This window comes from Pseudophryne corroboree, chromosome 1 (genome assembly GCF_028390025.1).
Source record: "Pseudophryne corroboree isolate aPseCor3 chromosome 1, aPseCor3.hap2, whole genome shotgun sequence".
In the NCBI taxonomy this organism is placed as follows: domain Eukaryota; kingdom Metazoa; phylum Chordata; class Amphibia; order Anura; family Myobatrachidae; genus Pseudophryne; species Pseudophryne corroboree.
This window is the reverse complement of record NC_086444.1, coordinates 447313876-447385964: the sequence shown is the minus strand read 5'-3', so window position 1 is coordinate 447385964 and position 72089 is coordinate 447313876. Positions and strand designations below refer to the sequence as shown.

The 72089-nt window shown below is 44.6% G+C and overlaps 4 pseudogenes; 2 read left to right on the top strand and 2 right to left on the bottom strand.

Moving 5' to 3' along the window:
• Positions 1-39667: 39667 nt before the first annotated feature.
• LOC134935629 (5S ribosomal RNA) lies at positions 39668-39785 on the bottom strand (annotated as a pseudogene).
• A 147-nt stretch (positions 39786-39932) lies between these two features.
• Positions 39933-40050, bottom strand: LOC134946045 (5S ribosomal RNA; annotated as a pseudogene).
• A 4433-nt stretch (positions 40051-44483) lies between these two features.
• On the top strand, positions 44484-44601 carry LOC134946034 (5S ribosomal RNA; annotated as a pseudogene).
• A 147-nt stretch (positions 44602-44748) lies between these two features.
• Positions 44749-44866, top strand: LOC134935623 (5S ribosomal RNA; annotated as a pseudogene).
• Positions 44867-72089: the final 27223 nt, after the last annotated feature.

Sequence of the window (72089 nt, the reverse complement as noted above, 5' to 3'; positions counted from 1 at the left end):
ACATCAGCAATACCTGAGGTTTGCTATTGGCAACCTCCATTACCAGTTTTGAGCGTTACCTTTTGGTTTAACAACGGCTCCGCGAGTCTTCACCAAAGTTATGGCGGTGATGACGGTGGTACTCCGCCGTCAAGGGGGAGGGATACTGCCGTTTCTGGATGACTTGTTAATCCTGGCAATTTTCCCAGAACTTCTCCTACGTCATCTTGATATGACGGTCCGGTTTCTACAAGCCCACGGGTGGCTCATCAACTGGAAGAAATCCTCCCTGATCCCTGCTCAGAGCATGGTGCATCTGGGAGCGCTATTGGACACTCACAACCAGAGGTTGTTCTTGTGTCAGGAGAAAGTCCTGAAGCTTCAGGACAGGATTTGTTGCTTCCTTTCTCGTCCGCAAGTGTCGATACATTCGGCGATGCAGGTGCTGGGCCTCATGGTATCAGCATTCGACATGGTGGAGTATGCTCAATTCCATTCTCGTCCCCTCCAGAGGCTGATTCTAGCCAAGTGGGACGGCCTGCCTCACCGGATCAGGTCTCAAATTATCTAATTGTCTCCGGAGGTCCGTCTGTCGCTGCTCTGGTGGTTCCAGGACCAACAATTGTGCAGGGGCCGTCCCTTCTGGATATCCAACTGGGTCCTGTTAACGACAGATGCCAGTCTAAGAGGTTGTGGTGCGGTGCTGAAGCAACGCTCCCTTCAGGGTCGGTGGACCAAGGAGGAGTCCCTCCTATCGATCAACATTCTGGAATTGCGGGCGGTCCTCAATGCATTGAACCTAGCCCAGCATTTAATTCAGAACCGTCCTGTTCAAGTGCAGTCGGACAATGCCACCACAGTGGCTTACATAAATCATCAAGGCGGCACTCAAAGCCATCTGGCAATGAATGAAGTCTCATGGATTCTACATTGGGCGGAACGCCATCTACCGGCCATATCGGCAATCTTCATTCCGGGAGTCCTGAATTTGGAAGCTGACTTTCTCAGTCGTCAGGACGTACATGCCAACGAGTGGGGCCTCCATCCAGAAGTGTTTCAACTTCTAGTGGAAAAGTGGGGCCTTCCAGACGTAGATCTGATGGTGTCTTGACACAATCATAAGGTTCCGGTCTTCGGAGCAAGGACAAGAGATCCTCAAGCAGCATTCGTGGATGCGCTGGCGGTGCTGTGGAGGTTTCGGCTGCCGTACGTGTTCCCTCCGGTGTTACTCCTGCCCAGGGTAATTCGGAAGTTCAAGCAAGAAAAAGGAATTCTGCGTCTCATAGCTCCAGCGTGGCCCAGACGGCACTGGTTCTCAGACCTGCAAGGCCTATCGTCAGAGCGTCCAATTCTACTTCCACAACGCCCAGACCTCCTCGTTCAGGGCCCCTGTGTCTACCAGGACCTAGCCCGGCTGTCTTTAACGGCGTGGCTCTTGCAGCTTCCGTCTTAAGGGCTAAAGGGTTTTCTGAGGCGGTCATTCAAACTATGTTGAGGGCCCGGAAACCGGCTTCTGCTCGGATTTATTATAGGGTCTGGCATTCTTACTTTGTTTGGTGCGCATCTAACGATTATGACGCTTCCAAGTTTAGTATAGCCAAGTTGTTGGCTTTTCTTCAGCAGGGCCTGGACTTAGGCCTGCGTCTGGCCTCCCTCAAGGTTCATATTTCTGCCTTGTCTGTGTGGTTTCAGAGAAAAATTGCGAGCTTACCTGATGTGCATACCTTTACTCAGGGTGTGTTGCGTATCCAACCTCCGTATGTCCCGCCTGTGGCTCCTTGGGACTTGTCGTGGTTTTGGAGGCGTTACAAGAGTCTCCGTTTGAACCTCTTGGTTCAGCTGATCTTAAGTGGCTTTCCCTTAAGGTGGTGTTTCTGCTGGCTATTGCTTCAGCTAGAAAAGTGTCGGATTTGGGTGCCTTGTCCTGTAGTCCCCCATATCTGATATTTCACCGTGACCGGGCGGTTCTTAGGACTTGTCCCGGAAATTTACCTAAGGTGGTTTCCTCGTTCCACCTTAACCAGGAGATTGTAGTTCCGGAACTTGTTTCTCCTGATCTGTCTCCCAAACTGCGGTCTTTGGATGTGGTACGGGCTCTCCATATCTATGTGAAGAGAACTGCTTCCATTAGGAAATCTGATTCTCTTTTTGTACTGTTTGGATTTCACAAACGGGGCTGGCCTGCTCACAAGCAAACTCTGGCCAGATGGATTAGAATGGTGATTGCACATGCTTATGTGAGGGCTGGTCTGTCGGCTCCTGCTCACATTACGGCCCATTCTACTCGGTCTGTTGGACCTTTTTGGGTGGCCCGCCGTGGTGTGACCCTTGAACAATTGTGCAAGGCGGCTACGTGGTCCTCAGTGAACACGTTCATAAGGTTCTATGCCTTCGATACTGCCGCTTCCCAGGATGCTTCCTTTGTACGTCGGGTTCTTGTGCCCGCTACAGTGCGTCCCCTCCCATAAGGAACTGCTTTAGGACATCCCCAATGTCTATCCTTGTGGAGCCCAGTGTACCCCGCAGCAGAAAACGAGATTTATGGTAACAACTTACCTTTGATAAATCTCTTTCTGCGAGGTATACTGGGCTCCACAAGGCGCCCACCCTGACACACTTAGCTTATTTGGGTTGGTATGGCATTAGCCGCTGACACTTCTCCTGTCGTGATAGTGTGGTGTATGTGGCTACTAACCGTTGTCGTCTCTTTTCCTGCTACTGCATTGGGCTGGTTAACTAAAAACTGAGCTCCTGTGCAGGGATGCGGGGTTATAGAGAAGGCGGCGCTGTGCATTCTGGGAACAGTCAAAGCTTTGAGCTTGTTGGTGCCTCGGATCAAGATCCTACTCTACACCCCAATGTCTATCCTTGTGGAGCCCAGTGTACCTCGCAGAAAGAGATTTAACAAAGGTAAGTTCTTACCATAAATCTCGTTTTAGTTATAGAGAAGGAAACATTTAACATATAGGTAGGAATAATTTGCTATTATATCCTAAAGAGATATATATATATATATATATATATACCAACAAATAGAAAACCACAGTACTCGCCACCCCAGAAAGGGGTGCAGTATCCGCACTCGCCACTAATAGGGTGGGGTGCATGTAGCCCATGGCCACCTACTCAACAATATAGACACAAAAAGTACAGCACTCACCAAAATGAGCTCACTTATCCTCACAACATCAATGGATAAATGAATAAATGATGGGGGTTTAGTTAGTGAATTGGCCAATGCACGGAAGCCTGCATACCGCTCCAAGGTACCCCACCTTCATGCAGGTACTACACTATCACCAAATCATATAAATTAAAACCTGCCAACTTTATCACATAATATAACTGCAAATATGCCCACTTGGTGTAAGGTGTACCTACCATGAACTGCATGGCTTTTAAAAGGTACACTAATCACCTGACACTGGCTGATGATTTACTAAAGGGCAGCTGACACAGGTTTAGGATAATTGGGGTGTATTGGGCTGGTTAACTAAAAACTGAGCTCCTGTGCAGGGATGCGGGGTTATAGAGGAGGCGGCGCTGTGCATTCTGGGAACAGTCAAAGCTTTGAGCCTGTTGGTGCCTCGGATCAAGATCCTACTCTACACCCCAATGTCTATCCTTGTGGAGCCCAGTGTACCTCGCAGAAAGAGATTTAACAAAGGTAAGTTCTTACCATAAATCTCGTTTTAGTTATAGAGAAGGAAACATTTAACATATAGGTAGGAATAATTTGCTATTATATCCTAAAGATTATATATATATATATATATATATATATATACACACACTGCTCAAAAAAATAAAGGGAACACTTAAGCAACACAATGTAACTCCAAGTCAATCACACTTCTGTGAAATCAAACTGTCCACTTAGGAAGCAACACTGATTGACAGTCAATTTCACATGCTGTTGTGCAAATGGAATAGACAACAGGTGGAAATTATAGGCAATTAGCAAGACACCCCCAATAAAGGAGTTGTTCTGCAGGTGGTGACCACAGACCACTTCTCAGCTCCTATGCTTTCTGGCTGATGTTTTGGTCACTTTTGAAAGCTTGCAGTGCTTTCACTCTAGTGGTAGCATGAGACGGAGTCTACAAGCCACACAAGTGGCTCAGGTAGTGCAGCTCATCCAGGATGGCACATCAATGCGAGCTGTGGCAAGAAGGTTTGCTGTGTCTGTCAGCGTAGTATCCAGAGCATGGAGGCGCTACCAGGAGACAGGCCAGTACATCAGGAGACGTGGAGGAGGCCGTAGGAGGGCATCAACCCAGCAGCAGTACCGCTACCTCCGCCTTTGTGCAAGGAGGAACAGGGTGAGCACTGCCAGAGCCCTGCAAAATGACCTCCAGCAAGCCACAAATGTGCATGTGTCTACTCAAACGATCAGAAACAAATTCCATAAGGGTAGTATGAGGGCCCGACGTCCACAGGTGGGGGTTGTGCTTACAGACCAACACCGTGCAGGATGTTTGGCATTTGCCAGAGAACACCAAGATTGGCAAATTCGCCACTGGCGCCCTGTGCTCTTCACAGATGAAAGCAGGTTCTCACTGAGCACGTGACAGACGTGACAGAGTCTGGAGACGCCAAGGAGAACGTTCTGCTGCCTGCAACATCCTCCAGCATGACCGGTTTGGCAGTGGGTCAGTAATGGTGTGGGGTGGCATTTCTTTGGGGGGCCGCACAGCCCTCCATGTGCTCGCCAGAGGTAGCCTGACTGCCATTAGGTACCGAGATGAGATCCTCAGACCCCTTGTGAGACCATATGCTGGTGCGATTGGCCCTGGGTTCCTCCTAATGCAAGACAATGCTAGACCTCATGTGGCTGGAGTGTGTCAGCAGTTCCTGCAAGACGAAGGCATTGATGCTATGGACTGGCCCGCCCGTTCCCCAGACCTGAATCCAATTGTCCAGGAGTTGGCGGATGCTTTAGTCCAGGTCTGGGAGGAGATCACTCAGGAGACCATCCGCCACCTCATCAGGAGCATGCCCAGGCATTGTATGGAGCTCATACAGGCATGTGGAGGCCACACACACTACTGAGCCTCATTTTGACTTGTTTTAAGGACATTACATCAAACTTGGATCAGCCTGTAGTGTGTTTTTACACTTTAATTTTGAGTGTGACTCCAAATCAAGACCTCCATGGGTTAATAAATTTGATTTCCATTGATAATTTTTGTGTGATTTTGTTGTCAGCACATTCAACTATGTAAAGAATAAAGTATTTAATAAGAATATTTCATTCATTCAGATCTAGGATGTGTTATATTAGTGTTCCCTTTCATTTTTTGAGCATTATATATATATATATATATATATATGTGTGTGTGTGTGTGTGTGTGTGTGTGTGTGTGTGTGTGTGTGTGTGTATACAAAAGCAATTCGGGTAGCACTTTAAATAAAGCAGTATACTTCCCCGGCGCTCACCGTAGGTCTCCCTGGCCAATAAAGGCGGTGCCATTGTGGTACAGAACTTGGAAGAATATAAGAAAGAGATTGAGCGTCAGCTTTCTGATCTGAATGTGTATAGACCATTGTCTGATGACCCCACGTCGCAGTTTAGGCACATTTTGCAGGATAGGCTGGATATAGCAGTCAGTGGGGGAGATATTACTGAGGAATTATGTGATTTGTTGCTTCCTAAGAAACCAGTGGTTCCATTGTTGTATACACTACCAAAAATACACAAACGGTTACAGAATCCTCCTGGTCGCCCGATCATTGCCGCCAAGAGGTCTCTTTTTCAACCCACGTCTGTGTACTTAGATGCCCTCCTGCAACCATGTGTTACTAGTCATCCAAGATATATCCTTGATACCACAAATTTTTTAAAACGGTGGGTGGATCTGCGGGATATCCCGAGGGGTAGCTTGTTGTGCAGTCTGGATATATCCAGTCTGTACACAGTGATCCCCAATATGGAAGGGATTGAAGCATTCTGTCGTTTACTTACCGATAACGTGCTCTATAAGGGCCCTGATTTGGAGTTATTTTTGGATTTATTGAGGATGATACTGACTATGAATTTTTTCATGTATGATGGGAGATATTTCCTACAGGTATCGGGGTGTGAGATGGGGTTGAATGTGGCCCCATCGTACGCTAATACCTTCATGTTTTATGCTGAAGAGTATATCTTCTTTTCGAATCGTTATGTGTCTGGCCTGATTGCCTTTTATGCCAGATACATAGACAATTCATTTATTATCTGGACAGGCTCTAAAGAGCAGTTTGTAGAATTCATTGAGACACACAATGTGTCGAGTAGTCCAATTAAATTTATATATAACATCGATGCTGTGTCAACTTTTTGGATGTGTCGGTTCAGCTGAGAGATGGGGTTATTAGTACTGATCTATTCAGTGACAGAAATACTTTATTACATTCTAGTAGTTTTCATCCTAAATCTTTGAAGTATGGGTTGTCTTTTTCCCAATCTATCCATGCCAAACGCATTTGCAGTTCTATTGAGGATGCTGCTGTGCGGATTGACGGGATGATTAGTACATTTTTACATCGAAAAAATGAACTGACACGATCATTGGAAGCCAAAGAACGTGCCCTAAAAATACCTAGAGAGCAATTACTTGCGACTAAACAGAAGGGGTTAAAATCTAATAAGTTTCCATGAGTTACACATTATAATGTAGCCAGTGGGGACATTAGATGTGCAGTAAAACAATTGTGGCCCATTATTAGAAGTGATAGCTCTTTACAGTCAAAAGAGGTTGATATTATGCCCAGTTACCAACGTGGACGTAATATCCGTGATTGGGTGGTTAATACTGATGTGACAGGCATGGAGAGTAGTGAGGTTGTACATTTCCTCTCCCGTAGAAAAGGTCGTTACAAATGTTTAAATTGCCTTACTTGTAGATACCTTACAGCGAGTGACAGTTTCAGTCATCCACTATCTGGGAAACGCATTGCTATACGGCATAGATTAACGTGTACTACTAGATTCATTGTATATTTAATTACCTGTCCATGTGGTAAAGGCTATGTAGGGAAAACAGAGAGGACTCTTAGAAAACGTATGTGCCGCGACTGCGTCTGGACGAAGCGACCAACCTGTGGCGAGGCACTAGGCACAAGCTGGGCACAGCTTGGCAACTTTACGATACATCCTTTTTGACCAGATACTAATGTCGCCTAGGGGAGGGGACTGCTCCCTTAAGTTGCTAAGATGTGAAGTGACATGGATACATCGATTGGGTACTTTGGCCCCTAGGGGGTTAAATGAATATAGTGGGTTACATTGTTTTCTGTAAATATGATCCTTGGCAAATGTAGGTTCTAGTATATAGCAGGGATTGAGTTGTCAGTCCAGTTTAGTCTAAGATCTAATGAAGATGACAATAAGGTTGTACTATATGTGTGTATTATTGAATTTGGTGATCCGCGAACAGTTTTGCAGTAGGGTTAATATATAATAATAAATGTTATGATTCATTCTCATTAATATTTAATATTTATATACATTGATAATATGTTTCTTATATATATTGTGATGTTTTATAGTGTTTTTCTATATGACTTTAAACAAAAGCATGTTCAGTTCTAAGAGCTGGAGCTCAGCTGCTGTGGTTTTTAATTAATCACTCTGAGGTCCGGGTTTGTAGGTGTGACGTCAGTAATTGGCTGGACAGACCTGTTATCTGTGTCCATGGAGATCACGTGGGTGTGTGAGGGGATATAAGGAGAAATGTTTGTTCGATTGTTGTATCCTGATGGCGATGAATTAAACATTGAATCGTTGATAAGAAACTGCTTTCTTGACTCTTCATTACCTGTGTGGGGCCGAAATCTACATTTTATAAATATATATATACATATATCCAGAAAGTCCACACTCACTGCTTCAATTTGCAACTTGGGCGGTGCTCCATAAAAGATTTACAAGAAATCCAGTAACATATCCAAAAAAGATACAGGCACTCACCACTTCCTTGATGATGATAACTTTATTGGTGTGTCTCACATAGAGACAATTAACAACATGTCAGCAAAAGGTGTCAAACCTTTTGCTGACATGCTGTTAATTGTCTCTATGTGAGACACACCAATAAAGTTTTCATCATCAAGGAAGTGGTGAGTGCCTGTATCTTTTTTGGAGATATATATATATATATAACAAACAGAGAAGAATAAGCGGCACTCAGCGTCTTAGTCAAAAATAGAAAAGTGTATTTAAAATACCATCTTAAACCAATGTTTCGGGACACGCAGGTCCCTTTGTCAAGGTGTACAAAGGGACCTGCGTGTCCCGAAACGTTGGTTTAAGATGGTGTTTTAAATACACTTTTCTATTTTTGACTAAGACGCTGAGTGCCGTTTATTCTTCTCTGTTTGTTTATCCATTGTTGCTGAGAAGGCACCGGCGCACTTTTTAACATTGAAAACGGAGTGCCGATCCACTTCCATCCTTTGTATATATATATATATATATATATATATATATATAGAAAAGAATGCTGAAAGTACGGCGCCACATGCGATGGTAAAAAAGACACAAAATATTAATCGGACTTTTAGTTGTCAGATACACTCCTTATTAGAGGGCGTCTGCCAGTCCCCAGGGTTTTTTAGCAGTGGTAAGTTGCTAAAGGCTTTTAGGATGTGTAGATATATGCTAGGGATTCGGCGACTAATGGTGTATCTTGTAGAATATACTTAGAAGACAACCTGGCTATTTTTCATAAAATATATATACATAAACTAGAGTGATACTTTTGTGCGGATTAAGAGGTAATTGACATGTTTATTTAACATACATTTTAACAGTAGCAATAATAAATATATAAGGTAACAAATTGTTGTGTCCCTGTATATAGACAGTTTTCACAAAAAAAGGGGGAATTTTGCTAAAAAGGTTATATCATAAAAAATAGTAAAGTGCATGCGGATAATAAGAAAATATGGTTTGATAAAAGGTAAAACATACAGGCAGTATATATGTAATCCTATATCATAAAATTAGTAAAAATAGTAAGAGCAATTTAAAAGAATAGAGGCTTATCTCATTATGGAGGACCAAGGCAAGGCTACCCAACACGTTTCGTCAATCTGACTTCATCAAGAAGTAAGTGTTCACTAGGGAACGCTGTCTTATATACCTGTCTTCATTACAGGTATCAATTGTGACCTCACTTCCTGTGTGGGAGTGCACTGATTCAAGGATGGATATAAATGTCTCAAAATAATATGAGCAAATGGTATGGCTCATACAGATAGTGATAAGATGGCAACAGTCATAAATATCTTAAAAAACAAGTCTTTAGGAGTCTCTAAAAGAGAGATGAATCCGGACTGATCATTACGAGCACTTCCGCCACACTTCCTGTGTACGCGGACGTGCTCTGCGCATGTGCGGCTGCCCCACTTCCGGTGACGTATCACGGCGCTATTCCGCCACACTTCCGTCCGCGGACCTCCGTGAGGATTCCCCGCTTCCGTCCTTGTACTCTGCAAGTTGTGCCGCATCTTGGGGATACTGTCATCATCGTGCGGTCACGTGGTACGGTCACATGTCATTGGACGGAAGAGGGGAATCCTCACGGAGGTCCGCGGACGGAAGTGTGGCGGAATAGCGCCATTTGCTCATACTATTTTGAGACATTTATATCCATCCTTGAATCAGTGCACTCCCACACAGGAAGTGAGGTCACAATTGATACCTGTAATGAAGACAGGTATATAAGACAGCGTTCCCTAGTGGACACTTACTCCTTGATGAAGTCAGATTGACGAAACGCGTTGGGTAGCCTTGCCTTGGCCCTCCATAATGAGATAAGCCTCTATTCTTTTAAATTGCTCTTACTATTTTTACTAATTTTATGATATAGGATTACATTTATACTGCCTGTATGTTTCACCTTTTATCAAACCATATTTTCTTATTATCCGCATGCACTTTACTATTTTTTATGATATAACCTTTTTAGCAAAATTCCCTTTTTTTGTGTGAAAACTGTCTATATACAGGGACACAACAATTTGTTACCTTATATATTTTTTATTGCTACTGTTAAAATGTATGTTAAATAAACATGTCAATTACCTCTTAATCCGCACAAAAGTATCACTCTAGTTTATGTATATATATTTTATGAAAAATAGCCAGGTTGTCTTCTAAGTATATTCTACAAGATACACCATTGGTCGCCGAATCCCTAGCATATATCTACACATCTTAAAAGCCTTTAGCAACTTACCACTGCTAAAAAAACCCTGGGGACTGGCAGACGCCCTCTAATAGGGAGTGTATCTGACAACTAAAAGTCCGATTATTATTTTGTGTCTTTTTTACCATCGCATGTGGCGCCGTACTTTCAGCATTCTTTTCTAAACATTGGTTCAATTAGTTTGGCTGCCTGGTGCTGGTACTAAGAACTACTAAGTATGTTCAGAACTAATGAACGCACCAATAAAAGAAATTATTGGTGTCAGAAAATATTTAATGAAGACAAACCCGCTGATATCATTCCCCCATCCAAAGATCTGGATGATCTATTTTGGGATATAGAGAGACTATTTGTGAAGGAAATTAAGACCTGGTGGGACATAAAAGGTCTGGAACACTATGTTTCTATCAATAGAGTGCCCAGAGGATTGAGACTGATTAAAAAACCCACCATAGGGACCACAGACCCAGATTTCATGGAAAAATGGGACGCCACTCTGCATACCTGCTCAATAAACTTGATGAAACTATTCATAAGTGAGAGAAGAAAGAATGTGTCCACGATAGAGAAAGACATCAAGAACAAAGAAACAGAGTTGGAACCTTTTAAAACCAAAGAGGATTACAAGATTAACGAAACTGTCCTTAACAAGAAATTGGAGCGCGTAGAGGAGGAGGTTATACGAGGCAAGGAAAATAAATTTCTCCGTGACAAAAATGACTATGAACAAGGCAAAACAAAGAATTGGAATAGACTGAATAAGATGACAAAACAGAATCATGAAACCTACCACTGGAAAACCGTTCCACAGAGAGGCAAAGCAAACAGGAAAGATGAATCACCACTAACACAGAAAATCAAGACTTACAACAGATTCTCCGCACTTCACAGACTAAGATCAACAGACGAGGATGCTTTTTTATCCCCACGTCTAGGAGCACGTCCAAAGGAAATACTAAGGGGCTCAATACAAGAGAACACGCATCACGCATCACGCATCACCACTAAAAAGACGTCACACAGAAGAAGAGGAACAAGGGGCGGCAGGAGGAAAAGAGAACCTGAACAAGAAAAGAAACATACAATGACAGATGTGAAAGAGAATGGGATTTTTAATCTATCATCACACACTTTAACCACCCATGAGACCTCACTACTGAGTAAAGGTCTCTCATTTGCACCTACAGAAAAAATGAACAAATTTGAAACCTTCATAGATCTCAACAAATTTGTCCGCAAAATTACCTTAAAGAGACATTTCGCAAGAAATGAGAACACTATCATCACTAACTACGAAGAGAGATCAAAATCAGGACTAAAACCAAAATCCAAGTATTACCCACTAGAGTCTAAAAGCAGCAATATAAGTATATTTTATGACCTAGTCAAGCAAGACCTTTGTGACAATGACTCCGTACCAGTGACCACCAAGAACCTCACGAACAGAGAGAAGGAGGCACTGAAGAAATTACAGAAGAACGAAAGTATAGTTATCAAACCGGCTGACAAAGGGGGGGGGGGGGGGACTTGTTATTTTGGACCGTGAAAAGTACGTCAGAAAAGCAACACGCCTCTTGAGTGACCAGACATCCTATATACCACTACAGGACGATCCCAAATATCTCTATATAGAAGAACTTAGAGCACTCCTACTTAACGGTCTTCGAAACAGCATCATCACCAAGGAGGAATTCCAATTTTTAATGTCATCAAGTCCCATTACCCCCATTTTTTACTTTTTACCCAAGATCCACAAGAGTTTGGATAATCCGCCGGGAAGACCTATTATTGCAGGGATAGATTCCCTGACATCAAAATTATCGGAGTATGTTGACGTCTTCCTTAATCCATATGTAAAGGAACTTAAATCCTATATTAAAGATACCACTACAGTACTCAATATAATGAAAACCACAGAATGGAAGGACACGTATCTATGGGTCACAATAGACGTCCAATCTCTGTATACCTGCATTGCACACTCCCAAGGCATAAGTTCTTGCAGAGAATTTCTTGACAAATACCTCACCCTGACTACCACCCATAAAGATTTTATTTGTGATATTATGAACTTTATCCTGAGTCGTAATTATTTTAAATTTCTGGACAAATTTTATCTTCAGTGCTGTGGTACTGCTATGGGTACAATTTTCGCACCAAGCTTTGCGAATCTTTTTATGGGCAAATGGGAGGAGGAACACGTCTATTGCACCAGCTTTTTTAAGAACAATGTGATCCTTTTTAAATGGTATATAGATGATATCCTAATCATATGGAATGGCAGCTTGGATTTATTTCTAGAATTTTTTAATCTTTTAAAAGTCAACAATATGAACCTCTCTTTCACGTACAACATCAACAAAGTGTCCATAGAATACCTCGACCTTATACTCATTGGCGACGGATCTCAAGTTTTTACAAAGAATTTTATCAAGGGAGTAGATAAAAACAGCTATCTCCACTACAAAAGCGGACACCTTAAGAGATGGAAGGACAATATACCGTTCTCACAATTCCATTGAATTAAGAGGAATTGCAGCAGAGCAGAGGACTACAAGGAACAGATGGGCATCTACCGGAAGAGATTCGAGGAGAAACAATATCCCACACCTATACTAGAGAAAGCTATAGAAAGAGCCGACAAATTGGATAGGGATAAACTTCTGACATACAAAAATAAAGACACCAACAAAGGGTCCAATGCCTTCATAACTACATTCAATCACCATGAAAAGACTATCAGGCATTCACTCAGGAAACACTGGGGAATACTAAAGATGGACCCCATCCTTAAAGAAATCCTTCCAGATCAACCACAAGTCATATTCCGGAAATCAAGAAATCTGAAAGACCTCCTTGCCTTCAGCATGCTGCGAGAAATATCCTCAGAGGACAGTACAAATACATTCCTGAAATGCTTGGGGTCCTACAAATGCGGATGCTGCAATGTATGCAAATTTCTTAATCCCAACAGAAAGACTTTTTTCAGTTCAGGAGAACATAAGGAATTCAAAATTAAACAATTTATGAACTGTAACTCCACATCTGTCATCTACATTCTGGAATGTAGTCTAGAGATGAGCGCCTGAAATTTTTCGGGTTTTGTGTTTTGGTTTTGGGTTCGGTTCCGCGGCCGTGTTTTGGGTTCGAACGCGTTTTGGCAAAACCTCACCGAATTTTTTTTGTCGGATTCGGGTGTGTTTTGGATTCGGGTGTTTTTTTCCAAAAACACTAAAAAACAGCTTAAATCATAGAATTTGGGGGTCATTTTGATCCCAAAGTATTATTAACCTCAAAAACCATAATTTACACTCATTTTCAGTCTATTCTGAATACCTCACACCTCACAATATTATTTTTAGTCCTAAAATTTGCACCGAGGTCGCTGTGTGAGTAAGATAAGCGACCCTAGTGGCCGACACAAACACCGGGCCCATCTAGGAGTGGCACTGCAGTGTCACGCAGGATGTCCCTTCCAAAAAACCCTCCCCAAACAGCACATGACGCAAAGAAAAAAAGAGGCGCAATGAGGTAGCTGTGTGAGTAAGATTAGCGACCCTAGTGGCCGACACAAACACCGGGCCCATCTAGGAGTGGCACTGCAGTGTCACGCAGGATGGCCCTTCCAAAAAACCCTCCCCAAACAGCACATGACGCAAAGAAAAAAAGAGGCGCAATGAGGTAGCTGTGTGAGTAAGATTAGCGACCCTAGTGGCCGACACAAACACCGGGCCCATCTAGGAGTGGCACTGCAGTGTCACGCAGGATGGCCCTTCCAAAAAACCCTCCCCAAACAGCACATGACGCAAAGAAAAAAAGAGGCGCAATGAGGTAGCTGACTGTGTGAGTAAGATTAGCGACCCTAGTGGCCGACACAAACACCGGGCCCATCTAGGAGTGGCACTGCAGTGTCACGCAGGATGTCCCTTCCAAAAAACCCTCCCCAAACAGCACATGACGCAAAGAAAAAAAGAGGCGCAATAAGGTAGCTGACTGTGTGAGTAAGATTAGCGACCCTAGTGGCCGACACAAACACCGGGCCCATCTAGGAGTGGCACTGCAGTGTCACGCAGGATGTCCCTTCCAAAAAACCCTCCCCAAACAGCACATGACGCAAAGAAAAAAAGAGGCGCAATGAGGTAGCTGACTGTGTGAGTAAGATTAGCTACCCTAGTGGCCGACACAAACACCGGGCCCATCTAGGAGTGGCACTGCAGTGTCACGCAGGATGTCCCTTCCAAAAAACCCTCCCCAAACAGCACATGACGCAAAGAAAAAAAGAGGCGCAATGAGGTAGCTGACTGTGTGAGTAAGATTAGCGACCCTAGTGGCCGACACAAACACCGGGCCCATCTAGGAGTGGCACTGCAGTGTCACGCAGGATGTCCCTTCCAAAAAACCCTCCCCAATCAGCACATGATGCAAAGAAAAAGAAAAGAAAAAAGAGGTGCAAGATGGAATTGTCCTTGGGCCCTCCCACCCACCCTTATGTTGTATAAACAAAACAGGACATGCACACTTTAACCAACCCATCATTTCAGTGACAGGGTCTGCCACACAACTGTGACTGATATGACGGGTTGGTTTGGACCCCCCCCAAAAAAGAAGCAATTAATCTCTCCTTGCACAAACTGGCTCTACAGAGGCAAGATGTCCACCTCATCTTCACCCTCCGATATATCACCGTGTACATCCCCCTCCTCACAGATCATCAATTCGTCCCCACTGGAATCCACCATCTCAGCTCCCTGTGTACTTTGTGGAGGCAATTGCTGCTGGTCAATGTCTCCGCGGAGGAATTGATTATAATTCATTTTAATGAACATCATCTTCTCCACATTTTCTGGATGTAACCTCGTACGCCGATTGCTGACAAGGTGAGCGGCGGCACTAAACACTCTTTCGGAGTACACACTTGTGGGAGGGCAACTTAGGTAGAATAAAGCCAGTTTGTGCAAGGGCCTCCAAATTGCCTCTTTTTCCTGCCAGTATAAGTACGGACTGTGTGACGTGCCTACTTGGATGCGGTCACTCATATAATCCTCCACCATTCTATCAATGTTGAGAGAATCATATGCAGTGACAGTAGACGACATGTCCGTAATCGTTGTCAGGTCCTTCAGTCCGGACCAGATGTCAGCATCAGCAGTCGCTCCAGACTGCCCTGCATCACCGCCAGCGGGTGGGCTCGGAATTCTGAGCCTTTTCCTCGCACCCCCAGTTGCGGGAGAATGTGAAGGAGGAGATGTTGACAGGTCGCGTTCCGCTTGACTTGACAATTTTGTCACCAGCAGGTCTTTCAACCCCAGCAGACCTGTGTCTGCCGGAAAGAGAGATCCAAGGTAGGCTTTAAATCTAGGATCGAGCACGGTGGCCAAAATGTAGTGCTCTGATTTCAACAGATTGACCACCCGTGAATCCTTGTTAAGCGAATTAAGGGCTGCATCCACAAGTCCCACATGCCTAGCGGAATCGCTCCCTTTTAGCTCCTTCTTCAATGCCTCCAGCTTCTTCTGCAAAAGCCTGATGAGGGGAATGACCTGACTCAGGCTGGCAGTGTCTGAACTGACTTCACGTGTGGCAAGTTCAAAGGGCATCAGAACCTTGCACAACGTTGAAATCATTCTCCACTGCACTTGAGACAGGTGCATTCCACCTACTATATCGTGCTCAATTGTATAGGCTTGAATGGCCTTTTGCTGCTCCTCCAACCTCTGAAGCATATAGAGGGTTGAATTCCACCTCGTTACCACTTCTTGCTTCAGATGATGGCAGGGCAGGTTCAGTAGATTTTGGTGGTGCTCCAGTCTTCTGTACGTGGTGCCTGTACGCCGAAAGTGTCCCGCAATTTTTCTGGCCACCGACAGCATCTCTTGCACGCCCCTGTCGTTTTTTAAAAAATTCTGCACCACCAAATTCAAGGTATGTGCAAAACATGGGACGTGCTGGAATTTGCCCATATTTAATGCACACACAATATTGCTGGCGTTGTCCGATGCCACAAATCCACAGGAGAGTCCAATTGGGGTAAGCCATTCCGCGATGATCTTCCTCAGTTGCCGTAAGAGGTTTTCAGCTGTGTGCGTATTCTGGAAAGCGGTGATACAAAGCGTAGCCTGCCTAGGAAAGAGTTGGCGTTTGCGAGATGCTGCTACTGGTGCCGCCGCTGCTGTTCTTGCGGCGGGAGTCCATACATCTACCCAGTGGGCTGTCACAGTCATATAGTCCTGACCCTGCCCTGCTCCACTTGTCCACATGTCCGTGGTTAAGTGGACATTGGGTACAACTGCATTTTTTAGGACACTGGTGAGTCTTTTTCTGACGTCCGTGTACATTCTCGGTATCGCCTGCCTAGAGAAGTGGAACCTAGATGGTATTTGGTAACGGGGGCACACTGCCTCAATAAATTGTCTAGTTCCCTGTGAACTAACGGCGGATACCGGACGCACGTCTAACACCAACATAGTTGTCAAGGACTCAGTTATCCGCTTTGCAGTAGGATGACTGCTGTGATATTTCATCTTCCTCGCAAAGGACTGTTGAACAGTCAATTGCTTACTGGAAGTAGTACAAGTGGGCTTACGACTTCCCCTCTGGGATGACCATCGACTCCCAGCGGCAACAACAGCAGCGCCAGCAGCAGTAGGCGTTACACGCAAGGATGCATCGGAGGAATCCCAGGCAGGAGAGGACTCGTCAGAATTGCCAGTGACATGGCCTGCAGGACTATTGGCATTCCTGGGGAAGGAGGAAATTGACACTGAGGGAGTTGGTGGGGTGGTTTGCGTGAGCTTGGTTACAAGAGGAAGGGATTTACTGGTCAGTGGACTGCTTCCGCTGTCACCCAAAGTTTTTGAACTTGTCACTGACTTATTATGAATGCGCTGCAGGTGACGTATAAGGGAGGATGTTCCGAGGTGGTTAACGTCCTTACCCCTACTTATTACAGCTTGACAAAGGGAACACACGGCTTGACACCTGTTGTCCGCATTTCTGGTGAAATACCTCCACACCGAAGAGCTGATTTTTTTGGTATTTTCACCTGGCATGTCAACGGCCATATTCCTCCCACGGACAACAGGTGTCTCCCCGGGTGCCTGACTTAAACAAACCACCTCACCATCAGAATCCTCCTGGTCAATTTCCTCCCCAGCAACACCCATATCCTCCTCATCCTGGTGTACTTCAACACTGACATCTTCAATCTGACTATCAGGAACTGGACTGCGGGTGCTCCTTCCAGCACTTGCAGGGGGCGTGCAAATGGTGGAAGGCGCATGCTCTTCACGTCCAGTGTTGGGAAGGTCAGGCATCGCAACCGACACAATTGGACTCTCCTTGTGGATTTGGGATTTCAAAGAACGCACAGTTCTTTGCGGTGCTTTTGCCAGCTTGAGTCTTTTCAGTTTTCTAGCGAGAGGCTGAGTGCTTCCATCCTCATGTGAAGCTGAACCACTAGCCATGAACATAGGCCAGGGCCTCAGCCGTTCCTTGCCACTCCGTGTGGTAAATGGCATATTGGCAAGTTTACGCTTCTCCTCCGACAATTTTATTTTAGGTTTTGGAGTCCTTTTTTTACTGATATTTGGCGTTTTGGTTTTGACATGCTCTGTACTATGCCATTGGGCATCGGCCTTGGCAGACGACGTTGCTGGCATTTCATCGTCTCGGCCATGACTAGTGGCAGCAGCTTCAGCACGAGGTGGAAGTGGATCTTGATCTTTCCCTAATTTTGGAACCTCAACATTTTTGTTCTCCATATTTTAATAGGCACAACTAAAAGGCACCTCAGGTAAACAATGGAGATGGATGGATTGGATACTAGTATACAATTATGGACGGGCTGCCGAGTGCCGACACAGAGGTAGCCACAGCCGTGAACTACCGCACTGTACTGTATCTGCTGCTAATATATAGACTGGTTGATAAAGAGATAGTATACTCGTAACTAGTATGTATGTATAAAGAAAGAAAAAAAAACCACGGTTAGGTGGTATATACAATTATGGACGGGCTGCCGAGTGCCGACACAGAGGTAGCCACAGCCGTGAACTACCGCACTGTACTGTGTCTGCTGCTAATATATAGACTGGTTGATAAAGAGATAGTATACTCGTAACTAGTATGTATGTATAAAGAAAGAAAAAAAACCACGGTTAGGTGGTATATACAATTATGGACGGGCTGCCGAGTGCCGACACAGAGGTAGCCACAGCCGTGAACTACCGCACTGTACTGTGTCTGCTGCTAATATATAGACTGGTTGATAAAGAGATAGTATACTCGTAACTAGTATGTATGTATAAAGAAAGAAAAAAAAACCACGGTTAGGTCACTGGTATATACAATTATGGACGGGCTGCCGAGTGCCGACACAGAGGTAGCCACAGCCGTGAACTACCGCACTGTACTGTGTCTGCTGCTAATATAGACTGGTTGATAAAGAGATAGTATACTACTAATATTATATACTGGTGGTCAGGTCACTGGTCACTAGTCACACTGGCAGTGGCACTCCTGCAGCAAAAGTGTGCACTGTTTAATTTTAATATAATATTATGTACTCCTGGCTCCTGCTATAACCTATAACTGGCACTGCAGTAGTGCTCCCCAGTCTCCCCCACAATTATAAGCTGTGTGAGCTGAGCAGTCAGACAGATATATAATATATATATAGATGATGCAGCACACTGGCCTGAGCCTGAGCAGTGCACACAGATATGGTATGTGACTGAGTCACTGTGTGCTGTGTATCGCTTTTTTCAGGCAGAGAACGGATTATAAATAAAAGTGGTGGTCACTGGTCACTATCAGCAAAACTCTGCACTGTACACTACTGAGTACTCCTAATGCTCCCCAAAATTAGTAAATCAAGTGTCTCTCTAATCTATTCTAATTCTAAACGGAGAGGACGCCAGCCACGTCCTCTCCCTATCAATCTCAATGCACGTGTGAAAATGGCGGCGACGCGCGGCTCCTTATATAGAATCCGAGTCTCGCGATAGAATCCGAGCCTCGCGAGAATCCGACAGCGTCATGATGACGTTCGGGCGCGCTCGGGTTAACCGAGCAAGGCGGGAAGATCCGAGTCGCTCGGACCCGTGAAAAAAAACATGAAGTTCTGGCGGGTTCGGATTCAGAGAAACCGAACCCGCTCATCTCTAGAATGTACATGCAAAAAGAAGTACGTAGGAAAAACAAAGAGACTTTTAAAATTGAGGATTCAGGAACACGTCAGGAGCATCAAAAATAAGGCGGACACAATTTGCTATATAGACATTTCATATCTGAACACCAATCAAACCCAGAAGACATGACCTTCAAAGCCATTGAAAACGTGCAACTGGACAAAAGAGGTGGAGATCTGGCAAAGAAGCTATCCCAGAGAGAAATGCATTGGATTTTCCATTTGAACACCATGCACCCGACAGGGTTCAACGAAGGTTACGAGATAGCACCTTTTCTATAAAGACATTCCGTCACAGTGCTCACACCTGAATTCACAACCCTTTAACCTTGAATCTTTTTTCACTATTTGTATATTATATATCTATTCTCACGATGTATCCCCTCACTATGTTAATCACTTACTACAGAATAAAATACTATACTGCCGTAATGTGCCTGATTGCTTATTAGAGCCTGAGCTGCTAGATACAGTCATACCACACTGGCTCCACGCCCGAAACCGTCCGATCTTGGAAGCTAAGCAGTGTTGGGCTCAACCAGTACCAAGGAGGAGACCCCTTGGGAATATTGAGTACTGTAGAAATACATCTCTCGCGACGTACAGGCTGGGCCACAAAAGGCGTCTTCCACACCAATGACAGCACCAAATACACCGTAAAAACAAGATTTATTATTAATGGCCACCTCACATAATCACCATCACTCCTCTATCTAACTGTTTATTAATCTTATAATTTTATACGTACTTGTGATTCACTCACAATAACTATTACGGTATAATGTAACCACTATTAAATGTACACTTCACCATCCTCATAATTGTTCACTCTACAGGTAATTGGGGTCCCCCGCCAAGGGACTAATAATACCGCAGGAATATTCCACTGCTTATATTTACCTCACACACTCTTTAAATTTGTTAAAAAAATAAAATAAAATAAAAAACCCTCTCTGATACGCACTAATTAAAGTCCTCAGTGTATCTTATATGTGCACATATCATGCATTCTGGAACAGTTGTAAACTACATTATAAACCCTCAGCATGCGTGTGATTAACACACTATGAATACAGTACACAGTTATATTAAAAACATTTATTTATATATTTTTATTTCTGAATATGCCTATAAATATCATCACTTCGTTTTCCATGTATTGATTCCTCTTTCTTTATGTTATTATTTATCCCGGAGCTGGATTGATGCAGATATACATTATATAAGAAGTCCGCGCTATCAGGACTCCAGAAATGGCCGCCAATGACATGTGACCGTACCACGTGACCGCACGATGATGACAGTATCCCCAAGATGTGGCACAACTTGCAGTGTACAAGGACGGAAGCGGGGAATCCTCACGGAGGTCCGCGGACGGAAGTGTGGCGGAATAGCGCCGTGATACGTCACCGGAAGTGGGGCAGCCGCACATGCGCAGAGCACGTCCGCGTACACAGGTAGTGTGGCGGAAGTGCTCGTAATGATCAGTCCGGATTCATCTCTCTTTTAGAGACTCCTAAAGACTTGTTTTTTAAGATATTTATGACTGTTGCCATCTTATCACTATCTGTATGAGCCATACCATTTGCTCATACTATTTTGAGACATTTATATACATCCTTGAATCAGTGCACTCCCACACAGGAAGTGAGGTCACAATTGATACCTGTAATGAAGACAGGTATATAAGACAGCGTTCCCTAGTGGACACTTACTCCTTGATGAAGTCAGATTGACGAAACGCGTTGGGTAGCCTTGCCTTGGCCCTCCATAATGAGATAAGCCTCTATTCTTTTAAATTGCTCTTACTATTTTTACTAATTTTATGATATAGGATTACATATATACTGCCTGTATGTTTTACCTTTTATCAAACCATATTTTCTTATTATCCGCATGCACTTTATTATTTTTTATGATATAACCTTTTTAGCAAAATTCCCCCTTTTTTGTGTGAAAACTGTCTCTATACAGGGACACAACAATTTGTTACCTTATATATTTTTAATTGCTATTGTTAAAATGTATGTTAAATAAACATGTCATTACCTCTTAATCCGCACAAAAGTATCACTCTAGTTTATGTATATATATTTTATGAAAAATAGCCAGGTTGTCTTCTAAGTATATTCTACAAGATACACCATTGGTCGCCGAATCCCTAGTATATATATATATATATATATATATATATATAGAGGCACTCGCTTTTCCAGCTCATTGGAAAAAGCAAAACAAGCCAGCACTCACGGTTTAGATGAGAAAACAACGAAGATTTATTCCATATCAAGGCGACAAGTGTACATACAAGCACAGCCCAACAGCTGTTTCAACCGATACAGGTCTTCCTCAGGGGCTAGATCGGTTGAAACAGCTGTTTCTCATCTAAACCGTGAGTGCTGGCTTGTTTTGCTTTTTCCAATGAGCTGGAAAAGCGAGTGCCTTTATGTTATTTTACTGCCTTGCACCATCTATTCATTCTGTACTATGGTTTTGAGTGCTGTCATTTTTGCTCTTTTATATATATAGATATATATTGTTTAGCATAAACCTTTTGTTAGGAAAACATTGACATGTTTATAATTCTACCACCCAGAGATTTATGATAGCTCAGAGAAAGATCAAAAAATATTTGGATTGTGCCTACATAACTGTGAAGAAGCTTGCCTCAGTTCTAGGGAAGTTAATTGCTTTATCGCCAGGCTATGCAGACAGATTTAAGCTCTTCTGTTACGTCACCTGGCTCTGTGCAGGACTTGGACCAATTTGATTTGACTGACTTGTCATGCCATATCAGAACTGAGTGATTGGGCCTCACCATTTCATTAAAGCCAGAAATAGCACAGCAGGGTAGGGAGCTTTTACACATTCAAAGTTATGCAGAAGACTTCCAATCTGACATCAATGTGCTCTAGCTCATGGTAGGTTTTTACTTCACTTTGTCATTATTCAGATAGATAATCGACAATCGAGCTTTGTATGGTACATGTGACACCTATTCATCTGGAATATGTACAGTACTTGGTGGGTATAGTAACTATAGTTACTTTCGTATCCGTACCGTATATGTCATTTCTTTTTGGCAATGCCGTCACCCGAGTTTTCTTTCTTTCCTGATTACAGAGGGGATCCACCAGGAGTAAATTGGGGGAAACCCTTCTGGCCTACTGTGTAGGTATGGTGGACCATGCAAGCTCCCCTTTTCAATAATCTAATAGAAAACAGAAGAGGCAATAGAATAACCCTGTAGGGCAACTGGGATTATAGTAAAAGTAGAAAGAAATAAAATATTCCTACTACAGGGATCTCACTTTTCCCTGACTCAGGGATTTCACTTTTCCTTGACTTTTTTGGAAGGATGCTGCGTTCTATCAGTCAGAGTGCAGTAATTCAACACACTCGACTGCCACTACCCATGTTAACATTAAAGCAAAGGGGTCTTGGGCACCCACAACACTTTTTTGACAGTTGCGCACAAGGCTTAGCAATATCCACATCCACGCAGTCTGGTATAATCATTCTCTACTTCAGTAATTTATAAGAGTGTCATTAATACCCTCAACTGCACAGGCTTAGCAACACAGACACCCACGCAGTATTATTGTGTGCCTACTGTACCAAATAAATAAAAATGACATACCTTCAGAGTAGTGATGAGCGGGTTCGGTTTCTCGGAAACCGAACCCCCCCGAACTTCACCCATTTTACACGGGTCCGAGGCATACTCGGATTCTCCCGTATAGCTCGGTTAACCCGAGCGCGCCCGAACGTCATCATCCCGCTGTCGGATTCTCGCGAGATTCGGATTCTATATAAGCAGCCGCGCGTCACCGCCATTTTCACTCGTGCATTGGAAATGTTAGGGATAGGACGTGGCTGGCGTCCTCTCCGTTTATTCATTGTTGAGTTGATGCAAATATTTGTGCTTGCTTATATCATTGTGGGGACTAGGGAGCAGCTTTATATTAATATAGGAGGAGTACAGTGCAGAGTTTTGCTGATCAGTGACCACCAGTTTTATCCGTTCTCTGCCTGAAAAAAACGCTCCTTATCTGTGCTCAGTGTGCTGCATATATCTGTGCTCACACTGCTTAATTGTGGGGACTGGGGAGCAGCTGTATTATATAGCAGGAGTATAGTGTAGAGTTTTGCTGACAGTGACCACCAGTATACGTTGTCTGCCTGAAAAACACTCCATATCTGTGCTCAGTGTGCTGCATATATCTGTGCTCACACTGCTTAATTGTGGGGACTGGGGAGCAGCTGTATTATATAGCAGGAGTACAGTGCAGAGTTTTGCTGACAGTGACCACCAGTATACGTTGTCTGCCTGAAAAACACTCCATATCTGTGCTCAGTGTGCTGCTTTATTGTGGGGACTGGGGAACACCAGTATAATATATATATAGGAGTACAGTGCAGAGTTTTGCTGACCAGTGACCACCAGTATATAATATATAGCATTACGGTACAGTAGGCCACTGCTGTACCTACCTCTGTGTCGTCAAGTATACTATCCATCTACATTCTATACCTGTGGTGCATTTTAGTTTTGCAGTTTGCTGACACAGTGACCACCAGTATATATAGCAGTACGGTATGGAAGGCCACTGCTGTACCTACCTCTGTGTCGTCAAGTATACTATCCATCTACATTCTATACCTGTGGTGCATTTTAGTTTTGCAGTTTGCCGACACAGTGACCACCAGTATATATAGCAGTACGGTACGGAAGGCCACTGCTGTACCTACCTCTGTGTCGTCAAGTATACTATCCATCTACATTCTATGCCTGTGGTGCATTTTAGTTTTGCAGTTTGCTGACACAGTGACCACCAGTATATATAGCAGTACGGTACAGAAGGCCACTGCTGTACCTACCTCTGTGTCGTCAAGTATACTATCCATCTACATTCTATACCTGTGGTGCATTTTAGTTTTGCAGTTTGCTGACACAGTGACCACCAGTATATATAGCAGTACGGTACGGAAGGCCACTGCTGTACCTACCTCTGTGTCGTCAAGTATACTATCCATCTACATTCTATACCTGTGGTGCGACCTTGGTGCGCCTCTTTTTTTCTTTGCATCATGTGCTGTTTGGGGACAATTTTTTTGAAGTGCCATCCTGCCTGACACTGCAGTGCCACTCCTAGATGGGCCAGGTGTTTGTGTCGGCCACTTGTGTCGCTTAGCTTAGTCACACAGCGACCTTGGTGCGCCTCTTTTTTTCTTTGCATCATGTGCTGTTTGGGGACAATTTTTTTGAAGTGCCATCCTGCCTGACACTGCAGTGCCACTCCTAGATGGGCCAGGTGTTTGTGTCGGCCACTTGTGTCGCTTAGCTTAGTCACACAGCGACCTTGGTGCGCCTCTTTTTTTCTTTGCATCATGTGCTGTTTGGGGACAATTTTTTTGAAGTGCCATCCTGCCTGACACTGCAGTGCCACTCCTAGATGGGCCAGGTGTTTGTGTCGGCCACTTGTGTCGCTTAGCTTAGCCATCGAGCGACCTTGGTGCACCTCTATTTTTCTTTGCATCATGTGCTGTTTGGGGACTATTTTTTTGAAGTGCCATCCTGCCTGACACTGCAGTGCCACTCCTAGATGGGCCAGGTGTTTGTGTCGGCCACTTGTGTCGCTTAGCTTAGTCACACAGCGACCTTGGTGCGCCTCTTTTTTTCTTTGCATCATGTGCTGCTTGGGGACAATTTTTTTGAAGTGCCATTCTGCCTGACACTGCAGTGCCACTCCTAGATGGGCCAGGTGTTTGTGTCGGCCACTTGGGTCGCTTAGCTTAGTCATCCAGCGACCTCGGTGCAAATTTTAGGACTAAAAATAATATTGTGAGGTGTGAGGTGTTCAGAATAGACTGAAAATGAGTGGAAATTATGGTTATTGAGGTTAATAATACTATGGGATCAAAATGACCCCCAAATTGTATGATTTAAGCTGTTTTTGAGGGGTTTTTGTAAAAAAAAACACCCGAATCCGACAAAAAATTTTCAGGGAGGTTTTGCCAAAACGCGTCCGAATCCAAAACACGGCCGCGGAACCGAATCCAAAACCAAAACACAAAACCCGAAAAATGTCCGGTGTACACCACTACTTCAGAGTAAACATGAAGCTAATCTGTCCCGGGAAAACGGAAGGAAATTGCAGAGACTGCAGGTTGCAAACATCCATGCCAGGCATAGATTCTCCCAAGTCTGAACCCTAAACAATAGGTGGTATGAACGTTAATCAGCAGAGTATCACACCTGAGTGATGTCATCCACGGCCTTGTTGATTGGCTGATTTAATAAATAATCCACGGAACTCCCATGACTTGCTCATGCAATTTATAACTGAAATTCACATCATTGGGACATAGGGGGTAATTCAGAGTTGAAAGCAGCGTCAAATTTGTTAGCAGTTGGCCGAAACCATAGGGGTAATTCCAAGTTGATCGCAGCAGGAAATTTTTTAGCAGTTGGGCAAAACCATGTGCACTGCATGGGGGGCAGATATAACATTTGCAGAGAGAGTTAGATTTGGGTGGGCTATTTTGTTTCTGTGCAGGGTAAATACTGGCTGCTTTATTTTTACACTGCAATTTAGATTGCAGATTGAACTCACCACACCCAAATCTATCTCTCTCTGCACATGTTATATCTGCCTCCCCTGCAGTGCACATGGTTTTGCCCAATTGCTAACAAAATTCCTGCTGCGATCAACTTAGAATTACCCCCCATGTGCACTGCAGGTGGGGCAGATGTAACATGTGCAGAGAGAGTAAGATTTGGGTGGGTTATTTTGTTTCTGTGTAGGGTAAAACTGGCTGCTTTATTTTTACAGTGCAATTTAGATTTCAGTTTGAACACACCCCACCCAAATCTAACTCTCTATGCACATGTTATTTCTACCCGCCCTGCAGTGCACATGGGCCCTCATTCCGAGTTGTTCGCTCGCTAGCTGCTTTTAGCAGCATTGCACACGCTAGGCCGCCGCCCTCTGGGAGTGTATCTTCGCACAGCAGAATTGCGAACGAAAGAGTAGCAGAATTGTGAATAAATAATTCTTAGCAGTTTCTGAGTAGCTCGAGATTTACTCCTACACTGCGATCAGCTCAGCCTGTTTCGTTCCTGGTTTGACGTCACAAACACGCCCTGCGTTCGGCCATCCACTCCCCCGTTTCTCCACACACTCCTGCGTTTTATCCTGGCACGCCTGCGTTTTTCCGCACATTCCCAGAAAACGGTCAGTTTCCGCCAGAAACACCCACTTCCTATCAATCACACTCCGATCACTTCAACAATGAAAATTCTTCGTTCGGACGTGAGTAAATCTACTAAGTTGTGTGCTAAAATACTTAGCGCATGCGCACTGCGTACCATGCGCATGCGCATTTTTGCCTTAATCGCTCCGTTGCGAAAATCGGCAACGAGCGAACAACTCGGAATGACCCCCCTGGTTTTGCCCAACTGCTAACAAATTTGCTGCTGCAATCAACTCTGAATTAGCCCCATATTTGCTTACCCTCCCGCATTCTGCAGGAGACTCCCTGAAATAGCAGCAATCTCCCTGACTCCCTGAATAGTCCAGCAATTTTCCTGATTGCACCTTACCCCATTATGCAGCTGTTACATTCTCGGGGTAAAAAGAAATCAGATACATACATTCAGATGGGCTCATCAGTGCCATTTCCCTGCATTGGTTATATGGCACAATGATCCCTTTGGCTACATGCATTCATAGGCGTGCGCACGGGGGGAGCCTGGTGCGCACAGGCACCCCCTAAGGTCCGGCACCCCCGCACGTCACGCCTGCGATCCGATCATCACTGTCTGTGTGCTGCTGTTGTAACAATCCTACTACAGCAGCACACTGATAGCGATGATCGGATCACCTGCATCGCTGCCTGGGCTGGTCAGACTCATTGTTCAAGAAGGGTGGCTGGCCGCACATCCCAGCCCACCCGCCGTCATGATCTGATTGCGCAGTGTGATGTCAGCACGTCACACTGCGCACCCTCCCTTCCTTTCTGCCCGCCCTGCGCTGTCCTTCTCCCACCAGCGCTCAGTCTAGTCTGGTCACTCGTGTGTGTCCTGCCATTTTCGACAGCCCAACACACACCAGTAGGACTGTCTGGAGCCTAGGAGTAGCGGCCGCTACTGAGAGGGGTTCAGGCCAGCCAGGGGGTGGGGATATAAAATTCAGTATAAAATGATACTCAACTTGCACAGTTTATTTCCCAAACAGAAGGTCCTGTGTGGACAGAAACCGTTTGGGAACTAACCTGTGCAAGTTGAGTATGTTCTTTAAATGCATTATTCTTCATTATATATAGAAGTCTGCAGAGTGCCCCCTGTTGGACTCTATCTGTGTGTGTGTGTGTGTGTGTGTGTGTGTGTGTGTGTGTGTGTGTGTGTGTGTGTGTGTGTATGTATATATACAGGTTGAGTATCCCTTATCCAAAATTCTTGGGACCAGAAGTATTTTGGATAAGGGATTTTTCGGTATTTTGGAATAATTGCATAACGTAATAATGAGATATCATGGTGATGGGACCTAAGTCTAAGCACAGAATGCATTTATGTTACATATACACCTTATACACACAGCCTGAAGGTCATTTTAGCCAATATTTTTATAACTTTGTGCATTAAACAAAGTGTGTCTACATTCACACAATTCATTTATGTTTTATATACACCTTATACACACAGCCTAAAGGTAATTTAATACAATATGTTTAATAACTTTGTGTATTAAACAAAGTTTGTGTACATTGAGCCATCAGAAAACAAAGGTTTCACTATCTCAATCTCACTCAAAAAAGTCTGTATCTTGGAATATTTGGATATGGGATACTCAACCTGTATATATATATATATATATATATATATATATATATATATATATATATATATGTGTGTGTGTATATATGTACTCACTGTATGTGCATGTATGTACAGGTCAGCGTTTCATTTTATTACATTGTATTTTGTCAGGACATATGAAATTTTATGTAATAAAATGAAACAGTGACCTGTATATGAATTAGAGTGCCCTTATAAGGTGAGGTCGACCAGTATATAACCTGCTTATGGATTACAAGACCTGTGAGTGCCGCAGCCTTTTACTGACTACATATCTCTATATTACTGAACGCATTGACTGCTAAGCATGCCACTCCAGTCGTACACCCCCTAATAAAATGTGCTGTGCACGCCTATGCATGCATTTTAAATAAGGTTTCTCGTGGCCACTTACACTGTATAGAACCACTTGTAAAACACAATACACAAACAAATCTGGATTTAGGGTGAGGGAGCCCCTAGGCATAACAGTCCCCCCCCCCCCCCCCCCTGCCAATTTTATAATTTATATTGTATGATAAAAAGCCCTCATTTGATGATAGCCAATTTAATAGAAGAATTTTAAAAATCCACTATGACATTTTATTATTTTTAGTTATGTATACATATTTACTAAGTAGGTAGGACAGCTTACATGGTTAGTATGTGCATGTCCTACCCATTTACACTCCCTTCAAGATGGCATATAGTACATAGAGATGAGCGCCTGAAATTTTTCGGGTTTTGTGTTTTGGTTTTGGGTTCGGTTCCGCGGCCGTGTTTTGGGTTCGAACGCGTTTTGGCAAAACCTCACCGAATTTTTTTTGTCGGATTCGGGTGTGTTTTGGATTCGGGTGTTTTTTTCCAAAAACACTAAAAAACAGCTTAAATCATAGAATTTGGGGGTCATTTTGATCCCAAAGTATTATTAACCTCAAAAACCATAATTTACACTCATTTTCAGTCTATTCTGAATACCTCACACCTCACAATATTATTTTTAGTCCTAAAATTTGCACCGAGGTCGCTGTGTGAGTAAGATAAGCGACCCTAGTGGCCGACACAAACACCGGGCCCATCTAGGAGTGGCACTGCAGTGTCACGCAGGATGTCCCTTCCAAAAAACCCTCCCCAAACAGCACTTGACGCAAAGAAAAAAAGAGGCGCAATGAGGTAGCTGTGTGAGTAAGATTAGCGACCCTAGTGGCTGACACAAACACCGGGCCCATCTAGGAGTGGCACTGCAGTGTCACGCAGGATGGCCCTTCCAAAAAACCCTCCCCAAACAGCACATGACGCAAAGAAAAAAAGAGGCGCAATGAGGTAGCTGACTGTGTGAGTAAGATTAGCGACCCTAGTGGCCGACACAAACACCGGGCCCATCTAGGAGTGGCACTGCAGTGTCACGCAGGATGTCCCTTCCAAAAAACCCTCCCCAAACAGCACATGACGCAAAGAAAAAAAGAGGCGCAATGAGGTAGCTGACTGTGTGAGTAAGATTAGCGACCCTAGTGGCCGACACAAACACCGGGCCCATTTAGGAGTGGCACTGCAGTGTCACGCAGGATGTCCCTTCCAAAAAACCCTCCCCAATCAGCACATGATGCAAAGAAAAAGAAAAGAAAAAAGAGGTGCAAGATGGAATTATCCTTGGGCCCTCCCACCCACCCTTATGTTGTATAAACAAAACAGGACATGCACACTTTAACCAACCCATCATTTCAGTGACAGGGTCTGCCACACGACTGTGACTGATATGACGGGTTGGTTTGGACCCCCCCCAAAAAAGAAGCAATTAATCTCTCCTTGCACAAACTGGCTCTACAGAGGCAAGATGTCAACCTCATCTTCACCCTCCGATATATCACCGTGTACATCCCCCTCCTCACAGATTATCAATTCGTCCCCACTGGAATCCACCATCTCAGCTCCCTGTGTACTTTGTGGAGGCAATTGCTGCTGGTCAATGTCTCCGCGGAGGAATTGATTATAATTCATTTTAATGAACATCATCTTCTCCACATTTTCTGGATGTAACCTCGTACGCCGATTGCTGACAAGGTGAGCGGCGGCACTAAACACTCTTTCGGAGTACACACTTGTGGGAGGGCAACTTAGGTAGAATAAAGCCAGTTTGTGCAAGGGCCTCCAAATTGCCTCTTTTTCCTGCCAGTATAAGTACGGACTGTGTGACGTGCCTACTTGGATGCGGTCACTCATATAATCCTCCACCATTCTATCAATGTTGAGAGAATCATATGCAGTGACAGTAGACGACATGTCCGTAATCGTTGTCAGGTCCTTCAGTCCGGACCAGATGTCAGCATCAGCAGTCGCTCCAGACTGCCCTGCATCACCGCCAGCGGGTGGGCTCGGAATTCTGAGCCTTTTCCTCGCACCCCCAGTTGCGGGAGAATGTGAAGGAGGAGATGTTGACAGGTCGCGTTCCGCTTGACTTGACAATTTTGTCACCAGCAGGTCTTTCAACCCCAGCAGACCTGTGTCTGCCGGAAAGAGAGATCCAAGGTAGGCTTTAAATCTAGGATCGAGCACGGTGGCCAAAATGTAGTGCTCTGATTTCAACAGATTGACCACCCGTGAATCCTTGTTAAGCGAATTAAGGGCTGCATCCACAAGTCCCACATGCCTAGCGGAATCGCTCCCTTTTAGCTCCTTCTTCAATGCCTCCAGCTTCTTCTGCAAAAGCCTGATGAGGGGAATGACCTGACTCAGGCTGGCAGTGTCTGAACTGACTTCACGTGTGGCAAGTTCAAAGGGCATCAGAACCTTGCACAACGTTGAAATCATTCTCCACTGCACTTGAGACAGGTGCATTCCATCTCCTATATCGTGCTCAATTGTATAGGCTTGAATGGCCTTTTGCTGCTCCTCCAACCTCTGAAGCATATAGAGGGTTGAATTCCACCTCGTTACCACTTCTTGCTTCAGATGATGGCAGGGCAGGTTCAGTAGTTTTTGGTGGTGCTCCAGTCTTCTGTACGTGGTGCCTGTACGCCGAAAGTGTCCCGCAATTTTTCTGGCCACCGACAGCATCTCTTGCACGCCCCTGTCGTTTTTTAAAAAATTCTGCACCACCAAATTCAAGGTATGTGCAAAACATGGGACGTGCTGGAATTTGCCCATATTTAATGCACACACAATATTGCTGGCGTTGTCCGATGCCACAAATCCACAGGAGAGTCCAATTGGGGTAAGCCATTCCGCGATGATCTTCCTCAGTTGCCGTAAGAGGTTTTCAGCTGTGTGCGTATTCTGGAAAGCGGTGATACAAAGCGTAGCCTGCCTAGGAAAGAGTTGGCGTTTGCGAGATGCTGCTACTGGTGCCGCCGCTGCTGTTCTTGCGGCGGGAGTCCATACATCTACCCAGTGGGCTGTCACAGTCATATAGTCCTGACCCTGCCCTGCTCCACTTGTCCACATGTCCGTGGTTAAGTGGACATTGGGTACAACTGCATTTTTTAGGAGACTGGTGAGTCTTTTTCTGACGTCCGTGTACATTCTCGGTATCGCCTGCCTAGAGAAGTGGAACCTAGATGGTATTTGGTAACGGGGGCACACTGCCTCAATAAATTGTCTAGTTCCCTGTGAACTAACGGCGGATACCGGACGCACGTCTAACACCAACATAGTTGTCAAGGACTCAGTTATCCGCTTTGCAGTAGGATGACTGCTGTGATATTTCATCTTCCTCGCAAAGGACTGTTGAACAGTCAATTGCTTACTGGAAGTAGTACAAGTGGGCTTACGACTTCCCCTCTGGGATGACCATCGACTCCCAGCGGCAACAACAGCAGCGCCAGCAGCAGTAGGCGTTACACGCAAGGATGCATCGGAGGAATCCCAGGCAGGAGAGGACTCGTCAGACTTGCCAGTGACATGGCCTGCAGGACTATTGGCATTCCTGGGGAAGGAGGAAATTGACACTGAGGGAGTTGGTGGGGTGGTTTGCGTGAGCTTGGTTACAAGAGGAAGGGATTTACTGGTCAGTGGACTGCTTCCGCTGTCACCCAAAGTTTTTGAACTTGTCACTGACTTATTATGAATGCGCTGCAGGTGACGTATAAGGGAGGATGTTCCGAGGTGGTTAACGTCCTTACCCCTACTTATTACAGCTTGACAAAGGGAACACACGGCTTGACACCTGTTGTCCGCATTTCTGGTGAAATACCTCCACACCGAAGAGCTGATTTTTTTGGTATTTTCACCTGGCATGTCAACGGCCATATTCCTCCCACGGACAACAGGTGTCTCCCCGGGTGCCTGACTTAAACAAACCACCTCACCATCAGAATCCTCCTGGTCAATTTCCTCCCCAGCGCCAGCAACACCCATATCCTCCTCATCCTGGTGTACTTCAACACTGACATCTTCAATCTGACTATCAGGAACTGGACTGCGGGTGCTCCTTCCAGCACTTGCAGGGGGCGTGCAAATGGTGGAAGGCGCATGCTCTTCACGTCCAGTGTTGGGAAGGTCAGGCATCGCAACCGACACAATTGGACTCTCCTTGTGGATTTGGGATTTCAAAGAACGCACAGTTCTTTGCGGTGCTTTTGCCAGCTTGAGTCTTTTCAGTTTTCTAGCGAGAGGCTGAGTGCTTCCATCCTCATGTGAAGCTGAACCACTAGCCATGAACATAGGCCAGGGCCTCAGCCGTTCCTTGCCACTCCGTGTGGTAAATGGCATATTGGCAAGTTTACGCTTCTCCTCCGACAATTTTATTTTAGGTTTTGGAGTCCTTTTTTTACTGATATTTGGTGTTTTGGTTTTGACATGCTCTGTACTATGCCATTGGGCATCGGCCTTGGCAGACGACGTTGCTGGCATTTCATCGTCTCGGCCATGACTAGTGGCAGCAGCTTCAGCACGAGGTGGAAGTGGATCTTGATCTTTCCCTAATTTTGGAACCTCAACATTTTTGTTCTCCATATTTTAATAGGCACAACTAAAAGGCACCTCAGGTAAACAATGCAGATGGATGGATTGGATACTAGTATACAATTATGGACGGGCTGCCGAGTGCCGACACAGAGGTAGCCACAGCCGTGAACTACCGCACTGTACTGTGTCTGCTGCTAATATATAGACTGGTTGATAAAGAGATAGTATACTCGTAACTAGTATGTATGTATAAAGAAAGAAAAAAAAAACCACGGTTAGGTCACTGGTATATACAATTATGGACGGGCTGCCGAGTGCCGACACAGAGGTAGCCACAGCCGTGAACTACCGCACTGTACTGTGTCTGCTGCTAATATATAGACTGGTTGATAAAGAGATAGTATACTCGTAACTAGTATGTATGTATAAAGAAAGAAAAAAAAAACACGGTTAGGTGGTATATACAATTATGGACGGGCTGCCGAGTGCCGACACAGAGGTAGCCACAGCCGTGAACTACCGCACTGTACTGTGTCTGCTGCTAATATATAGACTGGTTGATAAAGAGATAGTATACTCGTAACTAGTATGTATGTATAAAGAAAGAAAAAAAAACCACGGTTAGGTCACTGGTATATACAATTATGGACGGGCTGCCGAGTGCCGACACAGAGGTAGCCACAGCCGTGAACTACCGCACTGTACTGTGTCTGCTGCTAATATATAGACTGGTTGATAAAGAGATAGTATACTCGTAACTAGTATGTATGTATAAAGAAAGAAAAAAAAACCACGGTTAGGTGGTATATACAATTATGGACGGGCTGCCGAGTGCCGACACAGAGGTAGCCACAGCCGTGAACTACCGCACTGTACTGTGTCTGCTGCTAATATATAGACTGGTTGATAAAGAGATAGTATACTCGTAACTAGTATGTATGTATAAAGAAAGAAAAAAAAACCACGGTTAGGTCACTGGTATATACAATTATGGACGGGCTGCCGAGTGCCGACACAGAGGTAGCCACAGCCGTGAACTACCGCACTGTACACTGGTTGATAAAGAGATAGTAGTATACTCGTAACAACTAGTATGACGACGGTATAAAGAATGAAAAAAAAACCACGGTTAGGTGGTATATAATACAATTATGGTTGGACGGACTGCCTGCCGAGTGCCGACACAGAGGTAGCCACAGCCGTGAACTACCGCACTGTACACTGGTTGATAAAGAGATAGTAGTATACTCGTAACAACTAGTATGACGACGGTATAAAGAATGAAAAAAAAACCACGGTTAGGTGGTATATAATACAATTATGGTTGGACGGACTGCCTGCCGAGTGCCGACACAGAGGTAGCCACAGCCGTGAACTACCGCACTGTACACTGGTTGATAAAGAGATAGTAGTATACTCGTAACAACTAGTATGACGACGGTATAAAGAACGAAAAAAAAACCACGGTTAGGTGGTATATATTATAATACAATTATGGATGGACGGACTGCCTGCCGAGTTCCGACACAGAGGTAGCCACAGCCGTGAACTACCGCACTGTACACTGGTTGATAAAGAGATAGTAGTATACTCGTAACAACTAGTATGACGACGGTATAAAGAACGAAAAAAAAACCACGGTTAGGTGGTATATATTATAATACAATTATGGATGGACGGACTGCCTGCCGAGTTCCGACACAGAGGTAGCCACAGCCGTGAACTACCGCACTGTACACTGGTTGATAAAGAGATAGTAGTATACTCGTAACAACTAGTATGACTATGACGACGGTATAAAGAAAGAAAAAAAAAACCACGGTTAGGTGGTATATAATACAATTATGGATGGACGGACTGCCTGCCGAGTGCCGACACAGAGGTAGCCACAGCCGTGAACTACCGCACTGTACTGTGTCTGCTGCTAATATAGACTGGTTGATAAAGAGATAGTATACAATACTACTAATATACTGGTGGTCAGGCACTGGTCACCACTAGTCACACTGGCAGTGGCACTCCTGCAGCAAAAGTGTGCACTGTTTAATTTTAATATAATATTATTTATCATGTACTCCTGGCTCCTGCTATAACAACCTGCAGTGCTCCCCAGTCTCCCCCACAATTATAAGCTTTATATACAATACATTGATGTGCAGCACACTGGGCTGAGCAGTGCACACAGACTGAGTCACTGTGTATCGTTTTTTTCAGGCAGAGAACGGATATATTAAATAAAACAAACAACTGCACTGTCTCTGGTGGTCACTGGTCACTGTGGTCGTCAGTCACTAAACTCTGTCTGCACTCTGCACTCTCTTCTAATCTACAGTATCACAGCAATCTCTCTCTCTCTCTCTCTCTTCTAAATCTAATCTAAATGGAGAGGACGCCAGCCACGTCCTCTCCCTATCAATCTCAATGCACGTGTGAAAATGGCGGCGACGCGCGGCTCCTTATATAGAATCCGAGTCTCGCGAGAATCCGACAGCGTCATGATGACGTTCGGGCGCGCTCGGGTTAACCGAGCAAGGCGGGAAGATCCGAGTTGCTCGGACCCGTGAAAAAAAAAGTGAAGTTCGTGCGGGTTCGGATTCAAAGAAACCGAACCCGCTCATCTCTAATAGTACAGTGGAAATATTCTGCAGTTACCGGGGCTTTTTTGGCTGACAGTACCAGCACAAGCATCCAAGTGCCGCACCCAAGCAAGTTCCACTCTTGGCAGGTGCCTCATGGGAAATTTCCCAGTGTATCTAAGCCATACCTCCCAACATGACCCTCTCTGAGAGGGACACAATGCTCTGTTCCTGGACTTCCCTCTTAATGTATGATTGCCATCACCTGTGCTGAAACACCTTTCTTATCCAGTAACCTGTTCAAAACAGTTGCTGGCAATCATACATTAAGAGAAAATTCCAGAAGCAGAGCATTGTGTCCATCCTGGAGAGGGTCATTTTGGGAGGTATGATCTAAGCTGCCTTTTGACTCAACCCTGAATACACATGTGGTCTAATTACAGATACTCTACGGGTCCTGTCAGACACTGTGGCTCTTCCTGCAAATGTACATTCAAATTGCCAATCTGTTTTAGTCTTCCAGAGTCCATTACCATCATAGGCGTTTCTATAATGGGTGCAGCGTGTGCGGTGCACACGGGCCCCTGGGTCTGGGGAAGCCCACACTGCACCCATAGAATATACTTACCCCTTTGGGTAAGTTTCCGAGTGATTTGCGCATGCGCACTGGAGGTGTCTCTCGGAACAAGGCACGGGCACCATGTTCCCAGAGATCTGCGCATGCGCAGTAGGCTCTGGCTTTAAGCTACTGATAGATGCCGCATGCACTGATAGATGCGCACGGCATCTATCACTATGGGGAGGGTTAGCAGGGAGCGCTGGGCATTCTCCCAACCCAAGGCGACGCCCACTCCTTCAGAGGCCACACTCCTTTTTCTGCCGCGGCAAGTCCTGCTTCGCCTTCAACAAAAGTTGGGAGGTATGCAACAAGTACTCATGTATTGGAATGTCAGGGAATCAAAGTTACCCTTATTGAATGTACATTTAAATTGGACATCCTGTAATACCCCGCCTAGTATCATAGGAAAACTATAACTTGCAATATCGTAATCAGATTCTTCACACCCCATAAATGTCAATGTACACTTGTAAATAATCATTGCTCACATTACCTCACAATTATCTCACCTTCCTTCACCGCTTAGGCACAGAGGGCTCTATTCAGCAAAGATGTCGATATTGTTCTGATTATTATAGGGCAAAATTGACATAATTCATTTTTTTTTATACCTTTTTTTTCACAGCAATTCAGCAAAAAACCTCAAAGTAACAGCAGTTGCGGTAACACGCTGTTCCTGCAAAGTTCTAGAAGGCTATGTTTTCAGAAATCCGAAAACAAAACCTTCCGTTTTCGGTTCTGCGCATGCTCAATCATGCTTTTACTTAATTATGCGAATAGTCTCCTGTTCGCATTATTAAGTCTGCAGTGTGACAAGCGGCAATTGTAAGCCCGGCTCCAGCCTTCCAAAGCTTCTAAATTGATTAAAATGTGTATATAGGCTTTACAGTATATACATTTATATTTATGTGGTTTATCTGTAAATGTCCCTGTCCCTGCAGTTTTCAAGAAAATTAAGGATTTTCTTTATATAATGCTATTCTGAAATGGCGTTACATAAAGATTAAACCACAGTAGAGATCAATGGAGTGATCCCCACTGTGCGATATTCGACAGAGAAGTATTAACGGAGAAGATAATTGCGTTATCTTGTCCGTTAACCCTTTGCTGAATAGCGGGGTTGCATTAAAAATGCAGAAACACTCCTTTCTGCATTTTTAATGGAAAAAAGGAATGTCCTGAATAGAGCCCAATAGCTTGACTTTACAACTATTGTGGTCATTCAGAGTTGTTCGCTCGCTAGCTGTTTTTATCAGCCGTGCAAATGCTATGCCGCCTCCCACTGGGAGTGTATTTTAGCTTAGCAGAAGTGCGAATGAATTGATCGCAGAGCGGCTACAAAGTTTTTTTGTGCAGTTTCAGAGTAGCTCAAAACCTACTCAGCGCTTGTGATCACTTCAGACTGTTCAATTCCTGTTTTGACGTCACAAACACGCCCTGCGTTCGCCCAGCCACGCCTGCGTTTTTCCTGGCACGCCTGCGTTTTTCCGAACATTCCCTGAAAACGGTCGGTTGACACCCAGAAACGCCCACTTCATGCCAATCACTCTGCGGCAGCCAGTGCGACTGAAAAGCATAACTAGACTGTGTGAAACTACATCGTTCATTGTAATAGTACGTCGCGCGTGTGCATTGAGCCGCATACGCATGCGCAGAAGTGCTATTTTTTTGCCTCATCGCTGCACCCCCTTCAATTTTATAATGGTTTATTCTCTGGTGATATCATGGTAGGGATAATGCATCATGGTAGGGATAATGCTACTTAGGGCGCACTTTGGATTTTGCCCCAAAACTTGAACTGGTGTTTCCCATATCTAAGTGATATCACCTTTGCCCTGTGCCAAACTAATTATGTCATATACGGTCAGATGTGATCATCGTCCAAGGAGCGTAGCTACCATAGGTGCAGGCAGTGCAGCTGCTATGGGACCCAGAGCTGAGAAGGGCCCACCTTCCCTGTCACAGTTACATGTGTTATATACAAGGGCGTAGCTGCCATAGGTGCAGGCAGTGCAGCTGCTATGTGGACCAGAGCTGAGAGGGGCCACCTTCCCTATCACAGTTACATGTGTTATATACAGGAGCGTAGCTACCATAGGTGCAGGCAGTGCAGCTGCTATGGGGCCCAGAGATGAGACGGGCCACCTTCCCTGTCACAGTTACATGTGTTATATACAAGGGCGTAGCTGCCATAGGTGCAGGCAGTGCAGCTGCTATGGGGCCCAGAGCTGAGAGGAGCCCACCTTTCCTATCACAGTTACATGTATTATATCGTCTGATATTATTTACTGTCCATCCCAACAGATCTTACTGGGATCAGCTGTTTAGCTTGTAGGTGGAAATGGAAACTATTTATTGCTAATGGGTATTTAATATAATAGTGACAGTACCTATCAATGGGAAGAAGGAGGTCTATTTATTAAATATGAATACCAATTATTTACAGTCTGGGCTGTTTGGATATTATTTAGTGAATGTGTATACTATTAATTGGGCTGTATTAGTTGGGAAATAGTTCTATTTAATGTAAATACTAATAATGTAATATGCTGGTTTCAGGTTGGGGGACATACCTGTAATAAATATGGGTGCTGTTCATGGGTGTAGTGGGTGCAGGGGGTCACTGCTGTAGGGCCCAGATGATTAGAGGGCTTGCCTTCAGACATATACTGTAGTTGTTTACTAAGTTCCCAGAATTATATTCTAAGCAATTAAATATGGCCCGCTGCCTGTCCTGAATAAGGGAACTCTTCGGCACTCATATAAGTAGTGCTTTCTGTCCCTCCCTCTCAGTAATACTATACACTGAATTGTATGTAAATAAATTCAATGTGGAGCCGCACTAGTCTTGATAATCTAAACTGAGTATAAAAATAACATAACATAAAAAAACCAATATATATGCAGTTAGCAAAAAGTTTTAAACTGCTAATGATTGGCGGTGCTCCCAGGAATTTTGTAGGCTTGGCTACAATTGGAAAAGAGAGAAAAGACAAAAAACCCTTGTTTGGGAGCACTCGTTTGTAATGATTTGTATGATATGAGTAAAGTAAATGATTAATGTAGTAAAACTTAACCTTTAATTGTTTCTAGAATAAAAAGAAATTAATGAGGAATAATTTTGAGACTCGTGTCTGATGTTTGTAAGGAACTTGTTTAACCTTTTTAACAAATGAGGTACAAGTTATTGAGAGAAGGTGAAAATATCAGAAGCAATATGTTAGATAAATATCCGTGTGTTCTGATGGAATAAATATGTCCAGAACAATCACTGTGCATGCCTGGAAATGAAGGTATTCAATGGAAGCGTGATGTGGTAGCAAGATTGAATTGGCTGAACAAAATTTTTTGAGGAAGAAAGAGAAGGGGGGCCCACTGCACCTGGTATTCTCAGGAGGTTTCCCATCCTGATACTGACCAGGCCATACCTGCTTAGCTTCCGAGATCGGACAAGATCGGGCGTATTCAGGGTAGTATGGCCGTGGGCCTAATGTGGGAAATATGTGGGAAAAGATGAAAAAGGAGAAAATCCACTCCTAATGTCCGTACTGTGCATATATCAACCATGTATAGTCTGGGAGTGTTTTTCCAGAAGCAGGAGTAATGAAATGGAAGGTGTTGGAGAATTAAAAAGGGCCCACCGCACCTGGTATTCTCAGGAGGTTCTCCTTCCTAATACTGACCAGGCCATGCCTGCTTAGCTTCCGAGATTGGACAGGATCGGGCGTATTCAGGGTAGTATGGCCGTGGGCCAGTGTGGAGAAAATAAGAATGGAAAGGGAGAGTAAATTGCTTTCTGTACTTCACACTCAACCAAGGCCACTGATGGTCTCCAATGATAATTCCGGACAAAGTGTGTCAAGATGGTTCTAAGTGTCTGGAATTAATAAAGGGATGGTGTGGTGGGTGAAGTTTGGCAGATGGTTAAGCTCACACAGAAATATTGAAAGAATAATGCAAGATGTGTGTGAATATCTTATGAAAAGAGAGCTCAAGGCTGGCTCATGAATAGTGTATATGGAGTCTTTTTGTGAAGAAAATTTGATCTGTATCAGTTAGTAATGGAATAGATCTAGGAATTAACTAAATTTAATTAATGCCAGATGGCTCATCATATTTACTACCTAAAGTCCACAAAAATGTGGACAATCCACCGGGACGACCCATCATATCTGGTAACGGGGGTCTTCTTGAAAAAGCCAGCTGCTTTCTTGATGTTCACCTGCGACAACATGTCCTCACCCTTCCTTCATATGTTAAGGATACGACTGATGTCCTGAAGAAAATCCAAGGTATACGCTTGGAAGACTCCCATATAATGGTTGGATTAGATGTCGAATCTCTATATACATCCATCGAACATGATTTGGGCATCAATGCGGTTAAATATTTTTTGTCCATGGGTGATAGTGGTGATTTTCAGGATTTTCTTTTGGAATTACTTCATTTTGTGTTGAATCACAACTACTTTCTTTTCAACAACCGTTTCTATGTACAGACCAGGGGTACCGCTATGGGGGCGGCATGTGCCCCCACATATGCGAACCTCTTTTTAGGCTGGTGGGAACGGGAAATGGTATTTAACGATAATCAAGAGGAATACACTAACCACATCCTAATCTGGATACGTTACATCGATGATGTTTTTATGATCTGGGATGGCGCCCAAGACAAACTGGATCAATATATCCTCTCTCTGAATACCAATCAGATCAATATGAAATTTACATACATCAGCAGCAAATCCTCTATTCCATTTCTTGATCTCAGGATATACCGAGATGAGAACAATACAATAGCCACTGAAATTTTCAGGAAAGAGACCTCAACTAACAGCTTACTTCATTCAACTAGCAGCCATTTTCCATCAACTATTAAAAACATTCCCAAAGGAGAATTCCTTAGATTAAAAAGGAATTGTACTGAAGACTCCACCTTTCAAACTAAAAGCATTGATCTAGCTGCAAGATTGTAAGAACGAGGATATAGCAACAGACTTATTAAAAGGGCCAAATCCGAAGTGCAAAAAATAGAACGGGAATCTTTGGTCTTCCCTACTACAAAAATTAAGGACGACAAGAACACCCTACGCTTTATCGGTGACTTCTGTAAGAATTGGAAAGATGCAAGAAAAATCCTGCAAACCCATTGGCACGTCTTGAAAATGGATGAAGATATCTCGGACCATATTGGTCAGAACATCAATATGAGTTGGAGGAGGGCACCAAATCTAAAAGATAAATTGGTAAGAAGTTATTTCTCACAGCCCTCAAAGCCGAGACCTCTCAAAGGCAGTTATCCCTGCGGTAAATGTAAATTGTGCCCACACATCTCTAACCTCACGACAATCATGGATAGATTCAACCAACAGATCACAGTGCATGATTTTTTCAACTGTAGGACAGAGAATGTGATCTATTGCATCTCTTGTACCTGTAATTTAAGGTACGTGGGCATGACATCTCGTATGTTCAAAGTCCGGGCACTTGAACATATCAGTACGGTGAGAAATGCCAAATCAGACTTAGCCCAATTCAAGAAGCTCACCACAGTTGCCAGACATTTCTTACGTTTCCATGACAGTCGAACAGAAGATCTTCATTTCTCAGGTCTGGAACATGTAAAAATGGGATTAAGAGGCGGAGATTACAGCATGGCACTCCAGAAAAAGGAATCCGAATGGATTTTCAAGCTGGACACTCTAATTCCTAAAGGTTTAAATGAATATATTAATTACAACATCTTTTTACCCACATAATTCCAATATCCTTCCATCCTGTTTCCCTCCCACCCCACTTCTGTCCATCCTTTTCCCGTCCCTCTTCCATACCATCACCCCTTTCTTCACTCTTTTCCTTTCCTTCCCTCTCCTCTTCCCTCTCCCTCTTCCTTCTCTTCTTCTCCCCATTCTTCTTTTCCCCTTCATCCTTTACTGTGCTTAACTTATTTCATTCTTCCCTATACTCAACCTCTCGCTTCACGTGCCACATTCTCCCCACGGTCCTCCAGACCCTTTCATCTCTACCCACATTTCCCCCTTACACACAACACTCCCTTTGCAGACAATATCCCACACAAATATTCACTGATTTTCCCATCCACCCACTCACATTCCCCATGTCATCCTCCGCCCTTTCCCCACGTCACACCCCTCCCCTTCTTTTTCGTACCCCCACTTTCACACTCAAGCCACAACCCCTTTCCCCATTACTACCCCATTCTCTCAACTCTCTTTTATTTCTGTGCAGTACTCCCTCACTCACTCCCATTCACTCCTCACCATTCACACATCCCACTCCATTCCCTCATTTTTCACCATCCAGATAAACTTTAATCACATGCAGCACATCAATTCTACATAGTTCACAACTTTAGTCATACCTCATTTTCCATCACTTTGATATTCACCCTCATTTGCATATATAATTTTTTCACTTCAATATTTACCATTTTATTTTTATTTTTTTATTTTTTATTATATATATTTTTTTATTTTTATCTTTATTATTTTTATTATTATTATTATTTATATTTATTTTTATTTTATATTTATTTTTATTATTTTTTATTTTTATTCTCATTTTCATTTTATTTTACATTTTTTCTTTTAATACCATCAATATCATTTACATTCACAACACCATGTCTCATCTTCAATTCCATCACCATTCATCCTTTATTCCAGCACTCACTCAGTCCATTCCCTTTTTATTACTTTTATTATTTTTTCATCACACTCACAGCACTTCATTCTATTTCCCATCCCTTTCCCTTTCCCTTCCCCTTTCCCTTTTCCAAAATGGATTCCACTGGGTATCCCATCCGGGACCTGATAGGTCCAACCAGCAGTCAGTCAAATCTAAGTAACAATATCATTGGTTATCTCAACCCTTAAGTACTGGCCACAAGAGAGCAGTAGTGAGAGGCTCTCGTGACCAAGCCCAAATCAGGTGAAACGTACGTCGAGGAGAGAACGTCCGTAGTGACGTCATCGCGGCCACGCCCATTCCGGAAGCGGGCGGCCGCGTTCATCACTGTAGCGGGACCGCGAACAGAGGGGACCTGGACAACACTCGCCGCATACCTTGCGGCTGCGGTAACTTACACTAGACCACCAGGGTTTGAATGCATAGTAGGAATCACTGGTGACATTCAGGTCCGCTGCCCAATACCAATTGCATACGAGTTCAATTGACACTAGATCGCCATGGTTATAATGTGCAGTAGGAATCACCAGTGCTCAATAACATTTAAGTTCGTTGCTTAATACCAACTGCATACTGGTTTGTTTGTCCACAAATATAATAGTAGTGACATCAGATATTAAATCTATCACTACACTCCCTGTTTTGAACAGTGTTTTATAAACTATGTTCTATCTGCAAATAACAATCTGCATAATTATGTTCTAAATACCCGTCCATGCCTTCAAAAATGATTTGTTAATTACAGATACCTAACTGTGTTTCATGTTAAACATATATATATTTTCTCATTTGTTGCAATTTCAACCTATATATGTACTCAAGGTAGTAATTAGCGATTTTGACATATTTATGTATTTATGGTAGCATTATTTATTTATATTATAATTTTTGTTTTCTCTGGTATTTATCAAAGAATAATTGACACTTGGTATTAACTGTTCCCATACTGAATAAGTTGAAGAGTACCATTTGTGAACTAGCCTTGAGCTCCTCACTAATAATTTTGGCTCTAATTATAGAATAATTGAACAATTGACACTTGGTATCAACCACAATTTTTCTGAATATAAGGCGAATAGTACCATTTGGAAGCCTATTTTGAGCTCCTTCAGTATATGATCAGCCATCTGGCATTAATTAAATTTAGTTAATTCCTAGATCTATTCCATTACTAACTGATACAGATCAAATTTTCTTCACAAAAAGACTCCATATACACTATTCATGAGCCAGCCTTGAGCTCTCTTTTCATAAGATATTCACACACATCTTGCATTATTCTTTCAATATTTCTGTGTGAGCTTAACCATCTGCCAAACTTCACCCACCACACCATCCCTTTATTAATTCCAGACACTTAGAACCATCTTGACACACTTTGTCCGGAATTATCATTGGAGACCATCAGTGGCCTTGGTTGAGTGTGAAGTACAGAAAGCAATTTACTCTCCCTTTCCATTCTTATTTTCTCCACACTGGCCCACGGCCATACTACCCTGAATACGCCCGATCCTGTCCAATCTCGGAAGCTAAGCAGGCATGGCCTGGTCAGTATTAGGAAGGAGAACCTCCTGAGAATACCAGGTGCGGTGGGCCCTTTTTAATTCTCCAACACCTTCCATTTCATTACTCCTGCTTCTGGAAAAACACTCCCAGACTATACATGGTTGATATATGCACAGTACGGACATTAGGAGTGGATTTTCTCCTTTTTCATCTTTTCCCACATATTTCCCACATTAGGCCCACGGCCATACTACCCTGAATACGCCCGATCTTGTCCGATCTCGGAAGCTAAGCAGGTATGGCCTGGTCAGTATCAGGATGGGAAACCTCCTGAGAATACCAGGTGCAGTGGGCCCCCCTTCTCTTTCTTCCTCAAAAAATTTTGTTCAGCCAATTCAATCTTGCTACCACATCACGCTTCCATTGAATACCTTCATTTCCAGGCATGCACAGTGATTGTTCTGGACATATTTATTCCATCAGAACACATGGATATTTATCTAACATATTGCTTCTGATATTTTCACCTTCTCTCAATAACTTGTACCTCATTTGTTAAAAAGGTTAAACAAGTTCCTTACAAACATCAGACACGAGTCTCAAAATTATTCCTCATTAATTTCTTTTTATTCTAGAAACAATTAAAGGTTAAGTTTTACTACATTAATCATTTACTTTACTCATATCATACAAATCATTACAAACGAGTGCTCCCAAACAAGGGTTTTTTGTCTTTTCTCTCTTTTCCAATTATACTATACACTGACACAGGGGCACCACCAAAGGTGCCAATTTATGTTTTTGCTGGTGGGTGCTCGGAGGGAGACAGCAGTGACTAATGCTCATTTCACATTATGCAACACACCGTAATGCCCATTACGCAATTTGCCACAGCGTAATGCCTATTACACATTATGCCACACACCGTAATGTCTATTACACATTATGCCACACACTGTAACACCCATTATGTGTTATGCCCCACAAACAATAATGCCCCTTACAAATTATACCATAAAGTAAGGCTTCTAATTACTTTTAAATTACCTGCCTGTTGTCAGGGGTCTCCGGCTTGTTGCCAAAGGTTTCATGCACGTTTTCAGGGGTGTCATGCTCGCAGTGGTCTCATGCGCATTGTCAGGGGTCTCCTGCACATTGCCAGGTGTTTCATGCGCGTTGCCAGGTGTTTCATGTGTGTTGCCAGGGGTCTCCTGCACGTTGCCAGGTGTTTCATGTGCGTTGCCAGTTGTTTCATGCGCGTTGCCGGGTGTCTCCTGTGTGTTGGCCCTGAGCCTCACCCTGTATTGAGCTGTGCTGCCAGCCGCCCCCTCACTCCCTCTCTCTTCCCCAGTGCAGGTGAGCGCTCACCTCAGGATCTCTGTGGGTGGCTTCACCACAGGGTGCTGTGTCCCATCTGCTGTCCTCCTTGCTGGCTCTGTCTCTCTGAATCTTTGCTGATGCATTACTGGGAGGAGGCATGACCATGCTGAGCCTGCTGGGACATCCCGGGACCACAGCCACGCCTCCTCCCAGTAATGCATCAGTGAATACTCAGTGAGAGCCGGCTAGGGCAGCGGATGGGACATCACCCTACGGCAGCAGAGCACTTGGAATGGTGAAGCCGCCCACGGGGATCCACAAGTAAGCGTTCCCCTTCACTGGGCATCGGTGCCTCTGTCTTGTTTGGGGGGGGCAAGCTGCCCCCTTGCCACCCCTGTTCCGACGCCTCTGCACTGATATGATCCATCTCTGGCACCGTTTCATCCACACAAACCACAGCTATGAAAAAGTAGGTGTCTCCTTGATTACAGTCTTTGTAAAGTGAGCTGGGGGGTGGGTATTGAGATTCAAGATTAGGACTGTCCCAGAATGTGACAGTGGCCCTCATTCCGAGTCGTTCGCTCTGTAATTTTCATCGCATCGCAGTGAAATTCTGCTTAGTACGCATGCGCAATAATCGCACTGCGACTGCGCCAAGTAATTTTACAATGAAGATAGTATTTTTACTCACGGCTTTTTCTTCGCTCCGGCGATCGTAGTGTGATTGACAGGAAATGGGTGTTACTGGGCGGAAACACAGCGTTTTCGGGGCGTGTGGATAAAAACGCTACCGTTTCCGGGAAAAACGCAGGAGTGGCTGGAGAAACGGGGGAGTGTCTGGGCGAACGCTGGGTGTGTTTATGACGTCAAACCAGGAACGACAAGCACTGAACTGATCGCAGATGCCGAGTAAGTCTGAAGCTACTCTGAAACGGCTAAGTAGTTTGTAATCGCAATATTGCGAATACATCGGTCGCAATTTTAAGAAGCTAAGATACACTCCCAGTAGGCGTAGGCTTAGCCTGAGCAACTCTGCTAAATTCGCCTTGCGAGCGATCAACTCGGAATGAGGGCCAGTGTTCAGAAAATAAGAAAATCTCCACTCAGGGGCAGATGTATTAACTTGGAGAAGGCATAAGGAAGTGATAAACCAGTGATATGTGTAAGGTGATAAAGGCACCAGCCAATCGGCTCCAATATGTAAATTAACAGTTAGGATCTGATTGGCTGGTGCCTTTATCACATTGCACATATCACTGGTTTATCACTTCCTTATGCCTTCTCCAGGTTAATACATCTGCCTCTCAAAGTGGAATGTTCTACATTAAGAAGTATCCACCGCAGGTAGGACCTGGTTGGTCCTTGCCTACTACTCCTGTGTTTACAATCACTGTAAGCTGCAATCTTCTCAATCCTAAAAGCCCTTCAAATGTGGGGCAGTCATATAAGATTCAGTATCTGCAAATAGGTGTACAGCACTTGAAGCATCACCATATTTCAACTGTGAGTACTGCAGTGTGGCATAATAAGAACTGGGGGCACTACAATGTGGCATAATATGTACTGGGGACATTGTGAGGGATAATGTGAACAAAAGCACTACTGCAGGATATAAAATGGACTATTGCACTACTAGGGCATACAATTAACTATGGCACTACTAGGGGGCATACAATTAACTATAGCACTACTATAGGGCATACAATTAACTAAGGCACTACTATGGGGCATAAAAATAACTACAACACTACTATGGGGAATAAACTACTATAATACTACTATGGAGTTTAAAACTAACTAAGACACTACTATGGGACGTAAAACTAACTATGGCACTACTAAGGGGCATACAATTAACTATGGCACTACTATGGGGCATACAATTAACTATGGCACTACTATGGGGCATATAATTAACTATGGTACTACTATGTGGCATAAAACAAACTATGGCACTACTATGGGACATAAAACTTCTATGGTACTACTATGGAACATAAAACTAACTAAGACACTACTATGGGGCATAAAACTAACTGGAACTATTAAGAGGCATAAAACTAACTACGGTACTATCATGAAGCATAAAACAAACTATGACACTTCTAAGGGTCATAAAATGCAGCAGAGAGAGGAATTTCTTTAGAAACATCGGGAAGGGGCACCATCAAAATGTTGCAATGGGGCTAATAAAGTTCTGTCTACACCCCTTGTGCCATTGAATTAATATTGGACTGGTTAGTGTGAGAAATGGAAAAAGATGGAGGGGGACTGGACTGCGCACCCTATTTTTAAGCATATTGGGGGTCATTCCGAGTTGTTCGCTCGTTGACGATTTTCGCAACGGAGCGATTAAGGCAAAAATGCGAATGCGCATGGTACGCAGTGTGCATGCGCTAAGTATTTTAGCACAACACTTAGTAGATTTACTCATGTCCAAACAAAGAATTTTCATCGTTAAAGTGATCGGAGTGTGATTGACACGAAGTGAGTGTTTCTGGGCGGAAACTGACCGTTTTCTGGGAGTGTGCGGAAAAACGCAGGCGTGCCAGGATAAAACGCGGGAGTGTCTGGAGAAACGGGGGAGTGGCTGGCCGAACGCAGGGCATGTTTGTGATGTCAAACCAGGAACGAAATGTACTGAGCTGATCGCAGTGTAGGAGTAAGTCTCGAGCTACTCAGAAACTGCTAAGAATTTTCTTTGCGCAATTCTGCTAATCTTTCGTTCGCAATTCTGCTGTGCTAAGATACACTCCCAGAGGTTGGCGGCCTAGCGTGTGCAATGCTGCTAAAATCTGCTAGCGAGCGAACAACTCGGAATGAGGGCCCTTAAGAGGTGCTACCATGCTAAGGCTCCTAGCATTATGCCGGAGAAAGAAAAATGCTGATGCACACTCTAAAGCACTAACAGCACTGATAGTAAAAATAATTTTGAAAAACCCTCATACTTAACATGGAGTATAAATGAAGTTCTTAGCACACATTTGCACAAATATGTGGGCCCGTGCACCACGTCCAGGTGACTTCAGTACATAGGTCCCTAACAACTCTAATACTATTACATTATATAAATGTATGTGGGTCTTACCTTCAAATAGAGCCCTTATTAATGTTAATTTGCGCAAATGTGTGCTAAGAACTTCACTTATACTCCATGTTGATTGTGAGGATTTATCAAAATAATTTTTACCATCAGTGTTCTTAGTGCTTTTTTCTCCAGAGGAAGGGGGGGGGGGGGGGGGAGGGTGTGCTTTTTTCTCCAGCCTAGTGTGAGAAATGTCTAGAAGATTAAGGATGTGCCATTTCTTATGGGCCTCATGGGATGTGTGCTTGCCAGTGACATCAGTCAGATGCTACAGGGGGCCGGATTCTGAGCGGGTCTGCATGGGAGTGGGCAGGTGCTGCATCGCTTGCAACTTGTCATGCAAAAGAATGAAGGGAGGCCAGCTAGCCAGTTGGCTGTGGCCATGGTGCTCCCTTGCCCTGGACAGTTGCATGGAACTCATTGTGGCCCTGAGTTAGGTAATCAGACTGGAGATCCAGATCACAAAAGTAGAGGCCACCATTGCAACTAAAGGCAGGACATTCATGGCATTTCATGGAAATAAAGTAGGGTTGCTTCATTTCTTTTTTATTTCTTTTTTTCAATATCTGTTTATTGATTTTAAGTAGCAAAGACACAAAATAAACACTTTGATCTGGGAATTAGGTGCAACAAGTGTGGCATAGTATTGTAAATTATAATAATCCTATCAGTACAGATATGTACAAAATGCAACAGAAATATCCAAAACAGTGCCTATCGTTATTTAAACAAGACATAAAAATAGTAGTGATGTGCATCGGAAATTTTTTGTGTTTTGTGTTTTGGTTTTTGATTCGGTTCCGCGGCCGTGTTTTGGATACGGACGCGTTTTGGCAAAACCTCCCTTAAAATTTTTTGTCGGATTCGGGTGTTTTTTTCCAAAAACCCCTCAAAAACAGCTTAAATCATAGAATTTGGGGGTCATTTTGATCCTATAGTATTATTAACCTCAATAACCATCATTTCTACTCATTTCCAGTCTATTCTGAACACCTCACACCTCACAATATTATTTTTAGTCCTAAAATTTGCACCGAGGTCGCTGGATGACTAAGCTAAGCGACCCAAGTGGCCGACACAAACACCTGGCCCATCTAGGAGTGGCACTGCAGTGTCAGACAGGATGGCACTTAAAAAAATTGGCCACAAACAGCACATGATGCAAAGAAAAGAGAAAAAGAGGTGCACTGTGGTCGCTGGATGGCTAAGCTAAGCGACACAAACACCTCAATATCACAAGAATTATTCGTTCTAATCAATGGTATTATTGGTCCAAATCACTGGAAGAAAATGACAAAATCACAGGAATTATTCGTTCTAATCAATGGTATTATTGGTCCAAATCACTGGAAGAAAATGACAATCACAGGAATAATTAGTTCTAAATTCTAATCAATGGTATTATTGGTCCAAATCACTGGAAGGAAATGACAAAATCACTGGAATCATTTGGCAAGATCACTGTAATTAATAATTAATTATAAATCACTGATATTAATTGATAAAATCTCGCTATCGCCTGCCTAGTGAAGTGGAATCTAGATGGGATTTTGTATCGGGGACACAATAACTTCATCAATTGTCTAAATCCCAATGCACTAATGGCGGAAAACGGGCGCACGTCTAACAGCGCACTGATTATACTGAGAACTGATTATACTGATCAATCACTAATTATACTGAGCACTGATTTTACTGAGCACTGATGATATTACGGTGAACTGACACTGAGCAGCGAGAACAGCACTGGACTATTGTACTGTAGTATACTGGTCACTACAATGCAGCACTGACACTGAGCACTGTACTACTGTACAGTACAACTATATACTGTTGGTCACCAAAATGCTGCACTGTACTACTATATATACTGCTCACAACAATGCAGCACAGATATGGATACTTGCAGTGACACGGAGCTGCAAGATACAGCAATGGACTACTGTACTGTACTACTATACTGGTGGTCACCAAAATGCTGCACTGTACTACTATATATACTGCTCACAACAATGCAGCACAGATATGGATACTTGCAGTGACACGGAGCTGCAAGATACAGCAATGGACTACTGTACTGTACAACTATATACTGTTGGTCACCAAAATGCTGCACTGTACTACTATATATACTGCTCACAACAATGCAGCACAGATATGGATACTTGAAGTGACACGGAGCTGCAAGATACAGCAATGGACTACTGTACTGTACTACTATATACTGTTGGTCACCAAAATGCTGCACTGTACTACTATATATACTGCTCACAACAATGCAGCACAGATATGGATACTTGAAGTGACACGGAGCTGCAAGATGCAGCAATGGACTACTGTACTGTACTACTACTATACTGGTGGTCACCAAAATGCTGCACTGTACTACTATATATACTGCTCACAACAATGCAGCACAGATATGGATACTTGCAGTGACACGGAGCTGCAAGATACAGCAATGGCCTACTGTACTGTACAATTATATACTGTTGGTCACCAAAATGCTGCACTGTACTACTATATATACTGCTCACAACAATGCAGCACAGATATGGATACTTGAAGTGAAATGGAGCTGCAAGATACAGCAATGGACTACTGTACTGTACTACTATACTGGTGGTCACCAAAATGCTGCACTGTACTACTATATATAATATATATAGTATATACTGGTCACACAACAATGGAGCAGATATTGAGCACTGATGATCATGATACTCTCTAGAACTGAGTCTGACACGGAGCTGCAAGATACAGCAATGGCCTACTGTACTGTACTACTATAATTATATACTGGTGGTCCCCACAATGCAGCAAACTGAGCACAGATATTTGCAGCACACTGAGCACAGATATGGAGCTTTTTAGGCAGAGAATGTAGATATTTGCAGCACACTGAGCACAGGTATGGAGCTTTTCAGGCAGAGAACGTAGATATTTGCAGCACACCGAGCACAGATATTTGCAGCACACTGAGCACAGATATTTGCAGCACACTGAGCACAGATATGGAGCTTTTCAGGCAGAGAATGTAGCCACATCCTCTCCGTTCAATCTCCAATGCACAAATCAAAATGGCGGCGACGTGTGGCTCATTATATGGAATACGAATCTCGCGAGAATCCGACAGCGGGATGATGACGTTTGTCAAAGTCAGAAAAATATCACGCTGCACATTGCCATATATGCACCTCATGCGTGTGCCCGCTGCACGAGCATGAGCTCTCCCGTGCGTGTGTATACTCGCAGTCGTGTGCACTCGCAGGCGCACGGTATGCGCATTTACGGTAGAGTTTGTGTACGTCTAGCGGGCGACTCAATCGTAACATATTTTAATCATATAATGTATTTTGTAGATTATGGTCCCTTTGATAGAACCTGAAAGTTTAGTTAATATAGCATGTTCGGGGACAGAGAGATTCCTCTTCGTTTGATACGAAGGGTCAGACAGGGGTTACACAGTGGTGTTTAGTATCCATCAGAAGAGAATATAATTAGCAATATTCCGGTGTTGGTTTGAAGCGGATTACTCGCTCGTGCGTATAGTTATGGACATAAGAAGTTTATGGACATTTACTATATTTGCACTTTATTATCCATGCGGCGGGAAACCCAGTTTCCCTCCCACCTGAGCAGTTTGAAATAGTCACAGCCCACCTGTATGAACCAACCTATGACCTTTTGTTATAATACAGAGACGGATTCCTGTGTCCAATGAACAATAAGAATGTAGGGACCATTGTATTGTACTATGTGTAAGTGTATATAAAGACAAGCCGACCTGGACCAGCTCTCTACTCTTCTCAACGGTTCTCATCACTGATAATCGGGAGCTGGATATCCAGGAAGGCGCATGCGATTGTTCCCCTTGTGCGTAAGTTCTCTGCAACCATATTTATCTCCTATTCTGTTGTAAGCCATTCTCTCTCTCCTTCCCCCTTTTAAATGTAATTGTGTCTTTGTTGTATCTTAACGTGTAGTAACTCGGTTAGGTATTTTATGTTAGTTTGGTAGTGTATAACTTGTATTGTGTATTCTTTTGCGATTGAACGTTCATTCATTTCCTTAAAAGGTGTTAGACCCTTAGACCGGTATTTGAGTGTTTATTATATTGCTAAAGGGTTCTCAGAGCGTAAGAATCGCTCATACAGCTTTTAAACTAACAAGGTTACACTGTGTTGCATTTACACCTTATCACTGCACAAAGGTTTACAATTGAAGTACATTGTTTATGATACTGTTATAAAGGTTTAACTCTGTGAGCGTCAGCGCCGCTCGTGATCTCCTCGTGGTCTCGAGCGTCCGCTACGCTGATAGCGTATCATTACGTTAGTCGGCAGCCTATAGCGTGCTTGCCCTTACGCTTTAAGCCGTGAGCGAACGTGCCGCTGGTGCGTCTCGTCCACGGCTACGCGTTTGTACGCTACGTGCGTACTCTTACGGTATTCCATACGCCAATTGCGTACTGTGTTCATTAACCTTTTAGAGTGTTTAATATAGGATATATAATAGGAATTAACACGTTCGTCCTCGTTCAGGTTAACCGAGCAAGGCGGGAAGATCCGAGGCTGCCTCGGACCCATGTAAAATTGGTGAAGTTCGGGGGGGTTCGGATCTCGACGAACCGAACCTGCTCATCTCTAAAAAATAGACATATAAACCAAGTCAGACAATTAGGCATAGACAAAGAAACACTAAAAAGACTAAGAGGGTAGGGGGGGAAGGGTGGGTGGGTGGGGAGTTGCAGGTTCAAAGGAAATAATGGTGGTGGCAGGTAGGAAGAAATGGGTGCCCAAAAGTACATGTGGAAAAAATGCTATAAACATATCTCCCGTCTGCACAGTCCGATATGGAGGCACAGAAGGGTAAACCCAACTCCAGGGCCGGCAACAGAAATCTTGGGGCCCGTACAGTGATATCTCTGGTGCCCCCACAGAATATATATATATATATATATATATATATATATATATATTACAGTGCAACAGAATTTGCGCTATATAACTGTTCTCCCTCTCTCCTTCCTCCCACACACCCCGCAGTCTGTCTCTACCAATGACTCATTGCTGCATTTCCGGCTCCCTAAACCCATCCCAAAGCCCTGTATCCCCTTACCAATACAATCTTACCCTGGAGAGAGACTCACCTGTGCTGCACTTCCCAGACCTGAACACTGCACAGCAGACCACACCAGAGGAAGCCGGTGCGGGCCACAGGATTCCTGACTAGCGGAGCTGCTGCCATGCCTGGTAACTGCCTGCAACAGAGCAGGACCCGGAAGAGCGGGCGCACAGTCACTGTGAGAGGCTCCTGTTACCCTGGGGCTACAGCCGCACCGCCTCCAGCTCGCCGCCCTATCTGGACAAGATGGCTTACATCCCTGCCGGGCACTTATCACCATGTACTTGGGGCCCCTGTGATCCTTGGGGCCCAGTACAGTTGCCCCCTTTGTAAATCACACATCCAATCTCTAGCGTATTTGGGAAGAGCAGGGTACATATGTTCGATCAAGAGCCCATACCCATTTGAGAGAAAGTGCGTTGGGTGCAAAGCTGCCAGACACAAGTCCTCAAAAGGTGTCAAAGGTCTGATGGAAGCCCAGTCTGCGCAAAATGTTTTAATTGTAGATAGCACCATATCTCAGAGGGAGGGAGTTCCCACTTAAGGGCCAGATGTACTAAGCCTTGAAAAGTGATCCATAGGATCTGGTTGGGTGGGTGCTTTATCGCCGTGCTGTCATTTTTCAAACCCAGCCTGCAACATGGCAGTTAGGAAGCTGATTGGCTGGTACTTTATCACCATGACATTTAATACTTTTCAAAGCTTAGTACATCTCCCCCTGAGCATGCAATGTGGGGAAATAAGATACACTCCTCCCGTCCAGCAGCTGACTAACCCTGTGCACCCCTTGTTTCATCCAGATTGTGAAATAAGAACCGTTAGCCCCTGGGGAAAAGTCAGGATTATTTATTAAACAAAGGAGTCTGTTCCAACAAGCCAAGGTGGGACCAATAGTAGGATGAGGAATAAAAGGGACTTTAGACTACGAGAGGTAATTTGCAATATGTATGGGCAGGCTCTTCACCTCTATGGTAACCCACTGATTGATTTCAGTTTCCCGAGACCATGTCAATATCCTATGTAGAATAATTGCATCATAACAGACTGAAAAATGCGGTAATTGAAGTCCCCCCCATACATCTGAAAAAGAATAGCGTGTTGCAAACTTGGTATTATGTAAGTCTCTAAACCAAGTCTTAGGAATGTGGATTGGTAGGGTCTGAAGGAGATATAAAACCCTAGGAAGGATGGTCATTTCAACTACACTAAGCTTGCCAAACCATGACAGTCGTTTGGTACTCCAATCTCTTGAGTTCCGAGCGAAGTGTAAGCAGAAGGCGTTTAAAATTATCTTTAAAGAGATGGGAAGAGTCAATGGGCAGTATTCAAATTATATATCACGCCCAATCTCCTTTTTAAAGTGATCCCCGTCATCATTCAAATCGCACCCATATTAATCAGATTTAGCTGCGTAAAGCATTGGGCGCCCTCGCTACCCGGGGGTGAGCGAGCTGAAATGATGACACCACACCCATCAGCAGAAACAGAACGGGTGTGGAAGGATGTGGAAAGAATTGAATACTGCCCAATGTGTATTGTAACCCCAAGATACTTAAGACTAGAGGTATGCCAGAAAAAGGAGAAAGACTGTTTGAGACAGTCTAATGAATGGGATGGAGTTGACACATTCACCACCACTGACTTTGAGAAGTTGATCTTGAAATTAGAGAAGGAACTAATCTGTCAAAACTCTGCCATTAAGTTAGGAATTGAGACAACCAGTATGGACAATACTGCCAACAAATCATCCACAAACAAGGCTAATTTATACTTGACACCCCTCAAATTGAGGCTGGAGATATTCAGGTTAAAGGCTGAATATCCACTAGTGCGATATGGCCAATTTTCATCTGATTCCGAGCTTTCTGTTTGATGGATCGGATGAAAAGTGTCACATCCCATGTCATTTTCCTCCGCCTCCAATCCGAGGCACGTTCCCGTGCTCCTCGGATCGGATTTGCAGATCGCCATGGCTGCCATGATTATTTATCACAATCGGATCTAAAAAGGTTCACATCGGAGTGCATTTGTACACCTGCGATCCTATCGCAGTCGATAACTCGGAGGAGTCACTTGACTGGTACCAGGACACACCCATCTCCACGCCCAGCAGCAGCAGAGGATCAGCAGCAGCACAGCACCCATCGGCTGCCTGGATTTTATTGGGTTTTTGTGCAAATCAGATCAAATAGGTATCAAGCACCCATCACAACCATATTCATAATAGCTACATGTACATGTTTTAACACTGTCCATCAATGTAAGCACACTGTCCACCATGTTTATCACTGCACACTGCCCACCACCACCCATATCCCTCAGAGCACATTGTGCATTCTGTAATTTATATGTGTCCCATTGCTGGTCCCAAAGTGGGTTTAACCTGTTGATGCCCATCTTGATTACCCGTCACTGTACCCCTACTGTGTCCCATTGCATACTGCTGTCCCAAAGTGGGTTTAACCTGTTGACAGGGCCGGTGCAAGGTTTCCCAGCACCCTAGGCAAATCATCAGCAACCTCCCCCCCCCCAAAAAAAAAAATAATAATAATAATTATATATATATATATATATATATATATATATATCAGAGGCGTAACTAGGGATTTTGGAGCCCAGGGCAATATCATTAATGCCCCCCCCCCCCCCAAAAAAAGCGAAGGTTAAAATCATGCGCGCGCGCTCCGGAAGAGGGGCCGTGGCCACTAAACAGGGGGCATGTCCCTCGGTGTAGTAATACCCCTTATACTCTCTAGTACTGGTGCCCCTTTCACCTTGTAACACACTGAATGAGCAGACATTCACCTTGTAGCACACTGAATGAGCCGACATTCACCTTGTAGCACACTGAATGAGCCAAAATTCACATTGTAGCACACTGAATGAGCCGAAATTCACATTGTAGCACACTGAATGAGCCAAAATTCACATTGTAGCACACTGAATGAGCCGAAATTCACATTGTAGCACACTGAATGAGCCGAAATTCACATTGTAGCACACTGAATGAGCCGAAATTCACATTGTAGCACACTGAATGAGCCGAAATTCACATTGTAGCACACTGAATGAGCCGAAATTCACATTGTAGCACACTGAATGAGCCGAAATTCACATTGTAGCACACTGACTGAGCCAAAATTCACCTTGTAGCACACTGAATGAGCCGACATTCACATTGTAGCACACTGAATGAGCCGACATTCACATTATAGCACACTGAATGAGCCGAAATTCACATTGTAGCACACTGAATGAGCCGACATTCACATTGTAGCACACTGAATGAACCGAAATTCACCTTGTAGCACACTGAATGAGCCAAAATTCACCTTGTAGCACACTGAATGAGCCGACATTCACATTGTAGCACACTGAATGAGCCGAAATTCACCTTGTAGCACACTGAATGAGCCGACATTCACATTGTAGCACACTGAATGAGCCAAAATTCACATTGTAGCACACTGAATGAGCCGAAATTCACATTGTAGCACACTGAATGAGCCGAAATTCACATTGTAGCACACTGAATGAGCCGAAATTCACATTGTAGCACACTGACTGAGCCAAAATTCACCTTGTAGCACACTGAATGAGCCGACATTCACATTGTAGCACACTGAATGAGCCGACATTCACATTATAGCACACTGAATGAGCCGAAATTCACATTGTAGCACACTGAATGAGCCGACATTCACATTGTAGCACACTGAATGAGCCGACATTCACATTGTAGCACACTGAATGAGCCGACATTCACATTATAGCACACTGAATGAGCCGACATTCACATTATAGCACACTGAATGAGCCGACATTCACATTATAGCACACTGAATGAGCCGACATTCACATTGTAGCACACTGAATGAGCCGACATTCACATTATAGAACACTGAATGAGCCGAAATTCACCTTGTAGCACACTGAATGAGCCGACATTCACATTATAGCACACTGAATGAGCCGACATTCACATTGTAGCACACTGAATGAGCCGAAATTCACCTTGTAGGACACAGTGTGAACTGAAATTCACATTCTAGGCCTGAAGAGAGATGGGGCATTAAGAGGGAGAGAGGAGGGGGGCTTGGCATGAGGAGAAAGAGGCATATGGGGGGAGAGAGCGCAAGGGAGAGAGGCAATGGGGAGAGATTTCAGCAGAGGAGTGGTGCTCTGGACAGCAGTTACACATCCAGACTGTACCTTCAGGTGGGGAGGCAGCTCTGTGGTGTCACATGCTGGGCAATCCGGTATTTGCAGTGCTCAAATGCTTCTGGACCCCGCAGCCCAGCAAAACATTATGCGGCCATGGGGGGGGGGGGATATAAAATAAGCGGGAGGAGACGCAGAAGGCAGGAGGAGGCAATGCGGGAGATTAACGGGGATAGGCAGAGTTGCGCAGCGGCTGATCCAGGAGTCCAGGACAGACTCTTCAGACTTATACTGTCCTGGACTCCTGGATCAGCCGCTGCGCAACTCTGCCTATCCCCGTGAAGTGAAGAGGAGCCGAGCCCGCTTGCCTGTGTACAGCTCCGGGAGCGTGACGCTGTCACTGCGGTCACGCTCCCGGCTCCCAGCACCAGCACACACATGACGGAGGCAGCATAGTGCACCAGCGCGGTGCGGCGCTATAGTAACGGGCGGCAATAGCGGGGGCGGGTGGTGTCGGATGTGCCTTTCCTCCCTGGGTGAATGTGCCGCCCCCGGACATCGGGGCGGGTATGATAAGGGAGGGGGAGTTACTAAGTTAGCGACGCAGGCGCAGCAGTGAAGGAGCAAGAGGAAAGACACTGGTGAGCCGGGACGCGGTGGCCTTACATTTTTTTTTTTTTTAACTCAGCACCGCCCTTAAAGTGCCGGCGCCCATAGGCAGCTGCCTAAAGCTGCCTAGTGGTAGCGCCGGCCCTGCCTGTTGATGCTTAATGATGACACATTGCTTTCCAAACCAACTTTTGGTTTTGTCAACCATAGAAAAAACATTTTAAAACCCTAATAAAACAACACTAAATAAACATAAATAAAAACATATAACCATAACCATTACTAAAATAAAATGTTAAACTTTTTTTTATCCTTTGTTTTGTCCTTAGATATGTCTTCAGATGAGGATTCATAGAACTATTCCAGTCCAAGGAGTGTATTTGGAAGGCAAAGTCCAAAGACTATGCAAACAAGAACAAGCGTCTTGCGGCCAATGAAGATCTGGTCGAGTTCTGTAAACCATTTTATGCGGCTGCCAATGTTGAGTGGGTGAAAAAGAAGTGGCAGAACCTGCGAACCATGTTCATTAAAGAGCACAAAAAGATGGAGGACTCAAAGCGGTTCGGTGCAGCCACAGACGACGTGTACAAGCCTTGTCTTTGGTATTTTAACCTGATGATATGCCTTGTCGAAAAAGAGCCAGCAAGAGGTGGATTCTCCTCCCTCCCATGGCCTGATGCAGCGGAGCCTGAAGTGGGTGAAGCGTCGCAAGCCACATCTGTAAGTATATTGTCATTGTCATTTTAATTTTTCAAATGCCCCACTGTCCGCACCAGTCCGCTTCACTCACACTCCATTTACAATTTACATAATGTCTTTCTCCTGTTAGTGGACTGCACTTACTCCATTAAAATAGGCGAGGTACTCCTCCCTGACCTGGTTTGCGCGTGCAGTCCCCGTCCCCATTTCACACATTACAGCAGGCAAGAGTCCCCATTTTCCACATTATGGCAGGCAAGAGTCCCTACTTTACACATTACGGCAGGCAAGTGTCCCCAGTGTCCCCATTTTCCACATTATGGCAGGCAAGAGTCCCCATTTTCCACATTACGGCAGGCAAAAGTCCCCACTTTCCACATTACTGCAGGCAAGAGTCCCCATTTCACAAATTACGGCAGACAAGAGTCCCCATTTCACAAATTACGGCAGACAAGAGTCCCCATTTCACAAATTACGGCAGACAAGAGTCCCCATTTTCCACATTACGGCAGGCAAGAGTCCCCATTTTCCACATTACGGCAGGCAAGAGTCCCCATTTCACACATTACGTGAGGCAAGAGTCCCCATTTCACACATTACGTGAGGCAAGAGTCCCCATTTCACACATTACCGCAGGCAAGAGTCCCCATTTCACACATTACCGCAGGCAAGAGTCCCCATTTCGCACATTACGGCAGGCAAGAGTCCCCTTTTTAGACATTACGGCAGGCAAGAGTCCCCATTTTACACATTATGGCAGTCAGAGTGAGAGATTGAGAGAGACAGTCGCTCCTCGCACCAGCCGCTTCTCCCTCTCCGTAACTTAGCTCCCCCTCCTCCTCAGTACTCCGCTCGGGGGGCGGAGTTTTGCGGAATTACACAGTTGCGTCGTGACGTCACGACGCAACCGTGTCATTCCACAAAACTCCGCCCCCCGAGCTGGGTACTCGGGAAGACGTAGGAGGGGGAAGCAGGGAGCCACAGTTGCACGGCTCACCCGCCCCAAGAAACGGCCCTGACCTCAAGGTAGCAGTCAGTCTCTCCTCCGGAGATATGGCCCTCCGCATCTTGGTATCCTGCCTTTGAATATAAGGAGTCACCAGAGCCAGTAACTCCTGGAAGGTATTGTCATCCATATGCAAGTAGTTATGATAGTCCTCCGGGTTGTTCTCCTTAATTTCAGTCAGGAGAAACATGTGAGATAGGGTGTCCCTCTTCTTCAGCCAGTCCTTTATCCAGCAGGACATTACCCTTCTCCTTTTCTGAGCCCTGTAAGGTCTCCCCTTCAGAAAGCCATAGGCTAACAGGAGTTTATAGTGATAGGGTTCCATCACAGAATAGGATATAGCACTTTGTTGAGACAAGCCAAACAAAGCAGTGCACGTCTGCAATGTGGAACACTTGGTAGGTGTAAACCAGCCTCACTAATCACAAAGCAGAGTGTGCCCAGAGTCAGGGGTGTCAGTTTTAAGTTGGGGGGGCAAGATATAATCTCATTTCAGCGCCCCTAAATTGCTGAATTGCTAAAGTTCACCCTCTCATAGTCAATGCCTCATAGTTAATGAAATGTGATTGCCGACTGCACTTAGGGGTCTATTTACTAAGCCTTGGATGGAGATAAAGGGGGTCATTCCGAGTTGATCGCTTGCTGCCGTTTTTCGCAGCATAGCGATTAGGCTAAAAATCGGCTGTTCTGCGCATGCGTATGGGCCGCAGGGTGCACGCGCCAAGTAATTTCACACAAAACTAAGCAATTGTACACAGGGGCGAGCAACGCTTTTCAGTCGCTCTGCTGATCGGTGAGTGATTGACAGGAAGTGGGTGTTTCTGGGCGGAAACTGACCGTTTTCCGGGAGTGTGCTAAAAAACGCAGGCGTGTCAGGCTAAAAAGCTGGAGTGGCTGGAGAAACGGGGAAGTGGCTGGCCGAACGCAGGGCGTGTTTGTGACGTCAAACCAGGAACTAAACAGTCTGCAGTGATCGCAATCTAGGAGTAGGTCTGGAGCTACTCAGAAACTGCAGGAAAAGATTTTCGAGCAATTCTGCTAATCTTTCGTTCGCACTTCTGCTAAGCTTAGATACACTCCCAGAGGGCGGCGGCTTAGCGTTTGCACTGCTGCTAAAAGCAGCTAGCGAGCGATCAACTCGGAATGAGGGCCAAAGTTGACGGGGATAAAGTACCAGCCAATCAGCTCCCAACTCTCATTTTTTGAACACAGCCTGTGGCATGGCAGTTCGGAGCTGATTGGCTGGTACTCTATCTCCGTTGACTTTATCTCCATTAAAGGCTTAGTAAATAGACCCCCCAGTCACACTGCAGCGCATATGGCAACGATGAGCGTGGCTACATCCGTAAATCCTTATGGGATGGTAATGATATCCCGGTGGACAGGAAGCCAGCTGACAATATACTAATAGCGGCATCCTGACTGCCAGAATACCAGCAGCGGGGTGAGCACAAAGCGTCCCCTTGTGGGCTTGCTGCACTCGCCATGCTGCGGGTGCAGTGGCTCGCTGTGCTTGCCTCACGTTTTATTCACACTCTATGGGTGTCGTGGAAACCCACGAGTGAGAATAGCCTTGGTGAGCGTTGTCGGTATTTCCAGATCCTGAACGCCGGAATCCGGACAGCCAGGATATTAACTACATCCCATCTCATTACCAACATTAGCCCTCACTAATCAATTAATTGAATTAATATATTAACCCCTTCATTACCTCCCGCACTACTATCAAAATAAGTATTTAATCTTCTATAACTCCAATAAAAGCAATAGCTCTTCATCTTAACTCTTTCACCCCTTTAATGACTACCCACCCATAATAATAATAATAATAATAATATTAATAACCCCCTATATTTAGTAACTTTATATTTATTATTATTTATATTATATATCCTTTAACCCCCCCCCCCCCCCCCCTCCCCCTTTCAGCATACCTGTGGTGTTGCTATGGTGCTCCTGCTGCAGCCAATGACAGCACCGCGGGAAATCAGATATCCTATGCTGCAGAACAGTGGTGCCTGCCTTCTGGGCCTTGTGAGGACTGAGGAGGGGTCCTCAGACCTGGGGGCGGAGCCAAAGAGGAAGGGGAGGCGGTACCCGGATAGGAAAAGAAGGAGGCACAATAGAAAAGAGCCCGGGAGATCCAGGGATGGAGGCGCTGCGGTGGCCGGAGGAGGAGCTTGGGACCGGCGCATAGCAGCAGTACGTCGCTTTATAGGTAAGGCCGGCCGCCAGCCGGAAGTCCGGGACCACCAGGGAGTAGGAGGGGCTAAGCATTATGCACAATGCTCCTGCGGGCGGCTACAGAGCCGGCCCTACCCAATTTGGTGCCCTAGGCAAGATTTTGGCTGGTGTCCCCCAGCACACAATGCTATGCAGCACACTTAGTGGTCAATCCAATGACGCACAAAGCCATTATGAGTGCGAGCAAGTATGGCTGTATGCCACACTTAAGGTGCATACACACGGTGCAATGTAACCTTACGTTTTTGACTAGATAGTCAAAATCGGAAGGACAGTTGCAGCAAGTCAAAAGAGAGTTAGATTTGGGTGGGGTGTGTTCAAACTGAAATCTAAATTGCAGTGTACAAATAAAGCAGCCAGTATTTACCCTGCACAGAAACAAAATAACCCACCCAAATCTAACTCTCTCTGCACATGTTATATCTGCCCCCCTGCAGTGCACATGGGGGGTCATTCCGAGTTGTTCGCTCGTTATTTTTTTCTCGCAACGGAGCGATTAGTCGCTAATGCGCATGCGCAATGTCCGCAGTGCGACTGCGCCAACTAAATTTGCTATGCAGTTAGGTATTTTACTCACGGCATTACAAGGTTTTTTCTTCGTTCTGGTGATCGTAGTGTGATTGACAGGAAGTGGGTGTTTCTGGGCGGAAACTGGACGTTTTATGGGTGTGTGTGAAAAAACGCTACCGTTTCTGGGAAAAACGCGGGAGTGGCTGGAGAAACGGAGGAGTGTCTGGGCGAACGCTGGGTGTGTTTGTGACGTCAAACCAGGAACGACACTGACTGAACTGATCGCAGATGCAGAGTAAGTGTGGAGCTACTCAGAAACTGCTAAGAAGTGTCTATTCGCAATTCTGCTAATCTTTCGTTCGCAATTTTGATAAGCTAAGATTCACTCCCAGTAGGCGGCGGCTTAGCGTGTGCAAAGCTGCTAAAAGCAGCTTGCGAGCGAACAACTCGGAATGACCCCCCATGGTTTTGCCCAACTGCTAACAAATTTGCTGCTACGATCAGGTCTGAATTAGGCCCAGTGTGTACAGAGCTTGGGATACCGATGCACACTCCCGTGGGGTCGGTATCGCAAGAAAAGATAGTACAAGCAAGTCAATATTGACTATATTGTGTACAATCTAGTACATAGTATTGTCAAAATTGGCACTTAGTCAAAATCTCAAGTGAAGATAGTCAATATCGGTTGTCCAGGGCTCCGGGGAGGTTAGGGAAAATCGCGAAGTCAAAATAGGAAATAATCAATATCTCACCTTTTGTAAAACCGTCGGCTCGCAGATTTTTGTTTGCAGCACCAAAGTACTCTCTTTGTTGGGGCACTGTAGAGTACTTATCTCTAAAGCTGACATGAAGGTGTTCTAGCGCACACACAGTGATGGCCAGTCTTGTTGGTATGATAAGGGAATATCGGTTACAGTGGATGTGTGCACAGACGCCTGACTGCTCACACTCAGACAGAGACTCTGCACCTGCCATAGGGTCACATAGAAGGCCATACACAGATGGAGAATGCGTCTGTGTATAGGAGGCCACACTCAGACAGAGATACTGCACTGCCATAGGGTCACATAGGAGACCGTACACAGACAGATACTCTGCATCTGCCATAGGGCGGGAGCAAGTTTCAATGGTTCAGCTGAAGATGACATCTAAGAAAGCATTCATCAGTATCACGGCACCTACGGTGGATGCAAGTGGGTGTCTCAGTCCTTGCAGATTCACACGCAGGGATGTGCACCAGGGGAAGGCTATGTAGCAGCATTTACATCAAGTCACAGATGTGTGACCGACAAAGAGACGCAGAGATGGAGCGGTTGTATCTTACTCATAATCAGTCCCACACTGTCTGACACAGGACAAAAACACATACACTGCCCCATACACTGTGAAATAACATAACACTTTGCCTCCACAGAAGAACAATAACATACATTCATTGCACTTTTCCCCTCAAAACTGACCTGTGAAGTCAAAGTTGTGTGGCTTACTTGCAGTAAAGTGGAAACTGGCTCCTCGCCCCCTCCCTCATCCACAGCGGCAGCCTACTGCACTTGCGCTGCAGTGTGTGGGCAGCCTCTCTCACCCCAGTCATACATGTTTACTACTGGCACTGCAGCCTAGCTTCTGCACCCGCTCTGGCGCTCCCTCCTGATGCTGGTTCAGCTCAGCTGTGTGAGCTGCTCAGCTGGCGGGTACCCAATCAGAGCGGCATCTTTATTACTGGCAGAGCTATAGCCCGCAGCCACTGAGCCTCTTGTAGTTACGGTGTTCCCTTCCACTGCAGCCTCAGCTCATTTTCCTCCGGAGCGGAGGATGTAATGTGCGGTCTTTCACCTGACCGCACATCGCTCCTCCGCTCCTTCTGTTCATAATGTACAGGAGGAGCGATGGCTGGTCAGGGAAAGACCGCACACTACATCCTCCGGTCTGTACAGTACATGATAGGCGCCTCTCTAAGTTGGGGGGGGGAACGAGTTGACCCCCCAGTTCCGACGCCCCTGCCCAGAGTTAAAAATGGCTGCTGTTTATACAGTATATGCTTATTTAGCCCATCCCACCAGATAAATCAGATGTGTAAATCGTATGTTAAAAATGTCCTTTCATATATACGGTATCACATCAATTGGCTTCCCGCTTGATAAATCGGATGCGATACATCTCATTGTAAGGAGGCTTGCTCATTGTAAGGAGGCTTGCATTCTGAAGCGATAGCTTGGATTTTTAAGTGTATTGTGAATTTGAAATAGCAGAAGGTGAGTTAGAATACAGAAAAAGGTGAGTTTATAATACGTAATCAGGAACACAAATATTTGCAATACCATTTAGTCTCTGGTGAGGCTGCAAGGGGCTGACCTTGTGAGTGAGTGAGAGGGTCTCTAACTTGGAGTAGCAGAGGCAGTGGCAAACGCAGGATTTAGCGAGGGGGGTTTCCGTGGGTGTGTATGCATATAGTGGTCGAAGTGGAAATTTTGAAGTGGGGGTATGCAAAAGTCAAGGACGTAATTATGCGCGCCTTCGGCACGCTCCAGAAAAGGGGGCGTGGTCACCCAAAAGGGGCATGGTCACCCAAAAGGGGGCGTGTCCAGTGTAGTATAACCCCTTATGCTATCTAGTACTGGTACCCCTTTCACCTTATAGCACACGGTACAAGCTGAAATTCACATTATAGCACACGGTACGAGCTGAAATTCACAGTATAGCACACGGTATGAGCCGAAATTCACATTGTAGCACACTGAATGAGCCGAAATTCACATTATAGCACACGGTACGAGCCGAAATTCACATTGTAGCACACTGAATGAGCCGAAATTCACATTGTAGCACACTGAATGAGCCGAAACTCACATTGTAGCACACTGAATGAGCCGAAATTCACATTGTAGCACACTGAATGAGCCGAAATTCACATTATAGCACACGGTACGAGCCGAAATTCACATTGTAGCACACTGAATGAGCCGACACTCACATTGTAGCACACTGAATGAGCCGAAATTCACATTGTAGCACACTGAATGAACCAAAATTCACATTATAGCACACGGTACGAGCCGAAATTCACATTTTAGCACACTGAATGAGCCGAAACTCACATTGTAGCACACTGAATGAGCCGAAACTCACATTGTAGCACACTGAATTAGCCGAAATTCACATTGTAGCACACTGAATGAGCTGAAATTTTGACAGCAGGGACAGCCAGAGTGACGACAGGGAGTGACGACAGGGAGAGAGAGAGTGATGACAGGGAGAGAGAGAGTGACAACAGGGAGAGAGAGAGTGACGACAGTGACGACAGGGAGAGAGAGTGACGACAGTGACGACAGGGAGAGAGAGTGATGACAGTGACGACAGGGAGAGAGAGTGACGACAGGGAGAGAGAGTGACGACACGGAGAGAGAGTGACGACAGTGACGACAGGGAGAGAGAGTGATGACAGGAAGAGAGAGTGATGACAGGGAGAGAGAGTGACGACAGGGAGAGAGAGTGACGACGGAGAGAGAGTGACGAAAAGCAGAGAGAGTGATGACAGGGTGAGAGAGTGACGACAGGGAGAGAGAGTGACGACAGTGACGACAGGGAGAGAGAGTGACGACAGTGACGACAGTGACGACAGGGAGAGAGAGTGACGACAGGGAGGGAGAGTGATGACAGTGACGACAGGGAAAGAGAGTGACGACAGTGACAACAGGGAGAGAGGTGACAGCAGGGGAACATTACCTAATTTGTTGCTGGTGGCTGGCAGCGGTGAGCAATGGGCTGCTGGAGGCGGCGGGCGGCTGGTGGCTGGCTGCGAGCAGCGTGCGGTGAGCGGCTGGCGGCGGCTGGAGGTGAGCGGCGTATGGTGGGCGCCGGCCACTGCAACAGGACAGGGAGCACAATGTGCAGCAGGATGGCCACTTCCCTCGCCTCCTGCTGCACTTTCAGTGCATTTCCGCCCCACTTCGACCACTATATGTATATATATATATATATATATATATATATATATATATATATATATATACACATACATACATACATACATGTGTGTGTGTATATATATATATATATATATATATACACACACACACACACACATACATACATATATACCACATTCAAACATACATACACAAACAAACACACACATATACACAAGTACACATCCATACATACATACTGTACATACACCAGTGCACAAACACACAGGCATACTGTACATACAAATACACACATAAACACTGGCTGCAAACTTACATGATACATCAGGGCCTGGGAGCAGAAGGACGGCAGAGTGAGGACGGAGCGGAGGGAGCTGCTGTTGCTGTAAGCAGAGAGCTCCGCAGCTCTCTCTTGCTGCTGCAGCTCCGCGATCGCGGTAGCGGCTTTTGCTGAGACGGAGACAAAGCTGTCTCCGTCTCAAAATAGAAATCTCGGCTCATCAGGGGGGGTTTCCAGGTACTCGGAAACCCCCCCTGCGTGCGCCACTGAGAGGGGCTGTGATTGTTGCATGTGTGAGGGGCAGATATTTTGAGGGTATAGGGCTGCCTTTGTTTCTGTCTTTGTTTTTGTTCTATTTTGTGTGTGAGCATACTAGGTACTGCCCAGGGACGCTTCCGGTGGGGAAAGAGCCTACCGCTGCTGCCAGCAGGTACTACCAGGGACCCACAATCGGCCTGCGGGGTCGGAATCCACTGCTGAGCTGCAGAAGGGGTAAAGGAAGACTGCTGCTGCAGACATCAGAGGAGAGGAGGAAAGGGGACGGAGACTACTGAATAAAAGCGAAGGAACCGGTGACTACTGCTGCATAAAAGCAAAGGACTAGGGGACGCAAAGGATAGATAAGTATAAGCTTAACTTCATTACTGTATAGTGAGTGTTTTGCCTAGATTGTTTTGCTTCTCTATTTCTTCTTGGGTAACAGGGAGTTAGACCTTACAAAAATATGGGTGGGACTGGGATTGGGGATTTCACTTAGTGCATGTCGTGCAAGATGTACGCGCACCTGGAGCAACCGTCCCAATGTGAGTACATCTGTACGAGGTGTGTGTGAACGGTTGCCCTGGAAGCCCAGGTAACTGATCTAGAGCAAACCGTTACACGACTGAGGGATATTCACAATCTCGAGCGAAGTTTAGATAGAACGGTGGAGGAGTTGCGGGAGGGGTCACTGGTAGATGAGGATGACCAGGCAGTTAGCTGGGTCACAGTTAGAAGGAAGAAAAAGAGGGGGTGGCTCGACATCTCTGAACTATCAAACCCGAATAAATTTGCACGACTGGACGAGGAATCGGAGGATGATAGTGAGGAAATGACGGTGCCGGAGGAGACTGTTCCATCTAGCAACCAGAGGAGCGGTCCCTCTGGCGCAGTTGGAATAAAAGTTAGTAAGGTAACTAGTCAGATTGTGGTGGTAGGGAATTCCATTATTAGGAAGACAGATAGGGCAATCTGCTACAGGGACCGTGATCGCCGTACGGTCTGTTGTCTCCCGGGTGCTCGGGTGCGGCACATCGCGGACCTGGTAGATAGATTGTTGGGAGGGGCTGGGAATGATCCAGCGGTCTTGGTGCACGTTGGCACCAACGACAAAGTTAGTGGAAGGTGGGATGTCCTTAAGAAAGACTATAGGGAATTAGGCAAGAAACGTAGGGCAAGGACATCTAAGGTAATATTCTCCGAATTATTACCCGTGCCACGCGCTAGCCCAGGGAGACAGAGGGAGATTAGGGAGGTAAATGTGTGGTTTAAGGATTGGTGCAGGAAAGAAGGGTTTGTGTTCCTAGAACGCTGGGCGGACTTCTCAGTCAGGCGCCATCTTTGTTGTCGTGATGGATTGCACCTGAATGAGGAGGGGGCAGCGGTGCTGGGGGGAAGGATGGTTAGAAGGTTGGAGGAGATTTTAAACTAGGTGCCTGGGGGGAGGGTTTAGCAAGAAATTACGGGTCATTCAGAAAGAATAGCAGGGGTGGCGTTAGTGAACAAAATGGGGGAGGAGTAGGGGGGAGGAATAGAGCAGACGGCAAGGGTAGTAATATGGGAACTAAAAAGGGTTTTAGAATAACAGTATCTAACGACGATAACGGGTCATCTTTACAGCATAAGAATTATGATGTTCCTACCATAAGGGGAAATACATATCTCAATTGTATGTATGTAAATGCTAGAAGCCTTACAGGTAAAAAGTGGAAACTAGAAATCCTCGCAGCAAGCAGGGAATATGATATTATAGGCATTACTGAGACGTGGTGGGACGAATCTCATGATTGGACAGTCAATCTAAAGGGTTACACACTGTACAGGAGAGACAGACTAAATAAACGGGGTGGAGGGGTATGTCTTTACGTAAAGCCATTTCTAAAACCTGTTATACGGGAAGATATTCAAGAAGGGACTGTAAATACTATTGAGACGTTATGGGTAGAAATTGCATGCAGGGGTAAAGGAATAAAGAAGTTATTATTGGGGTTATGCTACAGGCCGCCTGGTATTAATGTGTCTGACGAGAAATTGTTACAACCAAATTGAAAGAGCAGCAGGAGTAGGAGACATACTAGTGATGGGAGACTTTATCCCGAGATAAACTGGAAAATCAATTCATGTGATACTGCTAGGGGCAATGTGTTTTTAAACACGCTAAATGATAATTACTTAGTTCAATTAATCGAGGAACCAACTAGGTAAAATGTAATCTTAGACCTGGTATTAACTAACAATGGGGAATTGGTATCAAATATTGAAGTAGGAGAGCCCATAGGTAACAGCGACCACAATATGGTCACATTCAATATCAGTTTTCATAAGCAGTCCTATACTGGCTCAACTAGGACTCTAAACTTTAGCAAAGCCAACCTTGACATGATGAAGGAAGCGTTAAGGGACATTGAATGGGAAATTCTGTTTCAAGGAAAAAATACTACAGAGAAATGGGATGTATTAAAATCACTGCTAATTAATAATACTCGTAACTTTATTCCCACCAGCAGCAAAAAAAAAGGAATAAAAATCCCAAACCAATGTGGTTTAACAAAAATATAAAGGAATTAATGGACAAAAAAAGACGAGCATTTAAAAAATACAAATCTGAGGGGGATGCGGAGTAATTTCAACACTATAAGGACTGTAACAAAATATACAAAAAAGGAATAAGCGGCTAAATTAGAAACTGAAAAACTAGTAGCAAAGGAAAGCAAAGCGAATCCCAAATTTTTTTTAAGTACATCAACAGCAAGAGACTAAAGAAGGAGAGTATAGGCCCTTTAAAGGACAAGAGGGGAGTCTTAATCAAAAATGATAATGACATAGCAAACAAACTAAACAAGTTTTTTTCAACGGTATTTACCCGAGAGGAACAAATGCTGGGTCTAACACAAAATCTCAACAAAGATAATGTCCCACTGCTAAATGCTTATTTATGTGAGGAGGTAGTCTGTGACCAATTAAAAAAGTTAAAGATTAATAAGTCACCTGGTCCCGATGGAATTCACCTGAGGGTTCTTATGGAGCTGCACGCTGAACTAGCAAGACCTCTATTTTTGATCTTCATGGATTCGGTTAAATCGGGTATGGTTCCCAAAGACTGGCGTATAGCGGAGGTAGTGCCGATATTTAAAAAGGGAAGCAAAGCTGAACCAGGTAATTATAGACCAGTTAGTCTTACATCTATAGTGGGGAAAGTATTGGAAGGTATTCTAAGGGAAAGTATTCAAAAGTTCCTTGAAGTAAATAAGGTCATTAAAAGGAACCAACATGGATTTGTGAAGGACAGATCATGTCAGACCAATTTACTTGGCTTTTATGAAACAGTAAGTGCGAACCTGGATCAGGGTAAGGAGGTGGATATAATCTTTTTAGACTTTGCCAAAGCTTTCGACACTGTACCACAAATGCGTCTTATCTACAAGCTACAAGAAATAAGGCTAGGGAGCACAATATGCACTTGGGTCAGTAATTGGTTAGATAATAGGGAGCAGCACGTTGTGGTCAATGGATCATTTTCAAATTGGACTAAAGTACTAAGCTGTGTGCCACAAGGGTCTGTACTTGGACCACTTTTGTTCAACATTTTCATCAACGACCTAACAGTAAGTCTAGAGAGCATGGTATCAATTTTCGCAGACAATACCAAATTGTGTAAGGTTATAAATACGGAGGGGGATGCTGAGTCTCTTCAGAACGACTTAACTAAACTGGAAGCATGGGCAGCAAAATGGAGAATGAGATTCAACACAGACAAGTGTAAGGTAATGCACTGTGGGGGCAAGACCAAAAATAACACCTACACTCCTCATTTGCTGTCCAACCCAGTTTCAAAAAAAATCATAGCTGACAGTATTTCATCCTATTTGGAGTTTAATTCCCCTTCAGACACGTCCACCCTGAACTTCTGGTGCGCACTTAAAGCTGTCACCCGGGGAGCAGCGATTCAGGCGGGAGCACAGCTCAAGAAACTTAATCTTCAACGCCAGGCCGATTTGGAGCTCAAACTGAAGGACTTAGAGGACAAAAATCAATCTAGACCTACGAAATCTTTACAGAAGCAGTTAGTCGATATTAGGTCCCAACTTCAGACATTGCTAATGGCGCGCACCCAGGCTTCATTAAATAGGATACGTCAGAAGTTTTATCTAGCGGGGAACAGGCCGGGGGAAATGCTTGCCCGGAAGCTCAGGGCTCAGCAGGCTCGGAATAGAATCAAGCTCATTGTATCCCCCACAGGCACCAAAATTTCTAACCCAAGAGAGATAGCGAACCAGTTTGCCAACTTCTACTCCCAACTCTATAACCTCTCGACAGATCCTGACACCCCGCAGCCTACCCCTTCCTCTATCA